General features: G+C 42.8%; 2 protein-coding genes, 1 long non-coding RNA gene and 1 pseudogene across 6 annotated transcripts in view; 3 read left to right on the top strand and 1 right to left on the bottom strand.

Moving 5' to 3' along the window:
- LOC306915717 (SH3 and cysteine-rich domain-containing protein 2-like) overlaps nucleotides 1-7,032 on the bottom strand; it is a 59,307-nt gene extending 52,275 nt beyond the window's left edge. For all 3 annotated transcript variants that reach the window (XM_079493256.1, XM_079493258.1, XM_079493257.1), the window contains exon 1: nucleotides 6,507-7,032. In XM_079493256.1, the coding sequence (XP_079349382.1) occupies nucleotides 6,507-6,593 (87 nt within the window). In that variant the 5' untranslated portion in view covers nucleotides 6,594-7,032. The remainder of the gene's footprint in view (nucleotides 1-6,506) is intronic.
- Nucleotides 7,033-33,363: 26,331 nt separating this feature from the next.
- LOC306915460 (GTPase IMAP family member 8-like) lies at nucleotides 33,364-46,957 on the top strand. The gene is made up of 13 exons (XM_079492793.1): nucleotides 33,364-33,411; nucleotides 35,042-35,095; nucleotides 37,619-38,326; nucleotides 38,745-39,437; nucleotides 40,148-40,260; nucleotides 41,120-41,771; nucleotides 42,745-42,812; nucleotides 42,916-42,994; nucleotides 43,721-43,788; nucleotides 43,892-43,970; nucleotides 44,751-44,818; nucleotides 45,070-45,211; nucleotides 46,230-46,957. The coding sequence occupies exons 2-13, from the start codon at nucleotides 35,065-35,067 to the stop codon at nucleotides 46,385-46,387; spliced, it is 2,859 nt and encodes a 952-aa protein (XP_079348919.1). The 5' UTR covers nucleotides 33,364-33,411; nucleotides 35,042-35,064; the 3' UTR covers nucleotides 46,388-46,957.
- An 11,359-nt stretch (nucleotides 46,958-58,316) lies between these two features.
- Nucleotides 58,317-60,771, top strand: LOC306915401. The gene is made up of 4 exons (XR_013788811.1): nucleotides 58,317-58,476; nucleotides 58,566-58,641; nucleotides 59,747-59,800; nucleotides 60,631-60,771. It is a non-coding gene; the product is annotated as an uncharacterized lncRNA (long non-coding RNA).
- A 1,933-nt stretch (nucleotides 60,772-62,704) lies between these two features.
- LOC306914798 (cilia- and flagella-associated protein 52-like) lies at nucleotides 62,705-70,713 on the top strand (annotated as a pseudogene). Its single transcript has 14 exons — nucleotides 62,705-62,765; nucleotides 62,939-63,138; nucleotides 64,097-64,233; nucleotides 64,693-64,821; nucleotides 64,954-65,053; nucleotides 65,467-65,583; nucleotides 65,725-65,825; nucleotides 66,501-66,676; nucleotides 66,938-67,086; nucleotides 67,697-67,842; nucleotides 68,606-68,757; nucleotides 69,078-69,180; nucleotides 70,056-70,167; nucleotides 70,532-70,713. The product of its transcript is annotated as a cilia- and flagella-associated protein 52-like (transcript).
- Nucleotides 70,714-72,089: the final 1,376 nt, after the last annotated feature.

Below are 72,089 nucleotides of genomic sequence, written 5' to 3'. Positions count from 1 at the left end.
AAACTATTCTAGCATGCAGACACACACACACACACACACACACACACACACACACACACACACACACACACACACACACACGCTGGCACACACAAGTTGAGTCAAAGCCAAAGATGTACCTTTTCATTAAATTGGACAGCAGGAACGCTGTATAGGGAGTTAGCAGTGACAGTAATTGGCTTTTAGAAGCACTGACAACTACCCTCATTACACTTGAAGTTCCCCCCAAAAATATTAATAATGCAAGCACAGGCATTCTGAACAGCAAAATCTTTTGTACCTTGAAAGCTATTAGCAGCATATACAGACATTTTAGGAGGTAGGCCTACATGTGGTCAACATTACCAGACACAAGAATGTGTTTTGTGCGTGTTTTGTGCGTGGGGCACTAACCTGACTCAGTCAAATGGAACCAAATGGACCCGTTAGTGTCCATTTGGTTCCATTTGTACACTCTCTGAGTTACAGACCCATAAGGGTCCATTTGGTTCCAAACTATTTAGCTGGGGAACCCCTGGAACTCCCTCAAGGACCCCCCGGACCCCACTTTGGGAACCACTGCAGTATAGAATCTGTTTTGGTTTGACCCACTAGTTATACGTAGCTGACCAACAAAACGTCAGCCACCCATGTTGTCACTGTAGTGTTTGACCTGCTGACTTCCTGGTTCCAGCCTCAACACCCTGTGACATTTTAACGCACACGTGTCATCAATCATCAATCAGTTATGCGGGAACACCTACTGAGTGGCAAAAAAACGACTTTGTGGCATTGACAGCCCATACATCCAAACAGAAAAGTCCTATCTGATTGCATTAAACGATTAAACGACGTTGAACTCACTTTGCCACTCGATTTGCCACTGACTTTATGCATGTGCATACTCTCTATTGGTCAATAATAGTTACAAATTAAGAATGCAATGCTTTCATAATTTGTTTTAAATTAATTTAAAACAAATTATGAAATTTCCAAGACATTTGAAGGATTTTAGTAGAGCAGTTCTGTCCCTTTCTTTTAATCAACCAAAGAATATTAGCTGAAACATAATTAGAAGTAACCCAAGCAGGAAATGAAACATCCACCCAAGCATGGTAATTTCTCCTCTTCTCTTCTCTTCTCTTCTCTTCTCTTCTCTTCTCTTCTCTTCTCTTCTCTTCTCTTCTCTTCTCTTCTCTTCTCTTCTCTTCTCTTCTCTTCTCTCTCATTCTTAGCACGTCTTAAGTCTAAGCATCTAATTGGTAATAATCTAATCCCGAGCCAGCCATCCTTGCCCAGTCACTGTGCTCAGAGACACCAGCCCAGGGGACAGACAGAACCCCAAGAGGGAGGGACACAGCGAGAGAACGTAAAAAAGGCCACACAGGCGAACATACGTTACGCTTGGATTTGTGTGTGTCGTGCGTGCGTGCGTGCGTGCGTGTGCGTGTGTGCGCGTGCGTGCGTGCGTGCGTGCGTGCGTGCGTGCGTTGCGTGCGTGCGTGCGTGCGTGCGTGCGTGCGTGCCCTCGTCTTTTGGGCACTATATTATTTTTTTTGTAGGCTACTCACACAAAAGGAATATTATATGAATGCAGAAAGATACAGGTGAAGAAAATAAATTTAAAAGAAAATGGAACAACGTTGAGCCATTAGCTCAGTCAGGTAAATTGAGTGTGGAATTTACAAAAGAAGCTAATTAAAATCCCTCTCTGTTAATCACAGAAGTCATTGGCAGTGTGGGGAGCCAGCGGTCTGTAGCCCTGTGCCCCTGCTATCAGCACTTCTGTCAGCAGTTGTACAGACAGCTCAATCAGACAGCTCTGCTTAATGAGCGTTTACTGTTATCCAAAGTGCTCTTGGAGAGAGTCATTTGGGGTCCAGCTACTAGATGGCGCAAACGCACAGAGCTTTTTCGTACACTTACAAGCAATTTTTTTGGATCATGGAGCTGTCGCTCAAGGGCTCAAGAGGCTCAAGGGGCGGCGGTGGCTCAGGGATAGAGTGGCTGGATGGCAACCGTGAGGTTGCCAGTTCGAACCCGGGCTCCCCCAGAGTTACTGTCGAAGTGTACTTGAGCAAGACACTGAACCCCAAATTGCTCCCGATGTGCTAGTTTGTGCCTTGCATGGTTTCCGCTGCCATCGGTGTATGAATGTGTGTGTGAATGGGTGAATGTAATGCACAATCTCTGTAAAGCGCCTTGGATAAAGGCGCTATATAAATGCACCATTTACCATTTACCAAGGTGAGGTCACTGACCCAGCCCCTCAGGTACAAAACAGGTGGGATGGCCTCGCCTTGTCATTCCTCTACTTCTCTGCGTCAGATGCACATCTCTCTTGCTACTGAGAACTCACCTCGGCTGTTGAAAGTTGTTTTCCCTCAGAACGGACGAGTCGTGATTTGTACCTGGACATTTGCAGTTCCAAGCGGTGTCTTCTGCACATGAGCAACTCGCAGAAAACAAAGTAACTGTAAGTCTTCTTACACGGATGATAAGAACTCAAGCGGGCCGCCAGGCTATACTTGAGTTTGTCCTCCTCCTGCAGCCACTGATAACAGCTAACAAGCCAAGCCAGCGGATCACAACCTCACTACCTAGCCTAGTTTATCTTCTCTATCCTTTTTAACTGCAATGACGAGCCTCCACAACCAGGTTTTTCACACACCTTACTTGTAATGTCCATCCATCCATCTGCAACCGCTTATCCGTAGTCGGGTCGCGGGGGCAACAGCTCCAGCAGAGAGCTCCAGACTTCCCTCTCCAGAGCAACATTAGTAACTTCCTCCTGGGGGATCCTGAGGCGTTCCAAGGCCAGTGAGTCGATGTGATTCCTCGAGGACCTCCCTAGGGAGATGCCCGAGAGGCATCCTAACCAGATGCCCAAACCACTTAAGCTGGCTCCTTTCCAGGCGAAGAAGCAGCGACTCTACTCTCGTGTGACTGAACTTCTCACCTTATCTCTAAGGGAGACTTGTAATTGTAATGTGATGTGACAAGAAATATTGATTCCATAACACCCTGAGTATTCACTTAATCCAGACCTGAGGTCAACATTCAAAAGATGTCTTCTGAATCATGACAGTTTTCTGAAAAACCTATGTTTCTGTATCAGCGGTACTCAAACTATTTCATGGGAAGGAACCCCAAACTTATATGTAATTGGCCGCGACCGCAATCTGAAAATATGTTGTTCCAGGGACCCCCAAGAAGCAAAGATTTGAGTTAAAAACTTTCACTCTGAAAGAATATATTCAAAGATTTGCGCCACATTTTCACGATTTTTCAAAAATAGCAGATCTACAAGCACGTAGCGCAGCACCGTTTTCAATAGCTAAAGTACAGTATAACATAATGCTTAAAACACCAAAAGGGGTTCCCGTCCAGAATGGGTTAAACTCTGAGACTGTGAGAGTTACAGACTTGTATAGGGGTTCAATTGGTTACTTACAGTGTGGATATTGCAAGTAGGCCCTCAACTGGCAAAACACCAAGATTTTAATCTTAAAAAGTAAAAAAGAAAAGTCATGGTATTTTTCTTTCCAACAAAAAAGAGTTTTCATTGTGATAGCGATCAATATAAATGTAATGTTCATTGATCCAAGTCATTGATCCAAGTCAAGTGATTGTCCATTGATCCAAGTCAGAAGACAAGCAAACATGTTCTGAAAATGCACGCGGCCCATATGCACCCATCTGACCGCTTAACAAGGTAGCTGATAGAGATCTTCAAGTGGGCCTGGATCCAGAAAGTGTCGACGACCACTGGTCTTCTATGTTCTAGTGAATGCTGAGCTCCGCTCAAAGAATTATAGTGTATAGTTATGAGACAAAAAGAAAGACAATTGCAATGGAGATTGAACTAATTTTTCTCTGTTACAGAGATCTAATTGTTCTATTTGTAATTTGGAAATTAAGAAATGAATTCTGGATCAATATACTGATGAACAGAGCATAAGGTCAACTTGAATCCAGCATCTCTCCATGCTCATCTGAGCCATCTGGGCAGCCATCTGCTGGGTGAAGCAGTAACATAAATTCCACCTCCCTCAGGGACCAGAATATATTCCCTTTCCTTTCCGAGATCTTTAGGATAAGATACATCTTCACCTTATCTTAAAGTGAGCAGCAATCATGAATGATCCCTGAATATGCAGCATCTAATTTTACACAGCACATGATTGGTAGGTACAACAACGATATGTGCTGGATGTATCAAGATACAATTAACATGCCAAAATGTGCACGGAGGATGTATCTGAAAAGTATTGCCTGTGGTTAAAACACTGATTTTCAACCTTTTTCACTTGACGTATCCCCAGTTTGATGAGCATAAGGCCACGGACCCCCAAATAGTACCTAAACAAAAATATATCTCTTGGAGAAGGGGCCTCTCTCGGGGAATCAGGAGGTTGTTGGTTCGACCCTCAACCCGCCCAGTATAGTGTCCCTGAGCATGACACCCCCTCCCCCACCACCACATGCACTACACCCGGGAGCTGTAAATACTCCCCTTCCAGCCACACCTTCCACAAGGACCTGCAATGACATAGAGTCCACAGCAGGGACTGTAGGAAAAAGAAACAATTCATTTTCTTTCAGCACTACACAGCAGCAAGTCTGTGCCCTTGGCAGGGGTGGGGGTGAGGGGTGGGTGGGTGGGGGGCAGCATGCTGCCCTTTCCTCCTCCCTCACCCTCTCCCTATATAAGAAATACACTCATCAACTCTGAACATTGAGTAAAATCTGAATTTTTACGTGACGAGTAAAACTGACTTGTAAGAGTCTGTTGTTGTGTTTTACACGCTCAGAGGAACAATATGAACACTTTACTGTGCACCACAAAGCCTGAGAGGCTATAGTACTTATAGCAGCATGACGAATGTGAGAGCACAAGGAGACAGAGATAGAGAGACACACGCGCACGCGTGCACGCGCACACACACACACACACACACACACACACACACACACACACACACACACACACACACACACACACACACACACACACACACACACACACACACACACACACACACACACACACACACACACACACACACACACAGACACACAGAGAGAGAGAGAGACAGATAGACAGGGAGAGAAACGGGCTGTGGAGCTGAGGGAGAGAAAGAAGAATGCACACAGAGCAGTGAAATGAACAGAGACATGCAGGGGAGAGAGAGAGAGAGAGAGAAATAAGAAAGCAGTAAAGCTTTAGGCTGCAGGCAATCTATATGAGCCCTGGGAGGTGTGTGTGTGTGTACTGAAATGCAGTGGTAACATTAATCTCATGCTCTTCCAGGGGGCTTGGCGGTGGGAGCGACGTGGCTGCCATAGCTTTGCAACTGTTTGTCTGAGTTATGGCCGGGCCCCCTCCCCAGGCCGAGCACAAGATAGCTACATCTCCCCTGCTGATTTGCTCATAAATTCAGCCACTGTCACCAAAGATCCTGCAGGGCCCCGTTGTGCTACGGGCAGCTTACAGAACATGGATGATGAGAGAGCCACGGCCGGCTTGTTTTATGTCATGTTTAGGATGACAGACAGAAACAGCAAATCATATCGTGCTGCTGTTATTGTGGCAATTATGTGACTACAGTGTGTGTGCTGTTTGCATGCTTATTAAAGCCTCAATTGGGTCTGTGTTATGAAACAATCGATGCTGAAAAATGTGCTTAGGCCAGCATGCGAGCCAGAGGTCCCCTCCTTAACCAAGCTATTCTGCTGAAAAATGCTTACAGTCCAGAAATTACTGTAAGCATTAGCCCTCACTGTTGACAATTACCCTCTCGCATGCCCGGAGTTCATGGCGTGAACCTTTGTCCCTGGTTGACACATGCGAGGGTGTGCATTTATATCAATGCAGGGCAAGCATGCCTGTGCACAGTCGCGCACACACACACACACACACACACACACACACACACACACACACACACACACACACACACACACACACACACACACACACACACACACACACACACACACACACACACACACACACACACACACACACACACACATTGATGTGTATAGGCTACTCTCTGTCCTCTGAGCTCAGGGTAGTTTACAAGCTTACTGTAGGGTTAGCACTTGTTATGCAAGGTAACTGACCCTAGTGTGTTCCCTGATGCCTCCCACATGGATTACTCTCAGGACTAGACAGGTAATGAGACTAAACACAAGACCATGATGTCCATACATCACATTTCACCGGCTGCCACTATAGCAAAAAAATAAAGGTAAACTGGGGTTTGAAAAAAAAAAAAGCTATAACATGTATAACATGTGGAATCTATTTTCATAAAAAAGGGTTTTTTAACTTGCAGACATGCAGTGTCTGGATCTGGACCATGACAACACATTTATTATAGTTATTTATGATAAAGACATCAAAACATGACATCCCCTTGTTTCAGCAACAACAACATATATAGCCCATTTCGGAACCCGCCAGCACAAATACAAAAAAAAAGGTACAGTTATAGGCTAAGCAACAACAATGTCCCTACCTTGGATTCTGGTTGGCTGGGAACAGTAGCCTGGGACCGCTGCAGGTCCCGATGCTGTGGCTCGTTCTCCTCGCTGATCTCCGTCATGTCGAAAGGGACTAAACACTAAATGCTGCTACATTCATCGTCCATATGATGGTCGCACATGAAGGCAAAGTTTCGAGCGTCAATACTTAGATTTGACCAACCGGCGTCCATCCAGTGTGTAGATTCTGCATGGGAGCGCAGCGCTGCGCGGCTCCGTTACAACTGTGCTCCGTGCTTCAACTCACTTTGAGAATCGGAACATAATGTATCCTCGCCTCGTGAAACAATTCAATATTTAACAGTAGCGGTAGGCTACAGCTATACGCTTGTGTGGCTGACGGCATTTGATAAATACCCGACAACTCAAAGCGACCACGAGTGTGTATACATTCACGTGTATGATTTATCCATCCATTCCTCTCACTCCGTCTTGGATGCTTACGTTCGCAAACTGCCAGCCGGCGCTCCGAGTCCGACCGACACGCGTTTTTTCACTCAAACTTTGGTTGAGTCTGGAACGGTGCTCTGTGTCTGGCCGCTATTGGACCAGACGCGCTACGATGCATCGTCACGTCACTACGATGCAGCCACACGTCAAGGACCGGCTGAAAAAGATCATGACGCTGGCAGCAGAGCAGAGGGTGGTACAACTTCGCTGCAGGCGCTTGTGTGTGTGTGTGTGTGTGTGTGTGTGTGTGTGTGTGTGTGTGTGTGTGTGTGTGTGTGTGTGTGTGTGTGTGTGTGTGTGTGTGTGTGTGTGTGCGCGTGTGCGTGTGCGTGTGCGCTGTGTGTGTGTGTGTGTGTGTGTGTGTGTGTGTGTGTGTGTGGGGGGCGGGGGGGGGGGGGGGGCGGGGGGGTGCATACACGTGGTGAGGTGCAAGCAAGCGTGCAGCCGGCTATGTATGTAAGCAAAACCGATCATGAGAGTTGGGTTACAACGGCTGTTTCAACATGGCTCGCTGTCCACCAGTGGTCGGTCCTGAAACTGATTCAGCACCACGGACAGCGCCTGAGTCACTGAGCCTCTCTCCCCTATTCCCCCTCAACGTTTTTATGGCCGTTCGTTCCCTAAAGATGAATGGCGCAGCTAAAACTGTCGACCAGGCTCTGAAGAACTAAATTAGCTGTTAGGCATACAGTAATACAGCAGACATTTTGGTCACTTGTTTGGTATTGACATGGCCATGGCACAGACAGCCTGGAAGAAGTATAGGCTACTAAGCGCAGCAACACCTAGAAATACTCAACATAGGCCTACAGATAGAACCTCCGACACAGGGACAATGGGAGGAATTGATTCAGGAGATACATCTCATGGAGAAACTGACACACCGTCTGAGACTGCAGGAAGAACGAACAGATGGAGGACAAATGGTCCAAATGGACAGTATTTGGGACGGAACAGACAGAATAAGGGAATGGGGGAAGGAGGAGCAACGGTATGCCTGGGAATATGGGATGTAACATGCAAAGTTTTTAAACGCAATGTCAACTTTATTTTATTTATTTATCTTTTCATGTTTATTTGTACTGTATGTGTTTTTCTTCTTTTTGTTTTTGTTCAGAAAATTAATAAAAATGTAAGTGAAAAAAATAAATAATAATAATAAATACTCAACATAGAGTAAAATAGCAAAAGCATTGGCATGAAAATATAGCCTATACAAAAAATTGTCATTAATTAGTATTTCACAATATTATGGGATTGTAATTAGTGCATGATTGATTGATTGATTGATTGAAATATTTATTAACAGTTTGCAGAATTACAGTACATTTCAAGCACAAACTCAATACAAAGGCTGTTAACTGTGAGTGGACGACCCAATTATTAAGCATTACACTTGTTTACAATAAGGTCCACCATGTTCAATTCATCAAAACATTTAGAGACGTACAAATATATATATAGACAAAGAACAGAACAGGAATTCATCATAAAGGTAAAAAAGGAAAAGAAACATATACAGTGAGGGAAAAAGGGGGGGAGGATTCAGATTTTATGGGGGCCAGTTTCGAATTGCAGCCATCCGTAGGTGCCCTTTGAGAGCGGTTTTCAAGGAGTCAAGGGATTCGCATGTCTTAATGACTGTTGGTAGGGCGTTCCACATTTTGGTGGCATAGGAGCGAAAATAATTTAGTCCCTTGTTTGTGCCGAATCTGGGTTGTACATGGTTCGTTGCACTCCCTCTGGTGTTGTGGGTGTGGACTTCGTTAACATTAAGGAAGTATCTAGACAGGTACATGGGTATCTTGGTGGAGTATCGAATCTTGTGGACCAGACCCATTGCAAGATGCTGTACTCTGTCGTCGACCCTAAGCCATTCCAGTCTGCATGTGTCAGTGGAGTGGGATGTTCTGAAGCCAGATTGGAACTCGTACATTAATTTATTAGTGGCAAGATACTTTTCAACCTGTTCATAGACTATTTTTTCCATCACTTTCGAGATGGAGCTTAGAATAGAAATAGGGCGGTAGTTGCCGGGGTCTAATTTACTCCCTTTCTTGTGCAGGGGGGTTACTTTGGCCAGTTTGAAATCTAGGGGGACCTGTCCCTGTTTGATGGAGAGGTTTACTATGTGGGTGATGATTGGAGCTATAGAGATGGCTGAGTCTCTGAGAAATGTGGAGGGAATATTGTCATGGCCAGTGGCCTTGTGGGGTTGGAGGGCACTCAGTTTCTTAAGTACCTCATCAGTTGTTACCATAACTAGTTTAAAATCATCTTTACAAACACCTAGGTTTCTGTAGAAGGTTTTAATGTGCTCTACACCAAAGAGCCCAGAGTGGGAGGGCAGATTGTTAACCAGCGTTGTTGCTATGTTTGTAAAGAAGATGTTCAAGTAGTTGGCCACATCAAGCTTGTCAGTGATGAGAGTGTCGTTGCTTTAATGTTTATGTTTGACCGCAGCCTAGTTGGTTGTTGAGTAGCTTCCAGAGCTCTCGAGGATTGTTTTTGTTTTCCTCAGCTTTATTAATAATAAAGTTACTTTTGGCGGATTTGGTCATGGCAGTAACAATATTTCTTAGTTTGTTTCGTTGGGTTTTTAGGTAGTCCAGCTGAGTTTGGAGATCACTGTCGAAGCGCTTGGCTAGCTTTGACTTGCATTTTTGAAATTCAGAGCATTTTTTGTCTCTGGCTTTCGTTGCAGTCAGTATGTCCGAATTCATCCTTGGCTCCGAGCGGGTTTTGACCCTGATGGCTCTCAAAGGAGCCATGTTGTTCAGTACTGATGTAAATTTGGTTTTGAAGTTAATGTGATCATCACTTTAATATTGTAACTAGTAGGTGGGTCTCATTTTAACTATAGTGTTGCTGGGTAGCTTAATGTATAATAATCATAATTTAACAATACATCTGTTTTGAATTAATAAGCTATATCTGTGAAGTACCTATAGTGTCAAAAGCTGTCAAATAATTTCAGGGAAGCAAAGAAATACACTATTTCAAATGAAAAGTATACAACATTTCAATTACTCAAGTAAAGTAAAAAGTACTTCATAATTGTCCTTAAATGCAGTACTTGAGTAAATGTACTTATAGTTACTTTCCACCACTGCAGACTGAGACACGTATACAGTACAACCCGATCTTTAATGACAATCTAACTATACAATTCGAAACAACACATTGCTTATTGCAATATGAATATGTGATGTTTATTCCTTGCTGAGTGAGATTATTATGTTCTTATTGTGTTCTACTGTCTGAGTGACAGTTGATAAGAATAGTTCTGATTGACTCAACAATAGTTGGACAGTTAGGTGCTAAAGGCTGCTGCCATTCTCTGTTAAAACTAATTTATATCACGTTCGACGACGGCGTTTCACATCAGAAATTGCTGATGTACTATAGCTCAGACTTGCAGATCTACTATTTCCGGCACAGTGAGTAAAACTAGGCTTGTGGTAGCCGACAGAAAGTATAAGAAATAATTGCAATAGACCTTAAATGAGGCAAGGATGGAATATGCAAATTAGAAACATCAATGTTTATTCAGTGATTCTATTCAGTGATTTTTTTTCTGCTACTTATTTTCTACACTGCATGCGTTTTCATCTTAATGCACGCACGCACCAACACGTAGGCACTATGCATGCAAGCATGCACACACACACACACACACACACACACACACACACACACACACACACACACACACACACACACACACACACACACACACACACACACACACACACACACACACACACACACACACCAAGACATGGAGGCATTGTCTGCATTATATGAACAGAAAAACAGAAAACTCACAAGGAGAGACACACAGACACAAAAATATCTCATTATGTGAACAGGCACTCACAAGCGCACGCACGCACAGTCGCGCGCGCACACACACACACACACACACACACACACACACACACACACACAGTCACACACACACACACACACACACACACACACACACACACACACACACACACACACACACACACACACACACACACACACACACACACACGCCACATCACGTTTTACATCACCCATTCCCGGGTTACCGGGTTTGTGGCTAACGTTTCATGACAACAAAAGCCGCCTGTAATTCGAAGGTTATAATGAGTGTTATATTAAGGAGAGCAGGCAGAGTACTCAGAAAATGTGTCAATTCAGACACTTTCTTTACTTTAGCGGGTCGACAAGACCTTTTCCTTTCAACACGAAATGTGTGAGGCAGGCGTGTGTGTGCTATAACAGGTACCACACGCTGCTAGCACACGCTGGAGTAACAGAAATAGCCACACTGTGTATGAGCTCTGTAAAGACTTACATTAGAGGCGGGTGGCGACTTGATTCTCACGTTCACTCTGCAGCTAAATGCGGCCTGTCACTCCACGTGGGACTCAAGTGCTATAAATATTACTGTATGTTCATTGTTCACACACGGTTTAGAGTATAGACAGGGTAGTACAGACTGTACACTGTATACACCGTCTACACTATATACAACAACCCAGCACTAAGGTGAAAAGGTGTGAATTGTTTGTTTGCATGCCGGTTTCCAATTGCCAATGGCTATAAATCACTGTGTGTGTGTGTGTGTGTGTGTGTGTGTGTGTGTGTGTGTGTGTGTGTGTGTGTGTGTGTGTGCGTGTGCGTGTGCGTGTGCGTGCGCGGGCGTGCGTGTGCGTTTGTGTGTGCGTGTTAACGGGGGATTAGTATCCCAGCTCACAAAAACAAGCAGCTTGTAATGTCTTATCCTCTCAAATTAGCATAACCGTTCCTTTCTTTCTTTCTTTATTTCAAGCCATCATTCTGCTCACTCACACACTCGTTTTTGCTATTCATCTTCTTCCAGCTATTGGCCATATTTTCTCTTTATCTCTCTCTCTCTCTCTCTCTCTCTCTCTCTCTCTCTCTGTCTCTCTCTCTCTCTCTCTGTCTACTTCGGGTTCAAAGGCAGAATTCTCACAGCAGGGCTGTAAGGCAGACGTGAGCCATTTCTCAGCACGACGTAGGCAGGTTGGCCACAGATTATACAGTGTCTATACTCGTGATGACTCGGTGCGACGCAGGTTAGGTTCTGGTTCATACCGTACACAGCTGGGTAGGGTAACAACAAATACACACCCATGCTGACAGGATGACAGAAATCCTTCATGGTGTGTGTACTGTTTTTTACCCCTTTTTCTCCCGAATGTAGTCCTTATATGCCAATTGATTCACACACACATGTCACTGCTGTCGTGCATGTCCTACTGACTCACCTACCAGTGAGGAGCCCCCACTGGGAGGACGTAGAGCCTTCGGCCCACTCCTCATCACATCAACACTCCCTGTTGACAGATGCCGCCCCAGCCCTTAGGATTGCCTGACAATTATCACCCTCCCCGCCGGCTTTGTTCGTATAGAGTACGCTCGACAAAGCCGGATCCAAACCCACAACCTCCACGGTCGTGCATGGGCAGTTACTTTCACCACTGTGCCACCCAAGCGTTTTGTGTACATACAGTATGATTGGATACATTTGGATGAGTTGAGTGTTTTTTACACGTTCCAGTCTGGTTCTTACACAGTCTTGTGTTGGTACACATGGAGCCACAAGCTGCTTCTTCTGACCTGCATGACAGTGAGAGGTTTCACTGGGAGTACACAAGGTGTATGAAGGTTCACCCTGTTGTATAAACCAAACCCCTCACTAGGCCTATCTCACAGCCCCCTTTCCACGCCCCCTAGCTAGTGGTGTCATTTAAAATGTCAAAGACTGATAATAATATGAAGAAAACCCAATGGTATAATAACTCAAATAAGTAGAATAAACCTTACCTTTACAAACGGTAGTTTGTGGCTTGTGAAAATACCTCTTTTAACATGGAAGTCTATGGACCGCAGAAAAGATAACACCATTAGCTCCAAAAGGGGGCGTGGAAAGGGGGCGGGGAAATGCTGTGAGATAGGCCTCTTGGGACACACATCATGCACACAAACTACCGCTGCCTTCTGAAGGGCCCCAGGGCCCTCGGGATCTAATTTAATGTTAACAGTTGCTTGTAATTATATACTTTTATTTCGGACGTCATCTGAAAACACTGAGATGGCAAAAAAAATGTAAATAAAATGGCAGGGCTACAAAAATAGAAATATTAGAATAGTAGAAAACCTTAAAAGTGCATAGTTGATTTATGTAAAAAAAAAAAACATTTTCTATTCTAACGAGAAGGCTTCATTTGGGTTCTTTGTGGTAAATGAGCGCTATAGGCTCACCAGTGCATCTGGGTCTAACATTAAACTAACTAATTCCTAACAGAAAACAAATGCCTTTTTGTGATGTAACAAACGAGATGTGTGTTCGTGGACGAAACAGCCTTGTTTTTTTAATTCACTTTGAAGTGGTTTGTCAGCGTGCAACATCTCCAGGAGGGATACATGGCCTACTTCCTTTGTGTGTGGATTTCGAGTGTGTGTGTGTGTGTGTGTGTGTGTGTGTGTGTGTGTGTGTGTGTGTGTGTGTGTGTGTGTGTGTGTGTGTGTGTGTGTGTGTGTGTGTGTGTGTGTGTGTGTGTGTGTGTGTGTGCGTGTGTGTGTGTGTGTGTGTGTGTGTGTCTGTGTGTGTGTGTGTGTGTGTGTGCGCGTGTGCGTGTGCGTGCGTGCACACGCAAGCACGTGTTTGTAGTATACAGTAGTGTTTCGCTGAACATTTATGACTGTGTTTGTTTGTTTTTTCAGTCTGTTTACATGAAGGGAAGTTGCAAGTGCGGTATGTTATTTTACAGGACACCCTATAGAGCGTCGCAGTCCCGCCCCCTACCATGGACCAGGAAATGATTCTCCGTTCATTTTCCTCATAGACATTTCAGAAAGTATTTATTTAAAGACGTTTACGCCGCGGACAAAGCCAACTTGAGTTGTGACAAATCATGACAACAAACACAATTTTTTGGGCCGAACAAATAATTAGAAAGAAGAAAAAAAACGGCAGGTTACAACACTTTTTTTGTTGTTTTTCTTCTTTGTAATTACTTGTTTGGTCCAAAATATTGTTTATGTTGTCATGAGTTGTCACGACTCGAGTTGGCTTTGTCCGCGGCGTAACCGTCTTTAAATAAATACTTTTTGAAATGTCTATGGGAAAAATGCATTGGGATTCATTTCCTGGTCCATGGTAGGGGGCGGGACTGCAACGCTCTATTGTCCCTACCATGCAAAATAGACTCTGAGAGCACAGAGAAAGTTTGAGACGGCAGACAGATTGATGGAGTGGAGACCACTATAGCACTTTGAACCACTGTTTATCTCTAGCATGTAAATGTCCTGGGTGTGACTCAGGAACTGAACTCAAGTGAACTCAGAACAAAAGGTACTAAAAACAAGCCATCACCCTGGGGTCCCCTGAGAAGAGGGTCTCAGACCGACACCCAGGTGACAAGATGAAACAGGCCTACTTAAATACACAGAGCACATTGTCCCAAAACGTGAAATGTAGAATTATCGGTTCCCAGATTCCACACAAGAGAGATGTTGCATTATTTATTTGCAAAATGTATTTGCTGTCCAGTGAGGACGTATAAACTCAAATCCCAAGTGTTTAAGAGACACACAGAACACCAATGATTCATGATGACAATGCAAAAGTCCAGTGGTTTCCAGCCTTTTCTGGATCAGGGCCTGCACTTGAAAATCTTGAAAGCATTCACGGCCCACCCATCTGACCACTTAACACGGCTGGGTTCCGCTGCCCTGCATGCAACGATCAATCAATTAATCAACTGTCTCCCGACTTGGATCAATGAACCAACGTACATAAGTTCATGTTCAAGTAAGTATTGCGATGAAAACTAATTTTTCAAGATTTTAAAGAAAACAATACCATGTTTTTAATACATGAACCTTATAATATTATGAATCAAGTCATAGAGTTTGGGGACCTATACTTGCAGTATTGTGACAGCTCAGTGGGCCCAAGCCCAGATGTTGGGAATTGCTGCAAAAGGCAAAAGTGAAGGTGTTCATCAACATTCATGAGTGAATTTGCCAAGGACTTTACCCAAGGTTTCTGGGGAGGATGGAGAAAAAGAAAAGTGAGAAAGAGAAGACTAAGATTGAAGATAGAAGGAAATAAAAGGACACAACGGCACTATATAATTTTATTCATAACGTACTATCATTAAAACATGTTTACAACATGCGGCACAATTAGCCATTAAATCCTTACTTTGTTACCACTTTTGCACCTTACGTTTATACCCTCATGTGCATGCTGCATATCTGCTGGTCTTATGCTATGTGCATATAGATTTCCAGGCATTTTGATGTGTGTAATGAGATCAATGACCTCCTGCTGGGTGAAACCGGCGGAGAGAAAATAGATAGCGGCATTGAGAGAATGAGAGAGATGGATTACATGGCAGAGTAGCATTGCGTTGGTTTGCTCCATGACAGCCGGCTATATTTAGCTCCACATGTAGATTTGTTGTGACCAGCGCCAGCTGTGTGCCTCACTGCCGGTGGAGGGTAGTGGGAGAAAACCAGGCGTCTTGTGAAGATGTGTGTGTGTGTGTGTGTGTGTGTGTGTGTGTGTGTGTGTGTGTGTGTGTGTGTGTGTGTGTGTGTGTGTGTGTGTGTGTGTGTGTGTGTGTGTGTGTGTGTGTGTGTGTGTGTGTGTGTGTGTGTGTGTGTGTGTGTGTGTGTGTGTGTGTGTGTGCGTGCGTGCGTGTGCACATGAGCACAAATGCATGTGTGAGGGAGATAAAGCTTATCTCTTCTGGGTGTGTGCACGTGTGCATGAGCCAGAACAGCAGCATAGGCTACTCCACTGTATGCAAATATATTTTAATAACAGATACAGTGGAAATGTAACATCTACTTTTCTTGCATGTCTCACAAAAACCCATCCTATCTACAGTATATGCCGGGGAAGAGACACACTCCATTTACAGCTGGAGAGGTTTTCATAGGAATATTCGCTGATGCATGCGTTCACACGTTGCTGCGTTGTATCTTTGTATACAAAGATACAAAGATTCATAGCATATTTGTCGCTTTGTAGTGTTGCTCAACACGGTCGTTGATGTCATCAAGCGTGGGTCCGTCATCGGCGCTACAGTTGTAGTTTTGTATCTTTGCAACTGGAAGTTGAACTCGGCTCAACTTCAATTTGTAGCCTTGTATCTTTGTATGTTTTGTAGCAACTACAAACGTCGGATTTGCTTTGTAGCCTCACGTCGCTGGCTTCCATTGAAAATTAATGTTAGACTGTATCTTTGCATCTGCCTGTCTGAACGCAGCATGAGTGACATTGTTCTAAAAAGAAGAAAATCATTACTTAAAAGTTAAAACATTCACACATGATGTCATTCCTAGTAGATTATTCATATAGACACATAAACCCCATATGTATGTATTTGTATATATACAGTATGACACAGTAATGGGAGATGAAGTATTGATCACACAGAGACACAAAACAAAGAGAAATAGATACTGGCCCCGAAATATACCAAGGGACGTTATTATCCGCATCAGCGAAACACTAATGTCATCACTGCAACCTCCTCATCAATAAACCATACATTACTATTTGTTCACCGGCACCAGCGCTACACAAACCGATAGATCACCTTTTCTTTTATGTTTATGTGCTGATGGATACAGTATTTGTATTGTATTGTTTTGGTCCATCCTTTCAAAGACAAGTTCCGGTCAATGTTTCATTGAAGTGGTAACACGTTATATTGAATGTAGAATCTTGAACCTCTTGTCCAACACAATAAGTGATGTGATCCTTGACAGATATTGACAGCGGCTGGCAGGAAGGTATTTGGAGGGAAAGCTCAGCCGTACAAAGCACTTCAAAGGTCATTAGATAGATCTATAGGCTATCATTCAGAGGGTAATACCAGAGGGATGTATTGCCCTGATCCAGCACATCGTTGAGCCCAGCATCGGTCAAATCAAGCAGTACTGGACAAAGTATACTCAACCCCAGTATTTGAGTCAAAGTATCTCTAATAACTCCTGGTCAAATATTACTCAACAACAGTTGAAAATAGGGTTTAAGTGGTTAATTCATAATGTAATTTTTCCCTTCCTAGAAATGTAGTTGAGTCAAAGGAAATGTAGTGGTGTGAAAGTCATAAGTATGATCCACAAATGCAAATACACAAGTAAACTGTACTTCGCTACTGTCAACCACTGCTTCTCAAAGTACTTCAGAGGTCATTGGAGCTGAAGGCTATATAACCAAGGGCTCACATGAGTTCAGGAAGAGAGATTCTTATATCTTATCGATTCAACACCTGAGCCAGCACACTGTAATTGAACCCAGCATACAAATCTCTTCCCGTCCTGTGGTGGGAAGAGATATTGCACGGTTTCTCCCTCTGTCATATCACAGCACGCCCCATCAAGTACATGACGATCCGCTCACACCACTGCCTGCCTTTCGTTTGGTTTGAACACCTCCCTTACCGTCCTGAAACTCATTTCGTTGTGGCAGTGGGGGGGTGCTTCAGCGCAACCTTGGTCCATGACTCAACGACTGTCACCTGTTACTTTTCATAATACATTTTAAAAGTTCACCTACAGTAGGGGTGCAAACCAGGTGCCAGGTAGAGCAGGTTGTTTTCTGTGTCTACGTGGCTCTGTTACTGAGATTTGGTTGATTGTATGAACTCGTTTTGTTGACCTTAAGCCAAATGTAACAACTTAAGCACAGATCCAACGTTGTGAGCTTGCAGGCCTACAGTATTTTTGTTATTTCTCGTATGACGGAGTATGTAGGAAAATGTGTGAAAAAAGTGGTAAAAGTTCATTGTTAATCGTTCATTTACACATGAATTTCAACCCATTTTAGCGTTAGCTCTCATCAACTAGAAGCAAATATTGTCACATGATGCTGGGCTGATGTTGGGTTGATGTTCTGTCAATGTCTGTTGTGAGTCTAAAGAAGAACTCGAACAACATCCAAAGATATACGTACAGGAATGCTTCCCCGGTGAATGAAAAGGTTCAGTAGTCCTGCTGGGATTTTCCTGCTGGAAGTGGAGGAGGGAGTTGTTCCATTTAACATCGCGGTTTTTCCACTCTGCACTTGTTCCTTTGCACTTGGATAAACTCCAGTGTCTCCAGTATTTCCTTCATCACACTTTCCAAAGTGGTTTTATGATGTGGACATGCCCACTAATCAGACCCTTTTGGGGGATGAAATTCTGAAACTGATCGGAATTAGAATACCATTAGATCCAATTCACTACATATTAGGGGCAGACATAATTACCATACTAACTAAAAGTAACAAACATCTAGTACGAGCCTTGCTCTATGCTGCTCGGCTGTCAATCCTTCATAAATGGATAGATGACAGCCCTCCTAGTGTTATATTATGGTTTGAAAAAGTGCTACGCTTAATGCCATTGGAGAGGCTCTCATGTGTCCTACGGGGCAACCTGGCCGAATTCGTTGAAGCATGGCTGCCTCTGGCGCCTCATATAGGGGATGAGTGGTCAAATGTTATGTGTATTGGAATGACCGAGAAGGCCAGTTAAACGACATACCAATGTGGAGGTATAGGGGTCAGACTTACATAATCTAAAAGAGGATGATGGCAGCTATATTGTGATGTCTAATATACTCAATTTGGTGTGAAACTGTAAATAGGTACTTATGATTTGAATGTACTTTCTGTCCCTATGCCCCTTTGGCATATGTATCTTATGATTTGCATATACTTTTTGTTTTTGTCCTGTTATTGAACTGTCAACCCATTTGGGATTATGGTTGATCTCATTAATGTCTTATAGCTCTGGATTTAAACCCCCAGAGAACCTCAAAGTGTTTAATAGAGAAAGGAAAAAAGAAAAAAAAAACTGTTACAGAAGGGGGTTCCCGCCCAGAATGGGTTAAGTGTCGTATGTTGTACTTATGTGTCGTATGTCACTAGAATTTCGCGGGCCTTCGGCCCGCTCATCCCAGAGTTGCGTTGCCGCGCGTTGCGATACAGAAGTCCACAGATACAGAAGTGCACAGTGACACGCGTTGTATGCAGCTGTTTTGTGTTGCAGCGCGCGTGTAGTGTTGTTGTTCTTATCCATATATGCGCCTCGGTTGGTCCCGTTTGTTCCACGCCAGGTGTCGACGCAGTCATTGGCGCAAATTTCTGATTATTTTAACTGTGTATGTAATCGCGGCTAGTAGCACACATTATTTTTTAGGAGCACGATGAAAAGTTATCAAATAATGTGTTTGAGGGCCCTCCTATATACAGCTTTAGTCCCCACACGTCTCAATATTTGCCATTGACAAAGAACAGAGAAATTAGGTCGAAATGCCGCTAAATATGACGTAAATTAAAATGTATTATATATATATATGTTTTTAATTGAATGTAAATACTTTACTTATAAAAAAACCTGGCAACCCGCACCCCGCGGTCATTTTCCGCTAACCTGAGCGGTGCTCCCTAGCCTGCTGGAGGGGTTCACATCATCCCATGCACCCTCGAGAGGAAAAAGAAGGAAAATAAATGCAGCCTTAAGCCTACGTACCAATGTGGTCTTGTGGAGCTTGATCACCTCCTCCTCCTCCTTTTTTCCCCAAATTGCCAATCCCAATAAATGCCAAAGTAGCCTAGTGTGAATACTTCCACAGCCTAATGACTAAAGGATAAACTATCAGTCTTCTCCGAAATCTGTCAATGTTTGTCAACTCAGCACGTGTTGACAACGCATAGTAAACAGAAGCCGTGTGTGTGTCACAGCAAAAGTGGTGACCTATAGAATCCTGTACATAGAAGCATCACGCAATCGTCTCCCTCCCTGTGTGGGTCACGTGGTGGGCTTTGAGCAAAGTGTGTGTGGCTGGCTGGCCTGTGTTTTGCTGCGTGGGGATCGCCATGTGAGGGGGCTAGCCAATAAGGGCCCTGTGTTGCATGTGGAGAATTGTGTAGGTTAGTGTGTGTGGTGTAGCCGAACGGGGTGGTGAGAACATGAGGGGGATGTAGCACAGCAATCGGTGACCCCTACGTTAAGCTGTGTTGCTCCCAGCATGCAGTGCAAATGCGTGTTGTAGCAACCGTAGCCAATGGGAAAACAGGATGCAGTGTTGCCAGGTCCGCGAATTGTAAGCGAGTTGTAAGTAGCGTGTTGAATGGCATTTTTTCTGGGCTTGTTTTCATAGACCTGGCAACAAATTAGGCGGGGGTGTCGGTGCTTGTGGCGTGTTTGTGTTTATTATTGATAGTGATATTGTGTGTGAGTCTGGACGGGAGGCGGCTTTAGTGGCAGTGCAATGCCAATTTTTACGCGGCTGGTGTTGAGTGTGGGCGTGCTGCGCGACATGAGGAGATAGCCGCCGATCGACGCGGAGGGTAAGGCTGTGTCGTCTTAGTGTGTTGTTGCAGTGTGTGTTGCAGCGTGTTGCAGCGTGTGAGTGACGTAGTAGCTGGTGACTTTGGGTTGGGTCCCTTTTCGTTTTGGGCACACCTTTTCAAATGTATAATAGATACTTATGACACATGGGGTGTCATAAGTTCATGTATTGTCCATGTCTTGTCTTTTCTGCTTAATAAAAAATATTGAAACAGAAAGTGGTTTTAGTCTTCTGTTCCTTTATTCCCCAATACTGTTGAGCTCTGCAGCTGAAGCTCTACACATCAGAAGGTGGAACTAGGGTTGATAACTTTAACCGGAGGAACCGGATCCAACATTGAGGAACCGGAGTGGGTTCCATCACATTTGGAACTGTTTCCAGAACCGGTTTGTATCACATTGTCAGATCTGGTATGTGGACATCACGTCTGCTATACAATAGGCCTATCTCACAGCCCGTTTTCCACGTCCACTTCCGGTAAATAGTGGTGTCTTTAACATTAGCATTTACACGTTTTTTTCTCTGGAGAATCTAAGTACATTTTCTAATGTAAAAATGTGACAGACCAATATTATTATGAAGCAAACAAGATGGTAAATCAGCTCGAACAGATAGAACAAACCTTACCTTGAGAAAACAAAAGTTGTAGACTTCTTAAATTACCTCTGTTAACATGTAGCGTCTATGGAGTGACGTCACGCTATCACCACTAACCCCGAAAGGGGGCGTATTAAGGGGGCGGGGAAATTCTGTGAGATAGGCTTATTACAATACCGGTGGTTCTCACACTATTACTATTATTTCAACGACCATCATAAGTCTGAAAGCGTACAAATGGATCCATTGAACCAGACAGGCCGCTCACGGTACCAATTCAGCCGACTTTCGTCGTGCTTTAACAATAGAATTGAGGCGTTCACAGCAGACAGCGAATCACCAGTAATTATTTGAACAGTGTAATAGAGTCTCAGTCAGATGGATAACATCTACACAGCACATTGTGCTCCCAATATCTATTCAAGACACATTGTGGGATTTGTGGCCCCTTTGTGGAAATATGTTAGTCAAATATTGATCCATATGTCATATGTCAAAAATATTGCGTGATGCAGTTTTAACTTGACACAATTTGAGTTAGTGAGTGACATGCACATACTCACATGGAAAGAATGGATTTGATCTATAGACAGTGAGTGAGCATATACAGTATACACACTCACTGAAAGGGTTTGCTTGAGGGGGAGGGGGGGGTAAAATCAGGAGCAGGCAGATTGTCAGCAATGGTGAATCTGCAAGAGTGTGAGACAAACAGAAAGATAGAGCATTGGAGGGAGAGACCGCCTGGGAAGGTAGAAATAGATGAATAGCAAGAGAAACAGACAGACAGAGACAGTCAGATAGACATAGAGATAATATGCGCACGCACGCACGCACGCACGCACACAGAGAGAGAGAGACAGAGAGAGAAAATCAGAGGCAGAGAGACAGAGGCACAGTACGTGTAAAAGAGACAGAATCAGAGAGAGAGAGAGACACAGAGAGAGAGAGAGAGAGACACAGAGAGAGAGAGAGACACAGAGAGAGAGAGAGACACACAGAGAGAGAGAGACACAGAGAGAGAGAGAGACACACAGAGAGAGAGAGACACAGAGAGAGAGAGAGACACAGAGAGAGAGAGAGAGACACAGAGAGAGAGACACAGAGAGAGAGAGAGAGGACAAGCCACCAGCAGTGTGACATTGAGGGGGCGGTGTGTGACTGTCTGACATGCCAAAAAGGGGCTGCATGGGCCAGCCATTTGCTGACTCACACACCCGGCTCCCGCTGTCCCGCAGGGGAATGCAGGGACAATAGACCTCACATTTATTTTTAATGAGTGCCATAGAATAACCTCGCCAATTCATTGCCGCCCAGAAATACATCCACTGAGACCAGAAACAAGTGACACGTGAAGCGCGCCCAAATGACCCGCACTCTACTGACGTGACGATATTATGTGTCCCGTGGGGGCTAAAGATATCCCTCCATTTCAAACACTTTTCCCACAATTACCCTCGGGAACGGATGGCATGGAGAGTGCAGGGGAAACGGCTCATTTCTGAATTTGTCACAAAGATGTTGTCATGCTTGAGAAAATGTGTGCAGATTTAAACCTGAAATTAAAAGCTATCTTTTGCTCCAGCACAGCTCTGAAGAAGGGGATTTATTAAAGGTCAGGCAATGACTAATATAAGGTTGGGGTGTGTCATGGCTCGTGACCAAAACCCCCAGACCTGCCTGGCCTGCACACAATTCTAATCACATAGTCTAGTCAGTCACGTGTCAAGACATACCGCAGTTTTAATCTTAATCTTTGGATAAACTTTGGCGAGCAGAGTAACAACGATGTACTGATAATGAATTCGAGTCGGTTTAATTTCCAGAATGTGCAGATCAAAGGGAAAGTCCTCTGAACTTATCGGTTCGCTTCCATAAGTTGTGCTGATGTTTTCACTGAGTTTGCCTCCGAACAATGCCCCAGTCTATGTATGATAATGCTTTGGACTTTACTTTACCTCGGCACAGCAGTGTGCATGGCCATGCACGTGATGCACCTGTTCAACAAGAACGTATAATGCAGGCATAAATATACTGTATATTATGGATTGTGTTCCCATGGCGGATCTATATTCTATACTGTATATTTAATGTTAATTAGGCCCAAATTAATCCTTGGTTTGAACATACTTCATTAAAATTGCAAGTAAAACGGAAATAAAACCTTCTCAGCATTTCTTCTCATTTTGTAGCCTGTTTCTAATTCTATGGACCCACAGTAGCTGTCTCCACCTTATTAAGCATTGCAGCAATACATGTATGTCTGGACTGTGGACAGTAATAGTACTGTACCATTTTGAGACTTTCTTCAGTATTTACAATTTTCTAAACTTATACCAACCCACTTCATCTCAAAGGAAAATATTATACTTATACTTCACCACAATTATGAACATTTGAGTTACTACAGTAGTTACTTTGTAGATTTCGATTATTATTACAACACACACTAACCACTTCAGCCCTATAGCCTTAGCCTATATTTTGGCCATTGAAAATAGCTGATCTACAAACTCACAATGTGCCGCATCACAGCACATTGTGAGCTTGTGAATCTGCTATTTTGTATTTTCAATAGATATTTTATACATTTTGAACTTGTGAAATGGGGACGTTCTGCATATAGTACTTTTACTGTTGTTCCTTAAAGTATACATTTTGCTTACACTTTTGCACTTTTGCTCAAGTACATTTTGAATACGGGACTTTTACTTACATAACAGAGTATATCTTCATTGCACTATTGATACTTTTACTTAGGTAAAGCATGTGAGTACTTCTTCCATCACTGCAAGCTTCATGTATTTAACCCATTTTGGACGGGGACCTCTTTTGGTGTTGGCATCATGTTATGCTTTAGCTATTGAAAAATAGCAGATCTACAAGCTCGTAGCGCGCCACCGAGTGGCGCGCTACGACTGACGTAGAAACATAGCTTTTTCAGAAAACTGTCAGGATGTAGAAGACATTTTTAGAATCTGATCTCAGGTCAAATGGGTTAAAGTACATTTTGCTTAGACTTTTGTACTGTTGCTCGAGTACATTTTGAATACGGGACTTTTACTTACATAACAGAGTATATCTTCATTGCACTATTGATACTTTTACTTAGGTAAAGCATGTGAGTACTTCTTCCATCACTGCACGCTTCATGTATTCAACCCATTTTGACATGAGATTAGATTCTAAAAATGTCTGTTTGAAAATGACAGTTTTCTGGCCTGGGCCATGGCTCAGCGGTCCAGGCACCGTGGCTGGCAATCCAGTCTGGCAGTGTGCCGCGGGTTCGACTCCCGATCCCGACGGCCTTTACTGCATGTCTCCCCCCCCATCTCTCTCCCCATTTCATGTCAGCCTACTGTCTGTCCCTCCATAAAAAATATAAAATAAAGCCATAAAAAAAAAGAAATTACAGTTTTCTGAAAAAGCTATGTTTCTATGTCATGTCGTTTTTCGATTTTTCAAAAATAGCAGACCTACAAGCTCGTAGCGCGGCACTCGGTGCCGCGCTATGAGCTTGTAGATCTGCTATTTTCCAATAGCCAAAGCATAACATAATGCTAACACCAAAAGGGGTTCCCGCCCAAAATGGGTTAAATGAGTATCAGTCGTCCTTTACCTGCAGAGATGGCAGAATAGAAGATTAGAAGCCAGAGGTCAGAACGTGTTGTGGTAATGGACACGTCTTCTACCCTCACTATAGTGAGATATCCATGTTCACTCAGCTGGACACAAAATCCATTATCATTCAAATTTCCAGTAGGCCTAGTGCAGAATTCTGAAATGAAATCATCCTTCCTAACTTCCAAATGTAGATTCAAGGTTGGTTCTCCTTCAAGCTTGGCAAGTTATTAGTCTATTTTAAAGGAGACCAAAAGGTCAAACAAGGTTTGATTGGAATTTACTTTGAAAATTCTGAATTGCCTTATGGACTGAACTTTTCACTATGAATGTATACTGTAAACCCATTCATAGTATCCCATGGCAGACTGCTTGCTGGCAATCAAGTAGTGAGTGATTATCATTAACCACTTAAGCCCTATATGTTATACTTAAAATGTAAGTATTAAGTATTTAAGTATTTAATAGCCTACTACAACCGATCTACAAGCTCATAACTCAAGGTCAAGGTCAAGGTAAACTTTATTGTCCACAAGGGAAATTTGTCTTGGGCTTTCACCCCAGCTACAGCCACACATAAAACATCAATGACAAACAAAAATACATTACAGAGGAAGACACAACATTACACAATTGCACACATGATGTGGATAATCTAGCCTCACACAGTTACTGCTGTTTCAGAGCCTCGTTCAACATCTTAGTTGATGCTGGTACGATTTAACTCATTGTTATGATCTCGATGTGCTATCTTTTACCATGTTAGACCATTTTCAACTATGACATATAGCCCAAAATATAGGGCCATGCAGTTGCTCAGTATAAATTAATTTCACATTTCCAACATCTAGTTTAAAAGTTTGTGCACAATATGTACCAGGTACTACTTGTGCCCAATGGATACCAAAAAAGGCAAGTATAGACAAGTTGAGATACATTGCTGTGGAAGCACATTAATAAGCATCTCTCAACGGTGGATGAAATGGGGTTCAGCTTGCCTGTGGCTCCCTACAGCTGTAATATTATCCTCAGTTAAGTATGCAGGCTGAAAATACATCTGCGCGCTTCTCACCCTTTCTCATTCTTCCATATCCTCCTTTTCACCTCATCCCCACCCCAACCTCCCTCTCTCGCGTTCCGGAGAGCTGACTGCGTGTCGACCATAAAGCTTAACGAACTGGCAAACGCCTGTGCCCCCTCACACACACACACACACACACACACACACACACACACACACACACACACACACACACACACACACACACACACACACACACACACACACACACACACACACACACACACACACACACGTTTCCTTATCTGCTCATAAGCTGCGAGGTTATTTCCACACCAATCAGCTCATCGACAGCGACAGACACTGTGGCTCATCCCTGCAGCTGATGGCTGTAACAAGGCAGCTCTTCTCACTGTCACCGAAGACAGCCGAGCAGCCGAGCAGGGCTGCACTTCTGATGCGGGAATTGTACCTTCAACCCTCATGTTATAAAGACCTATATGCTCAAACAGCCAGGACAGCATGCAGAGAGAGAAAGAGGTGGGGGTCAGAGAGAGACGGAATGACTATAGACATTAAAGCACTTAGAAAAACAAACACGGATGGTGAGAGATGCTCATGGGAGCTCTGGCATGTGGACCAGCCGCACCAGTCAAACCCCCCAGGGCCCTAGGGCCAGACTGAAGCTGACGGGGAGAGAGAGACAGAGAGACAGAGAGACAGAGAGCCAAGGACAGAGCTGAGCCTGCAAAACGGAGAGAGAGAGAGAGAGAGAGCAGTAGAGAAGAATGGGTTGAGAATAGGGGAAAGATGATATGGAGGGATTTTAAATAAGGGAAAATGGAAGGGACTAGTGGAAAATAATGATTGGTTAAAGGGCTTTCTTTACATCGAGGATAAAGATTGGCGCTGGATAAGGATTGAGGGAAGGGTCTTTTTTCGTCATTGGTCACATTGGCTGCTGAAGTTTAGACCAAATCTATACTCTATTACCATGGTGTCGCCTGCCGACAGGAATTGATCTCCACGCTAACAACGCGCCAGTTCTTGTCTGACTTGCTTTACTCTGACTTGCTTGTGGAACCACTGCTATGTGAAGTAGAAATACTTTCTTCAGCATAGCAGTACATTAACGTGCGTGTGCGTGTGCGTGTGCGCGCGCGCGCGTGTGTGTGTGTGTGTGTGTGTGTGTGTGTGTGTGTAGGCCTACGCATTATAAATGTATACATGTACCATCCACCACTACATCTCAGGGAGTGGTCTGCTACTGTAGGTTTGACAGACAGAAGGTATTAGTACAATGGTGTCACTTGCCATAAAGTAGTACAAACTAACTACTATCTAACTTCCCATTGTGTTGTTGATGTCTTGTAGATCAGTTGTCTGGCAAGCACCTCTTGGTGGTGTATCAATTAACCACTTATTTAAGGGTCTATAATTTTGTCGCCATTCACCATCTATGTTCACTGAAAATAGCCGATCTACAAGCTCATCTACAAGCTCATAAGACATGAGCTTGTAGATGTGTGAATAGTGGCTCATGTTCCAGAGGCTATATCCATACAGTAGGTAAGGTCAGGAGCCTATCACCTGTTTCTGTAGCGTGAGGCAGCTTGACTTATCAACAATCCAACCCTTGGTGCTGAGTGCCAAGCAGGGAGGCATACCATTTTTATATAGTTTTTTATTTATCAGAGCAACCACTCGAGGAGACTGCGAAGTGCCGCACCGGCAAACAACATTCGGCCAAAATGTCCTCTCAGTACAGGGTTGTGTCAAATGGAATGGACTTCCTCTGTGTATAAGGGAATGTGCTACATTTTCCTCTTTTAAATACAATCTGAAAAAATGGTTGCTTGAAAACCAAAGCTGCAACCATTCATGATTATTTTAGGTGTATTTCTTTTTTTTATGCTGTGTTCCCTATGTAATGTTATGTAAATGAATTCCACTGTTTGCCTGTCTGTTTTCCGTTTTGTGTTTCATGTGAGGACTGCGGATGAAAATTAGCAACTGTGCTATATCCGGTGTATTTACGTCCATGTGACGTCCATTAATATGCATTGTCCTGTCCAAATAAACAAATAAAGTAAAGTAAAGTAAATATAGTCTTTGGTATGACTCGACTGCAGACCTCCACAATCACAGGTCGGACACAATAACGACAAGGCCACTGAGCCGATGAACTGACAGTGGGGGGGGGGGGGGGGTGTCGGGATTAGGAGAGGAGGTTTTAAGTGGACAAAAAAAGAAATTATCCATCCATGTTGAATAAATGAACAGCTCAGCACTTGAGGATGGAGGCAGCAGCAGCAGAAGAAGAAGGCAGGCAGGCAGGGAGGGAGCCTGCTGTCTCAGGGTTTCTATTATCTCCTGCAGCGTTGTGACGGATCATTGCATGCATCAGCGGCAACAGTGCTGCTACATCTGTGTGTGTGTGCGTGTGCGTGTGCGTGCGTGCGTGCGCGCGTGTGCGTGCACGTGTGTCTGTGTCCACCTCTCTCTCTGTTTCTCAAAGTTTTAATATTCCTTTTACCCTCGTTTTATTAAATTTTTCACCGTTTCTGGAATCTGCTTGGCTTGTCAATAGCCTAGATTAGACAACAGTTTGCACAATAACCGTACCTCAGAGAGCACCTCCAATATACACACACACAGTCAGCAGCAGCATTGCGTCAGTTGAGTATGAGAGTTGTTGAATTAAGTATTGAAAATGTACAGTTGGAGGCCATCGATATTGTCCTTTTCTTTTTGCTGAGTTTTGCGTGATCTGCGCAAAAGGACAGTTAACCCATTTTGGGCGGGAACCCCTTTTGGTGTTTTAAACATTATGTTATAATTTAGCTATTGAAAAATAGCAGATCTACAAGCTCATAGCGCGCCACCGAGTGGCGCGCTACGAGCTTGTAGGTCTGCTATTTTTGAAAAATCGTGAAAATATTTATTTCAGAAAACTGGAGGATTTAGAAGGATTTTTTTAAATTTTGAGGTCAGGCCTAAATGGGTCAAATGATAAGGGACAATATCGGTGGCACCCAACTGTAGTACAGCTGCAGTACTTGGGGTGGACTATTTCCTTCACATGTTTTACTTTTTATTCTCCAGATCCCAGATATCAACACTGCAACGTAGAAGTGTTACAAGTAAAAAGTCTGGTATTCAAAATGTATTTGAGTAAAAGTACAAATGTATTGGCATGAACATACTTAAAGTACCAGTAAAAAATACTCCTTATGCAGAATGCTCACAAGTTTTCGAATGTATAAACAATCCTTTGAAAATAGCCGATCTTAATTGTCAGATCTTTCTTCTCTTTGTCCCTTTCTCTTTCCTTTTTCTTGTCTTTTTTCCCCTTTTAATTAAACCTTATAGTTATCCTCATTCATTCTGTTTTTGTTCTGCTCTGCTTTGCTTCAATCATTTTCTGAACTATTTATTATTTAAATCCTTAGCAGAACATCCTTGCATGCGTGTGGTCTTGTGTTATAATTGAAAGCTGGACTCATCATAACTACAAATACCAGACCAGCATGAAGTGACGTCTTGACCCTGCCTATATTATTCATATTGTCACATCACAAAGCCACGGATGAATGACCTTCACTCACATCACATGCACATGATATATAGTCTGTTTAATATGCATATGATTTGAAAGACAGAAAGGCTTAGCTATAGCAGTATAATGTCACGATTCCTCAAAGGAAATTATTCCTCAAAGTGTTTGAAATTTTAATTGAAAGAAGACTAGAGATGGAAAATACTTTGCTCCCTACTGCTGTGTCTTTATATCAGAATCAGTTTATTGGTGAATCATTTTCATGTAATGATGAGTTTGGCTTTGTGCATGACACTCAGACATGTGAAAGTATAACAACAGTAAGGTATAAATAAATACAAGTAAAAAATGTCAAACTACTGTATAGACAAATTCAGAAACGGGTCTCATGTTCGCAGCAAACGTATTTCCTGTAGGCGGAGCCGAAATAGCTGCTGTGTAAACCCGCACCTCTTCTACTACAGTGAATAGTAGAGTGACTTTGAGTCTGCTCAAACGTTACTCTTTTACCTGCTTTTTACTAACACTAATCGGGATGAACCTGTGAAGTTTATGGCTGCTCCAACAGTAGTGGCAACATTCAACTTTGGAGAAAAAACGAATGTCCCGGCCCACCGGGAATATGCCCGGTACGTCCTATGGCCAGTCCAGCCCTGAATGGCGGCTCTTCTATTGAGCATGGGGACAACCGGAAGTTTACGGAATGCATTGGAGTCTATGGGCTCGCGCAAGTACATGAACCACGTGACCGGGCTGTTTTCTGCACCCTCAATATCGCAACTCTTCTATTAGATGGCTCTGGTCTCAGCCACCGCGGTGTATTTTTTGACATTCCGTTTTTCTCCTAAGTTGAATGTTGCCACTACTGTTGGAGCAGCCATAAACTACACAGGTTCATCCCGATGTTCTGGGCCCCTTTGGGTAACCCTTCATTTTACGGTACGGTAATTACCAGGTAACTACCAGGTAATTACCTGGTAATAATAGGTAAGTACCTGGTATTACCTGGTAACCAGGTAGTAGTTATAAGTATTTACCCATTAATTACCTGGTAGTTACATGGTAACTTCCAGATACATTACTCAGTAATTACTATGTAATTACCAAGTATTACCCAGTATGTATAACTATTTACTGTGGCAGCGGTGGCCGAACGGATTGCAGAGCGGTCTTGATACCGGAAGGTCGCCAGTTCGAATCAGCGGTCCGACACGTTAAAATTACCACCGCTGAAGTGCCCTTGAACAAGGCATTGAACCACTACGATGAAATGTTCTATGAGCAGGGCCTGGATGGAAACAAGTTCTTGAGCTTAGCCCAGATACCCTGGGTAAATATAGTAATCATTTCATTTCATTTCTGTATAATCTCCTGGTAATTATATGGAACTTACCATGGTAAATGACACACTGGTTGCCAGGTAATTACCAAGTATGTTCCTGACAATTACCAGGTATTTATACATTTTTACTATGTAATTACCAGCTAACTACCCGGTATTTATAAGTATTTACTCTGCAACCAGTCACGATACCCTGGTTGCAGGTACTATAGGTATGTAGGTACTATAGGTATACCAAGTATTTTCAACAACTACCAGGTATTTACTCTGCTACCAGGCAAGTTACCCAGTAGGTACTAGGTCATTACCAAGTATTTTCCTGACAACTACCAGGTAATAACATGGTAACTGTATTCACTGTGTTTACATGGGTACTACACATGAAACACATGGGTAGTAGCCTACCAGGAAATTACCAGTTGTTACTAGGTAATTTCCTGACAACTACCATGTAATTACCTGATATGGTACCCAGTAAGAAAGGAGGAACTGTACTGTGAAAGGAAGTGTGTTCTATTTCCATGATATAGGTCTGGTAATTGTAGATTATAATCCTCCCCATTACCCATTAGGGTGTATTTTGAACTTTGAACTTTGAATTTTGAACTGGCAATAACTGTTAATTACCAAGTATTTACTGTGTAAATTAACAGGTAAAACCAAGCAAGTTACCGTGTAAGAAAGGTGGAACTGTACTGTGAAAGGAAGCGTGGTTTGTTTCCATAATATTACCCTGTACTTTCACTGTAACAAACCACGCTTCCTTTCACAGTACAATTCCACCTTTCTTACACGGTAACTTGCTTGGTTTTACCTGTTAATTTACACAGTAAATACCTGGTAATTAACAGTTATTGCCAGTTCAAAATTCAAAGTTCAAAGTTCAAAATACACCCTGATGGGTAATTGGGAGGATTATAATCTACAATTACCAGGTAGGTAAATGGTAAAATGGTAAATGGTGCATTTATATAGCGCCTTTATCCAAGGCGCTTTACATAGATTGTGCATTACATTCACCCATTCACACACATTCATACACTGATGGCGGCGGAAACCATGCAAGGTACCAACCAGCACATCAGGAGCAATTAGGGGTTCAGTGTCTTGCTCAAGGACACTTCGACACTAACTCTGGGGGAGCCCGGGTTCGAACTGGCGACCTTGCGGTTACCATCCGGAAACTCTACCCCTGAGCCACTGCCGCCCTAGGTACATGGTAATATCATGGAAATAGAGCTCACTTCCTTTCACAGTACAGTTCCTCCTTTCTTACTGGGTACCTATCAGGTAATTACATGGTAGTTGTCAGGAAATGACCTAGTAACAACTGGTAATTTTCCTGACAACTACCAGGTAATTACATGGTAACTGTAATCACTGTGTTTACATGGGTATACTACCCATGTAAACGCATGGGTAGCCTACCAGGAAATTACCAGTTGTTACTAGGTCATTTTCTGACAACTACCATGTAATTACCTGATATGTATTTACTGTGTAAATTAACAGGTAAAACCAAGCAAGTTACCGTGTAAGAAAGGTGGAATTGTACTGTGAAAGGAAGCGTGGTTTGTTTCCATAATATTACCCTGTACTTTCACTGTAATTGTAGATTCTAAACATCCACTATTGACCATCAGGATGTTTTGAACATGTTACCTGGCAATTACCAGGTATTTACACCGTAATTAGACATTTTCACCACATACATTTCCAAAACCTTAACAGGTAAAACCTTGCAAGTTACCGTGTAAGAAAGGTGGAACTGTACTGTGAAGGGAAGCGTGGTTTGTTTTCATGGCATTACCATGTTCTTTCCCCATAATTGTAAAATTACCAGGTATTTACACAGTATTTAGTAGATTATTACCCAATGGGTTTACCCATGGGTGTGAAATTATATCAGGGAGTGATAACGACTAACACAAAATGATCAGTGTCGTTGGTGGGCATCCTCTCCACTCCAACACGTGTCCATAAGTCTGCTTCTCCCCCTGGATAGCATGTTATTATTACACCACCACCCGGTGACAAATAGCAAAAAAAAGCCTTATGTGATTATAATCTACAATTGCAGGTAGGTACATGGTAATATCATGTAAATAGAGCACGCTTCCTTTTACAGTACAGTTCCTCCTTCCTTACTGGGTACCTATCAGGTAATTACCTAGTAACAACTGGTAATTTCCTGGTAGGCTACTACCCACGTGTTTCATGGGTAGTACCCATGTAAACACAGTGAATACAGTTACCATGTTATTACCTGGTAGTTGTCAGGAAAATACTTGGTAATGACCTAGTACCTACTGGGTAACTTGCCTGGTAGCAGAGTAAATACCAATACTTCATTATTAAATAACCAGTTTAACTTCTGACCATCATCGTCCCAGAATAGATCAGGATTTCTTTGTTCCTCAAATAGTGGAACCCTCAAATCAATGTACAAATGGAACCATTTCCAAATGGTTCCATTTGTACACTCAGAGAATACAGACCCATGAGGGTCCATTTGGTTCCAAACTATCATTTAGCTGGGGACCCCCTGGAACTCCCTCAAGGGCCCCTGGCGGTCCCCGGCCCCCACATTGGGAACCACTGGCCTACAGTGAAGTTACACAGTTTATCGCAGTCCCGCCTCCTACCCTGGACCAGGAAATGAAACCCAAGTATTTATTTAAAGACGGTTACGCCCATAGGTTACGCCGCGGAGCCAACTCGAGTCGTGACAACTCATGACAACACAAACAATATTTTGGACCAAACAAATAATTACAAAGAAGAAAAACAACAAAAAAAGTGTTGTAACCTGCCGTTTTTTTCTTCTTTCTTCTTTTCGCAGAAAAGTAAGCCTGGGACCGAGGCTAGGACCCGTCAGGACTTGTGACTTCAATGACACGTTGGCAGGTAAGCATTCTGACTATGAGAACATCTTTGAACAACAACAGTACAAATACCGACAGGGAGTTTAACCAGGGAGTTTAACCACCTGAAGGTGAATTATCTCCCGACAATGACCACCTAGCCAGATATTATCCCGCTTATTACATGGCTAACATGTTTTCAAAAACATTTTTAAGAGCAATGTTTAGCTGTAAATTACATTACAAAATGTAATTTACAGCTAAACATTGCTCTTAAAAATGTTTTTGAAAACATTTCAGCGAGAAATAGACGAAGCAGGACCCGAAAATGGATTCTATTTGATCAACTCACTTCCTTGTTTTCTGAGTCACTAGTGTGTGTGTTTACATGGCTGTTATGTTGGAAACGGCAGTTGGTGGTGCTCAGATTGTTTGATTAGGCAGCGGTCATTATACAGTGGAGCGGTCATTATCATGAGATAACTCACCGCTGAATTAAGCGATTGAATTTGAAAAGAAGCAGGACTCCTCATGCATAGAAGGAAGCATGAGGTCAGTCCACTGCCCCCCAGGTTGGCAGAGGAAGTGTAGCGCCCAGGATTACATTAGATAATTGACACTGGGTGAAAAAATGGGTTGCAAAATCGTGGGATAAAAAATTATAAAGACAAATAGAGTGTAAAATGTTACACTCTCAATCAATAGTTAAATGAATTTGTTACACATCTGCATTTGGATCTGAGAGGCTAAATCTCATCATGGTTCCGTGGCTCAAATACCCAATAAATAATGGGCCTTGATATGAAAAGGGTTGAAAACCACTGCTTTATTGGGTCGTCCACTCACGTCTAGTGTCCAATCGTAGTAACATCACTGGGCCAGTCTAGTGTCCAATCACATCGTAGTAACATCACTGTGCCAGTCTAGTGTCCAATCACATCGTAGTAACATCACTGTGCCAGTCTAGTGTCCAATCACATCGTAGTAACATCACTGTGCCAGTCTAGTGTCCAATCACATCGTAGTATCATCACTGGGCCGTCATGTGTCCCTGGAAACTAACGGAAAATAGCAGATCTAAAAGCTCACAATGCGTTGCGATACTACGTGTATTGAGCTTGTAAATCTGCTATTTTCATGACTTTTTTGTAATTAATGGATACGAGGTTAGAACAACAAGACAGGCTTGTTAACGGAAAATAGCAGATCTAAAAGCTCACAATGCGTTGCGATACTACGTGTATTGAGCTTGTAAATCTGCTATTTTCATGACTTTTTTTGTAATTAATGGATACGAGGTTAGAACAACAAGACAGGCTTGTTAACAAGTGTGTGTGTGTGTGCGTGCGTGCGTGCGTGTGTGCGTGCGTGCGTGCGTGCGTGCGTGCGTGCGTGCGTGCGTGCGTGCGTGCGTGCGTGTGTGCGTGCGTGCGTGCATTCAGATATATTTATGTTTAATGATTTATATCTTTAAATGGGGTAGTCAAAAATAAGCTTCTTAGCTTCAGCCTATAACTTTTGGGACCTTCTTTCTTTTTTTCTTTGAAAATTGCCTTATGTACTAGTCTGTACTACATGTTTGTCAAAAGGACCAAAATAAACTAACCTAACAACAAACCTATAATAACAGCAGATTATTGTAACTTACTGTATGTTATGTTAATGTTTTACAGTTCAACCAACAGCTGTAGACAGGATGGCCAGTGGAACCTCAGCTTCCATCACTGGTGAGTTCTATCAACCCTTTAGAACTGGGAAAGGATCTGTGTGCTTTTAGAGTTCAGCTAAACGTATATATAGGCCTATATATACTGGATAGCAATGTAGTTTTATCAGACAACTCTTAGGATTTAGAACAGAGGTTCTAGCATAGCAGATCTATAGCATAGCAGATCTATAGCATAGCAGATGTATAGCATAGCAGATCTACAGCATAGCAGATCTATAGCATAGCAGATCTACAAGCTCACAGCATGTCATTTTGTGCCACGCCTCAGTGTTGAGTGTTTGAAAAATGTGGAATAATAAAAATGTGGAATATTTTAACACAAATCCTCTCTTCTGGGGGTCCCTGGAAAGATATTTTCCGATGGAGCAGGGGGGAGATCTGCAGCAAATACATATAATTCTGGGTGTCCTTGACTGGAAAACGTTTCAGAACTACTGATTTAGAATGCATTTGTAGAATCGGCCTCAGGTCTAAATCAGATGAAACCAACAAACTATTCTGAAATGTTCTTTATTAGGAACAATCCCTTGAGATGAATCATCTCGTTTTCAAGGGGGTCCGCGATTCACAAAGTGCACTTCATACATAAAGACACTTTTTACAGACCATTCAACCAGACAAAAACGAGACAAGACAAAACAATACAATTCATAGATAAACAAAAAACAAACAGGAAAAACAAAAAACAAAAACAAAACAACATTTCACATAACATGGACATAACGTAGACATAACACATGGATCATTGCATCATGGATCTGTTAAAGTGATGATTAGTGAAAACATGAACAGGTAGTCTCAAGATGAGAGGACAGCATAGTTTTAAACAAATGAAAAGATGTTATTGAACGTATATGGACAGGTAGATTGTTCCAGTCACAAGGAGCTTTGAACATGAATGATTTTTTGCCAACTGATGTGGGTATATTAAAGTAAATCTGTGAGCAATGTCTAAGTTGATGTGTAGAAGTGTATGGTATCATAAGCTGTTTTAAATACTGTGGATAATTGAAATGAATGCATTTAAAGATGAACTGCAGCCAGTACTGCTGTCTTCTTGAGGTGGGAGATGGTAAGTTGAGGTTTTCATACAAGGTACAGTGGTGGGTCAAATATGGGCAGTCAAGGACAAATCTGCATAAACGGTTATATACTGAGTTCAAGGGAAGAAGGTTTGTTTTAGTGGCAGTCTGATAAACTACATATGCATAGTCAAGAATTGGTAGTATGAGTTGTTGAACTAGTTTTTTTCTTACTGTAAAAGAAAAACAGTTTCTATTACGATATAGAACACCAGTACTAAAGTTGATTTTCCGGACAATGTTATCTATATGACATTTAAATGATAGATTTGAATCGAGCCAGAGACCAAGATATTTGCATTGTTCAACTCTGTCCAGTTGTGTACCATCAAGACAGGATATATTTAATGAATGATTGTTAGTTTGTGCTTTAATGTTTTGATTAGTCCCGAAGAGCATAGTGTTTGTTTTGGTTTTGTTGATAAGTAATTTATTAGATACAAGCCATGATTCAAGATAATTAAAATGTAGTTGCAATGTCGACAGAGTTTGTGAAAAGTTAGTTTGTGAAGTGTATATGACAGTATCATCAGTGTAGAGTTGAACGTTACAACCAGAGAAAATTGAGGGAAGATCATTAATAAAGATGGAGAATAGAAGTGGGCCTAGGGTTGAGCCCTGTGGCACACCACGTTCCTGTACTGCTAGATCGGATTTACTGCCCTGAATGACAACACAGTGTTTTCTATTGTGCAAATAGGAGTTGAACCAGAGTAAGGCATTACGTGACATGCCAATAGAGTGGCGTTTGTCTAGTAGGAGGTAGTGGTCAACTAGATCAAATGCCTTGGTTAGATCAATAAAGATTGCACCAGTGAGTTTCCGATTAGCAGAGGCAGAGTGTATGTCATTGGTGAGTTTCAGTAGAGCAGTAGTTGTAGAATGATTTGGACGAAAACCAGATTGAACAGGTGAGAGAATGTTGTATTTGGAAAGATAATTGGACAGTTGATTGTAAATTCATCTTTCGAAAACTTTTGCTATTGAACAGATAATTGAAATTGGTCTGTAGTTGTTGGGATCAAGTTGATTACCTGCTTTGTAGAGTGGGGTGATACGTGACCATTTCCAGATGGAGGGTATGTCATGGGTTGAAAGAGATAAATTAAAAAGGTTGCAGAGAGGGTACATGAGAATGTGTTGAGCAAGTTTGAGAAATTTGGCTTCGACGCCATCTAAGCCAGGACTGCTGCAGACTTTGAGGTCCTTAATTGCATTCAGGACTTCAACAGGAGTAATTCTCCTGAAAGAGAATGTGCTGTGGCAAGGTGGTGTATTGGTGAGAACATAGGGATCAGATGTAGGAGTACAGACTGAGGAGAAATGTTGGTTGAAAGCTTGAGCTATAAAAAAGGGGATTATGTAGTATGGTGTTAAACTGATACTGGTTTAGTCACATCTGTGATTTTTATGAATATTATGTTTATTTCTCCAACCAGGGAAGAACAGCGAGCCGTCAGAACTGAGCATTGTTCTGATCGGGGGAAGAAGGTGGGAAGGTGGACCCAGTGGAAAGAGTTCAGTAGGAAACCTCATCCTGGGCAGAGATGGTTTTAAAACAAACACAACTAAGAGTGTCATGAGACAAGAATTAGTGTCAGGGAGACAGGTCAGTGTGGTCGACACTCCAGGATGGGTGTCTAATTCGCCCCTAGATCTGACCCCAAAACTGACCCAGTTAGAAATCCAAAAGAGTGTGAGTCTGTGTCCTCCAGGACCACATGCCTTTGTCCTAGTGCTGCCATTGGAACATATCTGTCATGTAGGAACATATCTGTCAGCAGAGGAGCATGTGAGTCTTCTTCTCAGTGACCGAGTGTGGAAACGTGCTATTATGGTGTTCACTGTAGCTGATAAAACCAACATGAGACCTGATCTCATTAGATCTAACCCTGACTTAAGATATCTCACTGAGAAATGTGAAGGTCGCTTCCATGTTCTTAACATCAGTGACAGAGGAGATGGTAGTCAGGTCACACAGCTGATGGAGAAGATAGATCAGATGGTGAAGAGTAGTGGTGGTCACTATGAGACAGAAGAACACGTCTCAGAGGAACTGAAGGAGAAGGAGAGAACTATCAGCAGAAGAGCAGAACAAAGGAGGACAGACTCTCTGAAACGAACCACTGGACTTCCAAAAGATACTGGTACACACACACACACACACACACACACACACACACACACACACACACACACACAGTCTAAGTAGTAATTTTCGTACATTATTATTCTATGATGTCTCCTGGTGGAATTTGTACTGAACTGTACACTGAACACACCTTTCTGCAGTTTAGATTATTAGATATTAAGAACAACATATCATTTCCTGGACATTGTATCCTGGTTCTTTAATCATTCCTAATATGGGCATGTCATTACACAGTAGGGGAACATTCCCAAACAGATCTACAAGCTCACAACACAACATATTGTGTTAATTGTGAGCTTGTAGATCTGATATATTTTTGCTATTTGTAGTGCGATGAATTATGAAATAATAATGTCTCCAGTTTTTAAATAAGAAGCTGTCAAAGTGAAAGTAAACAATGTTTTCTCTGACAGGACTGACTGACCTCAGGATTCTGCTCTTGGGACAGGAGAAATCTGGGAAGAGTTCAGCAGGAAACACCATTCTGGGAGGAAGTGGTTTAAAAGTTAGTCAGAAAGGTCAGAGGTCAACACAGTGTGAGGTGAGACAGGGTAGCGTAGCAGGGAGACATGTGACAGTGGTGGACTCACCAGGCTGGTTCTACAACCGTCCACTACAGGACACCTCAGAGATGGACAAACTGGAGATCCAGGACAGTGTGCCTCTCTGTCCTCCTGGACCACATGCTGTCCTTCTGGCCGTTCCTCTTTGTGAAGCATTCACCAAAGCACAGAGAGTAGCAGTAGAGGAACACATGACCCTTCTGTCACAGAGCGTGTGGAGTCATGCTATAGTCCTGTTCACCCATGGAGACCGTCTGGGAGACAGAAGCATCGAGCAGCACATCGAGGCTGAAGGAGAAGACCTCCGCTGGCTTGTTGAAACATGTGGGAACAGGTACCATGTCTTCAACAATCAGAAGACAGATGACACTCAGGTCACAGAGCTGCTGCAGAAGATGGAGGAGATGGTGGCAGGAAACGGAGGTGGACACTATGAAGATGGTGGAGATGTTTCAGAGAGGAAGAAGATCAGAGAGGAACATGTCCACACATTGATGACCAAGATACAGAGACAAAGAACTGCTCTGAAAGCTCTGTTTGAAGGTGTGTGTGTGTGTGTGTGTGTGTGTGTGTGTGTGTGTGTGTGTGTGTGTGTGTGTGTGTGTGTGTGTGTGTGTGTGTGTGTGTGTGTGTGTGTGTGTGTGTGTGTGTGTGTGTGTGTGTGTGTGTGTGTGTGTGTGTGTGTGTGTGTGTGTGTGTGTGTGTGTGTGTGTGAGTGAATCCCACATATTAATAGAAAAGATAATGTGTAAATAAACAAACAAAAACATTAGTTTAAACAGCATTGATGTCACGGTCTCACATCATCTACCAAAACACGACTGGCCTCAAGTAGCCGACCTGCTGCTATATTATTATATCACAACACAATGTTATATCATTGATCCTGGTGACGCACGGTTAGAGATTCACCGTCGGGAAAACTTGGGATTCCCTGTGTGTGTGTGTGTGTGTGTGTGTGTGTGTGTGTGTGTGTGTGTGTGTGTGTGTGTGTGTGTGTGTGTGTGTGTGTGTGTGTGTGTGTGTGTGTGTGTGTGTGTGTGTGTGTGTGTGTGTGTGTGTGTGTGTGTGTGTGTGTGTGTGTGTGTGTGTGTGTGTGTGTGTGTGTGTGTGTGTGGGGGGGGGGGTACCTGTGGGGACATGTCCCGAGTACCAGTGGGACATGTCCCGCGTACCAGTGGTTGGGAACCTCTGCATGCATTAAAGCATCAATAATGTGTGTGTGTGTGTGTGTGTGTGCGTGCGTGCGTCAGGAGAACATCAGAGTCTACCAGAGGTGAAGGTGATGCTGGTTGGTGGAGAACAGGATCAGAGAAGCAGTGCTGGAGATATCATACTGCAGGATGTTGTGTTTAAACAATTCAAGGTGAGTAATATTATATGAATGACTTCACTCTAAGTTAATAAACAGTAAAGAAATCAAATATGTTTTCTGAAGATAATGTAACAGTATATAATAAAATATTATACTATACTATATATATATATATATATATATATCTGCTGTCATGAATGTTAATTTATCATGTGATCAGTGAAGTGTCAGTGATCAATACACACATGTTCATCTCCCAATGAACAGGAAATCATCTGTGACGTCATTTGAGATTTGTGTGTCGGCGAATAAAAATAGCAGATGTACAAGCTCATTGTGTGTCACTTCTGCTATTTCTATTTTTGAGTGGTGTAAACCACTCCTACAACTGGCTTTGTTAGTATACGTGTCTGTCTGTCTGTGCTCAAAAAATGAGCATGGTTGCTACGGTCACCCAGTTCACCCGGGTGTGATTTCATTACCTCAGACATTACGTCAGACCACAGCTGATCAGGCTATATAAGACCTTACACCACTCAGTTCACACGGGTGTGATTTTTTTATTTATTTTTTATCTTCATAATGTGAGAACTACCAATTTAGAAGGTATTTGTAGAATCAGCATCTTAATGAGTTAATAAACTGCAATGAACATATCCTGTGGTGAAGATAGAATGTCAAATTAACAGCTTTCAAACACAGTTTAAACTTTTAGAGATTTTTCAGTTCCAGAATTCAGATTATGGCACAATATTAATCACATATTACTGTCACTGTTAGACAAAGAAAATGAGAATAATACATTCAGTGAGTTAATTTCTGTTAAGATTTAAGAGCAACTCCAGTGAGGACAGAATAGAGTGAATGTTTTGATTATTATGACTAACATACAGTAAACTTCATATTCCAGGAGTTTAAAACCCAGACTAAACTGACAGAAGGTGTCAGACAACAGAGACGAGTTGCTGACAGAACAGTGAGTGTGGTGAACTGTCCAGGCTGGTCGACTACACCTCCATCACAGAAGACCAAAGACGTCCTTCTACACTGTGTGACTCTGTGTTCTCCTGGACCCCACGCTGTCCTGGTGACTGTCGATGTCAAGTCCAGTTTCTGTGAAGCTGACAGGAGATCAGTAGGGGAACACATGGAGCTGCTGGGGGACAGAGTCTGGAGACGCGCTCTGGTTCTGTTCACGTGGGGATACTGGCTGGGAGGGAGACGTGTTGAGGAGTACATCGAGGCTGAAGGAGAACCTCTGAGGTGGATCCTGGAGAAATGTGGCTACAGGTACCATGTTCTGCATGGTGTCAAGTGGGACATTTCAGAAGTCACAGAGCTGATAGAGAAAATAGAAGACATGGTGATGAGGGACAGAGGACACTTTGGACAGATGACACTCATTAAAAGACTGAGAGGAAGAACAGAAGAACAATGGAAGAAGAGAGAGCAGGAGATGATAGAGAGGATGAGGAGGTCTGTGACGACGGAGCCAGAAGAACCAACCCTGCCAGCTGTCAGGAGAAGGAACAGCATGGATCACCTTCCTCAGAGTAGTGACTGTGAGTATCAATATCCTGTCTGCAGCATATTGGCATTGTTCCTGCGTGTTTGCTTGCATGCGCGTGTGTGTGCACGCACGTGCGCACGCACGTGCGCGCATTCGTGCGTGCGTGTGATGACCTTTTGTGTGTAAGAGGTCAAGAGGAACAGTGTCATGTAGGGTTTTCACATCCAGTTGTTTTTAATTTTATATTGTCAGTGTAAATGTGTTGCTGTCTGTTGTCTTGTGTTCCAGTGAGTGTGTTTATATTGTCAGTGTAAATGTGTTGCTGTCTGTTGTCTTGTGTTCCAGTGAGTGTGTTTATATTGTCAGTGTAAATGTGTTGCTGTCTGTTGTCTTGTGTTCCAGTGAGTGTGTTTATATTGTCAGTGTAAATGTGTTGCTGTCTGTTGTCTTGTGTTCCAGTGAGTGTGTTTATATTGTCAGTGTAAATGTGTTGCTGTCTGTTGTCTTGTGTTCCAGTGAGTGTGTTTATATTGTCAGTGTAAATGTGTTGCTGTCTGTTGTCTTGTGTTCCAGTGCGTGTTTATATTGTCAGTGTAAATGTGTTGCTGTCTGTTGTCTTGTGTTCCAGTGAGTGTGTTTATATTGTCAGTGTAAATGTGTTGCTGTCTGTTGTCTTGTGTTCCAGTGAGTGTTTATATTGTCAGTGTAAATGTGTTGCTGTCTGTTGTCTTGTGTTCCAGTGAGTGTGTTTATATTGTCAGTGTAAACGTGTTGCTGTCTGTTGTCTTGTGTTCCAGTGAGTGTGTTTATATTGTCAGTGTAAATGTGTTGCTGTCTGTTGTTTTGTGTTCCAGTGAGTGTGTTTATATTGTCAGTGTAAATGTGTTGCTGTCTGTTGTCTTGTGTTCCAGTGAGTGTGTTTATATTGTCAGTGTAAATGTGTTGCTGTCTGTTGTCTTGTGTTCCAGTGAGTGTGTTTATATTGTCAGTGTAAATGTGTTGCTGTCTGTTGTCTTGTGTTCCAGTGAGTGGAGGAACTCGCTCTTCAGGATATGGCATCGCCAGTGGAGCTCCAACCTTCACTGATGCTGATGTAAGTGTGAGAGAGGAAGATGTTTCATAGATGAAACTTTAGTCTGACATTAATCAAACATTTAAGTTCTTTATCTTTACTTTATGTTTCATTGTATTTTCAGTCTGTGGTGACGGGGCTAGAAGAATCAACCCTGCCAGCTGTCAGGAGAAGGAACAGCAAGGTTTGCCTTCCTCCGAGTAGTGAGTATCAATATCCTGTTTACATCATGATGTCATCACTGTCAGATGGAAACCTGTACTGTATGTCCAATAATATTACTTTTCAGGAAATAAAAAGAGGCTGTGTTTCAATGGGTAGTAATTATTTAGTCACAGCTGTTGTTAATACTTTTTATTGGTTAAATAGTTATAAAACACACAGCCAGACTACTTATGGCATTCATTTAGGAAACAAATAATCAATGATTATGTAATCGTGCCCGTGTGTGTTTGTGTGTGCATGTGTATAAAATGACTGAACTTTTGTAGTGAACTTTTGCGTGGAAGTTGAGGTCACGGTCAAAATGACATCATGGTTCATGTCGTCAGTGAAAATGTGTTGCTGTCTGTTGTCTTGTGTTCCAGTGAGTGTGTTTATATTGTCAGTGTAAATGTGTTGCTGTCTGTTGTCTTGTGTTCCAGTGAGTGTGTTTATATTGTCAGTGTAAATGTGTTGCTGTCTGTTGTCTTGTGTTCCAGTGAGTGTGTTTATATTGTCAGTGTAAATGTGTTGCTGTCTGTTGTCTTGTGTTCCAGTGAGTGTGTTTATATTGTCAGTGTAAATGTGTTGCTGTCTGTTGTCTTGTGTTCCAGTGAGTGTGTTTATATTGTCAGTGTAAATGTGTTGCTGTCTGTTGTCTTGTGTTCCAGTGAGTGTGTTTATATTGTCAGTGTAAATGTGTTGCTGTCTGTTGTCTTGTGTTCCAGTGAGTGGAGGAACTCGCTCTTCAGGATATGACACCGCCAGTGGAGCTCCAACCTTCACTGATGCTGATGTAAGTGTGAGAGAGGAAGATGTTTCATAGATGAAACTTTAGTCTGACATTAATCAAACATTTAAGTTCTTTATCTTTACTTTATGTTTCATTGTATTTTCAGTCTGTGGTGACGGGGCTAGAAGAATCAACCCTGCCAGCTGTCAGGAGAAGGAACAGCAAGGTTTGCCTTCCTCCGAGTAGTGAGTATCAATATCCTGTTTACATCATGATGTCATCACTGTCAGATGGAAACCTGTACTGTATGTCCAATAATATTACTTTTCAGGAAATAAAAAGAGGCTGTGTTTCAATGGGTAGTAATTATTTAGTCACAGCTGTTGTTAATACTTTTTATTGGTTCAATAGTTATAAAACACACAGCCAGACTACTTATGGCATTCATTTAGGAAACAAATAATCAATGATTATGTAATCGTGCCCGTGTGTGTTTGTGTGTGCATGTGTATAAAATGACTGAACTTTTGTAGTGAACTTTTGCGTGGAAGTTGAGGTCACGGTCAAAATGACATCATGGTTCATGTCGTCAGTGAAAATGTGTTGCTGTCTGTTTTCTTGTGTTCTAGTGAGTGTGTTTATATTGTCAGTGTAAATGTGTTGCTGTCTGTTGTCTTGTGTTCTAGTGAGTGTGTTTATATTGTCAGTGTAAATGTGTTGCTGTCTGTTGTTCTAGTGAGTGTGTTTATATTGTCAGTGTAAATATGTTGCTGTCTGTTGTCTTGTGTTCCTTCCAGTGAGTGTGTTTATATTGTCAGTGTAAATGTGTTGCTGTCTGTTGTCTTGTGTTCCAGTGAGTGTGTTTATATTGTCAGTGTAAATGTGTTGCTGTCTGTTGTCTTGTGTTCCAGTGAGTGTGTTTATATTGTCAGTGTAAATGTGTTGCTGTCTGTTGTCTTGTGTTCCAGTGAGTGTGTTTATATTGTCAGTGTAAATGTGTTGCTGTCTGTTGTCTTGTGTTCCAGTGAGTGGAGGAACTCGCTCTTCAGGATTTGACACCATGAGTGTCGTTTCAAGCCAGGCAGAGTCTGATGTAAGTGTTTCCATTGTGGTCTATGTATTACATTAATCAACATAGCATAACACTTTGTTGATAACTAAGAGCTTTGGTTACAAATGAAAATGCAATTGATCATATTTTTCCATTGTTGTTTTTATATAGGAAGATAAATCAGATTTAAGTACTGATGATTGATATACCATCTATCTGATATATCGGGATGATATTTGCGCTTTTTCACTAATTACAATGTTCCCTCTCTTTCCTGTTGATATTGTGACAAGGAGACACGACAGAAGACTCTGTTTGAGAGACTGACAGGAGTCAGGAGGAAAACTCTAACAGCAGAAGAATGGAAGAAGAGAGAGGAGGAGCTGATCGAGACGATGTTGACGTTTGTGATGACGGAGCCACAAGAACCAAGTAGTGAGTCTTACTGTTGTCCTCTTACTGTATGTGGACACACATTACTTACTAAAATGTGTGTTCATGCATTTCATAAAATAACAAGATGGGATTCATTTTCATTAAAGAATTATTAGTAGGCTGCTCTGAGATGAATATTTAGGGTGACCAGATGTCCCCCGGCCGTTGCGTGAAGTCCCTCATTTCCAAGACTTTTCAAGCGTCCCACAAACTGAGACCCTGTCCCACATTGTGACTGGCAGGCATCAGTGTTCAAACTGAGACCCTGTCCCACATTGTGACTGGCAGGCATCAGTGTTCAAACTGAGACCCTGTCCCACATTGTGACTGGCAGGCATCAGTGTTCAAACTGAGACCCTGTCCCACATTGTGACTGGCAGGCATCAGTGTTCAAACTGAGACCCTGTCCCACATTGTGACTGGCAGGCATCAGTGTTCAAACTGAGACCCTGTCCCACATTGTGACTTGACAGGCATCAGCGTTCAAACTGAGACCCTGTCCCACATTGTGACTGGCAGGTATCAGTGTTCAAACTGAGACCCTGTCCCACATTGTGACTGGCAGGCATCAGTGTTCAAACTGAGACCCTGTCCCACATTGTGACTGACAGGCATCAGCGTTCAAACTGAGACCCTGTCCCACATTGTGACATGGAAGGCATCAGCGTTCAAACTGAGACCCTGTCCCACATTGTGACATGGAAGGCATCAGCGTTCAAATGCCCTAATTAATAGTCAGTCCTCTAATAGTTGGCTTTCTGTTGTAAAGCTCTCTCGTTGTCTCTTTGCCAGCAAGATGTGTTTTTAAGCCTGTTATAATAGGCTAACATGAGAAATATCCCCTAGGCTACAGTAGGCCTACCAGTAAGTCGGCCATACCACCTTTTAGAACAAAATGTGAGGGTTTGTTTTTATTCTAATTGTAAATGTGTGGTTGTGTGTTTGTTGTCTTGTGTTGCAGTGGCAGTGTTTTTATTCTAATTGTAAATGTGTGGTGGTGTGGTGTCTTGTGTTGCAGTGAGTGGTGACACACCTTCTGCCAAGGTCTCAGATTGGCTGAACAGACATCCTGGACCAATAGCGCCCTCTTCAGGACATGACACCATGAGCATAGCTCCTCCCAGCCAGGCAGACACTGGTGATGTGACGAGTGTGAGAGATGAAGATGTTTCATAGATGAAAACTTTATTAGGCTTGAGTTATACTTTGTTGCACACACCGGTGTCATGCGGATGAATAGCAGATCTACAAGCTCACAACTAGTAGTGATGAGCATTGTTGTTCTTTTCAGTGTACTGACAATCTATTCAAATCAGATCACTAAAACTTTACTTTGAGTTGTACAGATCTACATTTGTATTATTGTATTAATATGAACATATTTCTACATTGGTTGATCAGTTTAGGTTCATGTTTATTTGTCTTGATTCATTTGTTGTATTGAAATGTATTTTACCATGTATATATTTCTATACGTTGTTTTCAGGTTTAAGTACAGAAGGAAATGCCACTAAACTAAACTAGGGCCTGACCGATATATCGTCCAGCTGACAAATATTTGCATATTTCAGTCCCCTTTATAAAAAATAAAGTTTGATTGATTGATTGACGTTTTATGTTGTCTGTAGCATCCATCCTGTATATTAATGTTTTATGTTGTCTGTAGCATCCATCCTGTATATTAATGTTTTATGTTGTCTGTAGCATCCATCCTGCATATTAATGTAAACTGTTCTGTTTAATCTATCAGGGAATAAATCACTTATTTTATGTCAAGACAATACTGGACATTATTCTGTTCTATTTTACTAAACTATGTTTACTATCTATAGTCTAATCTTGGCCATCATGTTGTTATTAAACCTCTCTGGTGTCTCACATTTTGTTTTAAAATACTAATTTTGGTCATGGGTGGTATGGCCGACTTCATTACTGTAGTCTAGAGGGGTAGGGGATATTTATCATGTTATTTTAACAGGCTTAAAAACACATCTTGCAGGAAAAGAGAATGAGATTTACAACAGAACTATTACCCAGGGGACTAACTATTAGAGCATTTGACTGCCAGTCACAATGTGGGACAGGGTCTCCGTTTGAACACTGAAGCCTGCCAGTCACAATGTGGGACAGGGTCTCAGTTTGAACACTGATGGCTGCCATGTCACAATGTGGGACAGGGTCTCAGTTTGAACACTGATGGATGCCATGTCACAATGTGGGACAGGGTCTCAGTTTGAACACTGATGCCTGTCAGTCACAATGTGGGACAGGGTCTCAGTTTGAACACTCATGCCTGTCAGTCACAATGTGGGACAGGGTCTCAGTTTGAACACTGATGCCTGCCAGTCACAATGTGGGACAGGGTCTCAGTTTGAACACTGATGCCTGCCAGTCACAATGTGGGACAGGGTCTCAGTTTGAACACTGATGCCTTCCATGTCACAATGTGGGACAGGGTCTCAGTTTGAACACTGATGCCTGCCAGTCACAATGTGGGACAGGGTCTCAGTTTGAACACTGATGCCTGCCAGTCACAATGTGGGACAGGGTCTCAGTTTGAACACTGAAGCCTGCCAGTCACAATGTGGGACAGGGTCTCAGTTTGAACACTGAAGCCTGCCAGTCACAATGTGGGACAGGGTCTCAGTTTGAACACTGATGCCTGCCAGTCACAATGTGGGACAGGGTCTCAGTTTGAACACTCATGCCTGCCAGTCACAATATGGGACAGGGTCTCAATTAGAACACTGATGCCTGCCAGTCACAATGTGGGACAGGGTCTCAGTTTGAACACTGATGCCTGTCAGTCACAATGTGGGACAGGGTCTCAGTTTGAACACTGATGCCTGTCAGTCACAATGTGGGACAGGGTCTCAGTTTGAACACTGATGCCTGTCAGTCACAATGTGGGACAGGGTCTCAGTTTGAACAATGATGCCTGTCAGTCACAATGTGGGACAGGGTTTCAGTTTGAACACTCATGCCTGCCAGTCACAATGTGGGACAGGGTCTCAGTTTGAACACTGATGCCTGCCAGTCACAATGTGGGACAGGGTCTCAGTTTGAACACTGATGCCTGCCAGTCACAATGTGGGACAGGGTCTCAGTTTGAACACTGATGCCTGCCAGTCACAATGTGGGACAGGGTCTCAGTTTGAACACTGATGCCTGCCAGTCACAATGTGGGACAGGGTCTCAGTTTGAACACTGATGCCTGCCAGTCACAATGTGGGACAGGGTCTCAGTTCTAGAGGGAATACCAAGGGTACAGGTAACATTGTGTTAGATCCTAGGGAATACCATGGGTACAGGTAACATTGTGTTAGATCCTAGGGAATACCAAGGGTACAGGTAACATTGTGTTAGATCCTAGGGAATACCAAGGGTACAGGTAACATTGTGTATAGGGAATACCAAGGGTACAGGTAACATTGTTAGATCCTAGGGAATACCAAGGGTACAGGTAACATTGTGTTAGATTCTAGAGGGAATACCAAGGGTACAGGTAACATTGTGTTAGATCCTAGAGGAATACCAAGGGTACAGGTAACATTGTGTATAGGGAATACCAAGGGTACAGGTAACATTGTGTTAGATCCTAGAGGGAATACCAAGGGTACAGGTAACATTGTGTTAGATCCTAGGGAATACCAAGGGTACAGGTAACATTGTGTTAGATCCTAGAGAATACCAAGGGTACAGGTAACATTGTGTTAGATACTAGGGAATACCAAGGGTACATGGTAACATTGTGTTAGATCCTAGAGGGAATACCAAGGGTACAGGTAACATTGTGTTAGATCCTAGGGAATACCAAGGGTACAGGTAACATTGTGTTAGATTCTAGAGGGAATACCAAGGGTACAGGTAACATTGTGTTAGATCCTAGAGGAATACCAAGGGTACAGGTAACATTGTGTATAGGGAATACCAAGGGTACAGGTAACATTGTGTTAGATCCTAGAGGGAATACCAAGGGTACAGGTAACATTGTGTTAGATCCTAGGGAATACCAAGGGTACAGGTAACATTGTGTTAGATCCTAGAGAATACCAAGGGTACAGGTAACATTGTGTTAGATCCTAGGGAATACCAAGGGTACATGGTAACGTTGTGTTAGATCCTAGGGAATACCAAGGGTACAGGTAACATTGTGTTAGATCCTATGAATACCAAGGGTACAGGTAACATTGTGTTAGATCCTAGGGAATACCAAGGGTACAGGTAACATTGTGTTAGATTCTAGAGGGAATACCAAGGGTACAGGTAACATTGTGTTAGATCCTAGAGGAATACCAAGGGTACAGGTAACATTGTGTATAGGGAATACCAAGGGTACAGGTAACATTGTGTTAGATCCTAGAGGGAATACCAAGGGTACAGGTAACATTGTGTTAGATCCTAGGGAATACCAAGGGTACAGGTAACATTGTGTTAGATCCTAGAGAATACCAAGGGTACAGGTAACATTGTGTTAGATACTAGGGAATACCAAGGGTACATGGTAACATTGTGTTAGATCCTAGAGGGAATACCAAGGGTACAGGTAACATTGTGTTAGATCCTAGGGAATACCAAGGGTACAGGTAACATTGTGTTAGATTCTAGAGGGAATACCAAGGGTACAGGTAACATTGTGTTAGATCCTAGAGGAATACCAAGGGTACAGGTAACATTGTGTATAGGGAATACCAAGGGTACAGGTAACATTGTGTTAGATCCTAGAGGGAATACCAAGGGTACAGGTAACATTGTGTTAGATCCTAGGGAATACCAAGGGTACAGGTAACATTGTGTTAGATCCTAGAGAATACCAAGGGTACAGGTAACATTGTGTTAGATCCTAGGGAATACCAAGGGTACATGGTAACATTGTGTTAGATCCTAGGGAATACCAAGGGTACAGGTAACATTGTGTTAGATCCTATGAATACCAAGGGTACAGGTAACATTGTGTTAGATCCTAGGGAATACCAAGGGTACAGGTAACATTGTGTTAGATCCTAGGGAATACCAAGGGTACATGGTAACATTGTGTTAGATCCTAGGGAATACCAAGGGTACAGGTAACATTGTGTTAGATCCTATGAATACCAAGGGTACAGGTAACATTGTGTTAGATCCTAGGGAATACCAAGGGTACAGGTAACATTGTGTTAGATCCTAGGGAATACCAAGGGTACATGGTAACATTGTGTTAGATCCTAGGGAATACCAAGGGTACAGGTAACATTGTGTTAGATCCTATGAATACCAAGGGTACAGGTAACATTGTGTTAGATCCTAGGGAATACCAAGGGTACATGGTAACATTGTGTTAGATCCTAGAGGGAATACCAAGGGTACAGGTAACATTGTGTTAGATCCTAGGGAATACCAAGGGTACAGGTAACATTGTGTTAGATTCTAGAGGGAATACCAAGGGTACAGGTAACATTGTGTTAGATCCTAGAGGAATACCAAGGGTACAGGTAACATTGTGTATAGGGAATACCAAGGGTACAGGTAACATTGTGTTAGATCCTAGAGGGAATACCAAGGGTACAGGTAACATTGTGTTAGATCCTAGGGAATACCAAGGGTACAGGTAACATTGTGTTAGATCCTAGAGAATACCAAGGGTACAGGTAACATTGTGTTAGATCCTAGGGAATACCAAGGGTACATGGTAACATTGTGTTAGATCCTAGGGAATACCAAGGGTACAGGTAACATTGTGTTAGATCCTATGAATACCAAGGGTACAGGTAACATTGTGTTAGATCCTAGGGAATACCAAGGGTACAGGTAACATTGTGTTAGATCCTAGGGAATACCAAGGGTACATGGTAACATTGTGTTAGATCCTAGGGAATACCAAGGGTACAGGTAACATTGTGTTAGATCCTATGAATACCAAGGGTACAGGTAACATTGTGTTAGATCCTAGGGAATACCAACGGTACAGGTAACATTGCTTTATATCCTAGGGAATACCAAGGGTAGAGGTAACATTGTGTTAGATCCTAGGGAATACCAAGGGTACATGGTAACATTGTGTTAGATCCTAGGGAATACCAAGGGTACAGGTAACATTGTGTTAGATCCTATGAATACCAAGGGTACAGGTAACATTGTGTTAGATCCTAGGGAATACCAAGGGTACAGGTAACATTGGGTTAGATCCTAGGGAATACCAAGGGTACAGGTAACATTGTGTTAGATCCTAGGGAATACCAAGGGTACAGGTAACATTGTGTTAGATCCTAGGGAATACCAAGGGTACAGGTAACATTGTGTTAGATCCTAGAGGGAATACCAAGGGTACAGGTAACATTGTGTTAGATCCTAGGGAATACCAAGGGTACAGGTAACATTGTGTTAGATTCTAGAGGGAATACCAAGGGTACAGGTAACATTGTGTTAGATCCTAGGGAATACCAAGGGTACAGGTAACATTGTGTTAGATCCTAGGGAATACCAAGGGTACAGGTAACATTGTGTTAGATCCTAGGGAATACCAAGGGTACAGGTAACATTGTGTTAGATCCTAGGGAATACCAAGGGTACAGGTAACATTGTGTTAGATCCTAGGGAATACCAAGGGTACAGGTAACATTGTGTTAGATCCTAGGGAATACCAAGGGTACAGGTAACATTGTGTTAGATTCTAGAGGGAATACCAAGGGTACAGGTAACATTGTGTTAGATCCTAGAGGAATACCAAGGGTACAGGTAACATTGTGTATAGGGAATACCAAGGGTACAGGTAACATTGTGTTAGATCCTAGAGGGAATACCAAGGGTACAGGTAACATTGTGTTAGATCCTAGGGAATACCAAGGGTACAGGTAACATTGTGTTAGATCCTAGGGAATACCAAGGGTACAGGTAACATTGTGTTCTGTGTATTTGTTACAATCCTTGTAGGTCTCGGGGGAATAAAGGATTGCGACTGAAAAGTGAACCGTTGTTTATTTTCTGCCCTTTGATAAGGTTATTTTTAAAGAGTTCACGTGCAATTTACATTTAAAAGCCAAAACTCTTTAGACAACCATGATTTACTGCAATATATGGTATTTTAACGGATTCCCAACCAAAGTAAATATAAATGTATAAATGGATATATTTCAAGAGATGACTTTAAACTTAAACCGACACAGAAAATATGCCCTGCATGGTGCAAATCAATAAACAATCAACAATACTCTTAACCTAACTTTAAGTACACCCCACCTTACGGGGGGCGGCCGCACGCCGAATGTATGTGTTTAATTTATTTATTTTGTTCTATTTTAGCCAATTCGCGGCCAAAATTCCCAGGTAGGCATGCTTTGGCTAGGCAAAAATGGCTCCGTTGCCGTTCAATCAATCTTACATGGGCCAATAAAAGGCTTTCATATAATAGAGGAAACTGAGTTGTTGCTGACGTCCAAGTGGAAAAAAACAAGCAAAAAAACAGTCAGTCGGGTGGTCAAAAGTGGGGTGGATGAAATCACCTATGTGGGGTGGATGAAATCACCTATGTGGGGTGGATGAAATCACCTATGTGGGGTGGATGAAATCACCTATGTGGGGTGGATGAAATCACCTATGTGGGGTGGATGAAATCACCTATGTGGGGTGGATGAAATCACCTATGTGGGGTGGATGAAATCACATATGTGGGGTGGATGAAATCACATATGTGGGGTGGATGAAATCACCTATGTGGGGTGGATGAAATCACATATGTGGGGTGGATGAAATCACCTATGTGGGGTGGATGAAATCACATATGTGGGGTGGATGAAATCACCTATGTGGGGTGTCGCGACGTACTCAGTCAATTTTCAAACACACTACCAACGCACACAGCTGATAGCAGTTCTTAAATAGTGTGCAGGTGGACAGCCTTCTCCCAATGATTGGCTGAGCTTGATGAGAGGCGGAACGAAGCAGGTAGAACTGAATCAGTACTAAATGCCCAATAACAAATTGCGGACAAATAGAACATGATTTGTCATGTTCTATTTGTCCGCATCCTCAGTGCCCATACCCGAGGCGGGGTTGCATGTTCTCCCCGTGTCCCCTAGGGTAAGTATACCCTCACGAGCTCCCCGTGTCCCCTAGCCTATAGGGTAGGTACCCTCACATGTTCTACCCATGTCCCCTAGCCTAGGGTAGGTACCCTCACATGTTCTCCCCGTGTCCCCTAGCCTAGGGTAGGTACCCTCACATGTTCTACCCATGTCCCCTAGCCTAGGGTAGGTACCCTCACATGTTCTGGGGTAGGTACCCTCACATGTTCTCCCCGTGTCCTCTTGGGTAGGTACCCATACAAAAAACATCCAGTAATCCTGGTCTCTATACTGCCTCCCCCTGGCCAGCCGATGCTCCTGATGGAGGGGAAAGGAACTGGTCAGAATAACGTGTTCCTTCCACGCGCTACGTCCGGCCGGGGAAACTCTCACCTGTCAGGTGAAAAGCGGCTTGGACTCCTCATGCATTGAAGGAAGCATGAGGTCAGTCCTTTGCACTCCCCAGGTTGGCAGAGGGAGTGATTAGATAATTGACACTGGGTGAAAAAAATGGGTTGAAAAATCGTGGGATAAAAATGAAAAAAAAAAAAGATACACAATACGAATAACCCTACATTTTATGTTTTGTTTTTTTCTTCATAAATACATGTCCTACTTTGTCCTACAACAGTGTCGCTCAAACATATAGAAAAATAGTTTACATACAAGTTGACAATATGTTGGACCGTGCTTTCAGATATGCTATTGTTACTATTTTGGAAACATTTTGAAAGTGAAACTGTTTAAAAGCTGCACTATGTAATTTATACCATCGATTTGAACACGGTTTCTCTTGCAAAACTTTTTTTACCGTTGAGCTAACAGAGCCTGACTGCTCGCTCATTCCAGTTTAGGAACTTCAAAAATCAAACGCAAAAATGTCCACTGAAAAATGAAATGCAGACCATGGCTGGTCTGCATTTCATGCGAACTCATAAGTCATAATGAAGGCCATGGGAATGCAGTGGAGCTAGTTTGATGATGTATCCTGATTACTGACAGACAGCAGAGAGAGAGAGAGAGAGAGAGAGACAGACAGACAGAGAGAGCGAGAGAGACAGAGAGAGAGAGACAGAGAGAGAGAGACATAGAGATAGTTCTCTATTGTATCGAGAGCATCTCTCTCCACCCAACATATTTCACGGGGAATGACTCCACTTCTCTTACTGTGACCTGGACATTATCTTTAAGACAGACCAGTCGTACTAGCGTTGGGTATATAAGGCCTTACTGTGACCTGGACGGCTGGACATTATCTTTAGGACAGACCAGTCATACTAGCGTTGGGTATATAAGGCCTTACTGTGACCTGGACATTATCTTTAAGACAGACCAGTTGTACTGCCAGCGTTGGGTATATGAGGCCTTACTGTGACCTGGACATTATCTTTAAGACAGACCAGTCGTACTGCCAGCGTTGGGTATATAAGGCCTTACTGTGACCTGGACATTATCTTTAAGACAGACCAGTTGTACTGCCAGCGTTGGGTATATGAGGCCTTACTGTGACCTGGACATTATCTTTAAGACAGACCAGTCGTACTAGCGTTGGGTATATAAGGCCTTACTGTGACCTGGACATTATCTTTAAGACAGACCAGTTGTACTGCCAGCGTTGGGTATATGAGGCCTTACTGTGACCTGGACATTATCTTTAAGACAGACACCAGTCGTACTGCCAGCGTTGGGTATATAAGGCCTTACTGTGACCTGGACATTATCTTTAAGACAGACCAGTTGTACTGCCAGCGTTGGGTATATGAGGCCTTACTGTGACCTGGACATTATCTTTAAGACAGACCAGTCGTACTAGCGTTGGGTATATAAGGCCTTACTGTGACCTGGACGGCTGGACATTATCTTTAGGACAGACCAGTCATACTAGCGTTGGGTATATAAGGCCTTACTGTGACCTGGACATTATCTTTAAGACAGACCAGTTGTACTGCCAGCGTTGGGTATATGAGGCCTTTCTGTGACCTGGACATTATCTTTAAGACAGACCAGTCGTACTAGCGTTGGGTATATAAGGCCTTACTGTGACCTGGACATTATCTTTAAGACAGACCAGTCGTACTAGCGTTGGGTATATAAGGCCTTACTGTGACCTGGACGGCTGGACATTATCTTTAGGACAGACCAGTCGTACTGCCAGCGTTGGGTATATAAGGCCTTACTGTGACCTGGACATTATCTTTAAGACAGACCAGTTGTACTGCCAGCGTTGGGTATATAAGGCCTTACTGTGACCTGGACATTATCTTTAGGACAGACCAGTCGCCAGCGTTGGGTATATAAGGCCTTACTGTGACCTGGACATTATCTTTAAGACAGACCAGTCGTACTGCCAGCGTTGGGTATATAAGGCCTTACTGTGACCTGGACATTATCTTTAAGACAGACCAGTTGTACTGCCAGCGTTGGGTATATGAGGCCTTTCTGTGACCTGGACATTATCTTTAAGACAGACCAGTCGTACTAGCGTTGGGTATATAAGGCCTTACTGTGACCTGGACATTATCTTTAAGACAGACCAGTCGTACTGCCAGCGTTGGGTATAAAAGGCCTTACTGTGACCTGGACATTATCTTTAGGACAGACCAGTCGCCAGTGTTGGGTATATAAGGCCCAGGTGTGAGTGATTCTTATTACACTGATGTTTGGATCTCCACTGAGCAGTCCAAGACGTGGACTGCAGTCCAAGAAGTGTAGAGCAAACAGACACACAGAGTTTCTGTACGTTTATATTGTTGAGCTGTACTGTATATACGCTATCATTCCACTTTCACTTTATTTTTTATTTAAAATCACCCCAAGGTGTCTCTGGTCACTTTACAGCAGCAATATCATGAGTAGTAAAACTCCTGTTTTCATAAATTCATGACACTAGAGGTTCCAGTAATGGGCAGCTTGTGTTACCTCGCCCAAAATAAAATTTTCTAAAGAGATCATTTATTTATAGATCATTGACACTTTGGGATAATCTGCCTCGAAACCTCTGTTGCATTTACAGTACATTAACGTTTAAAAAGCATCTAAAATTCCATTTGATGCAGTGAAGTATTGTTTTTTTGTTTTTTTTGTTTCCTGCTCTCACTTGTAATCTTAGCTATTTTTATTTTATCTGAACTAACAAATGTGTATTTGTAATTGTATGTGTACTGGAATGTTTATTCTTATGTGGACCCCAGGAAGACTAGCTGGTTGCTATGGCACCAGCTAATGGGGATCCTTAATAAAAATCAAATCAAATAAAAATCAAATCAATACATAAAAAAAATCAAAGACACAAAACATAGTAATAAGAAAACATACTGTAGTAAAACATGGTAAAATGTGCATAGCTATAGAATAGATCATCAAGAATAAAACTATAGGATAAAAATGTCCAGGGAGTTTGCATCTCTGACATCTTGAGGGAGAGGCGTTCCACAGACAGGGGGCACCATGTGTGAAAGCTCTGCCCCAACCGTTCTTTTATTGTGTGTTGTGACTGTGAGGTTTCTGGCATCCTGAGAGCGTATAGTGGTCTTGGAGGGATGTATAGTTTAACTAAACTGGACATGTAAGATGGCGCGACTCCATTTAAGGTTTTATAGGTCAGGAGGAGTATTTTAAAGTCGGCTAGCTGGCCTGTATGGGCAGCCAGTGTAGTGCTATGGTGTGGTCCTGTATTCAGCCAGTGTAGTGCTATGGTGTGGTCCTGTATTCAGCCAGTGTAGTCATGGCTGAGGGAAGTAGGGGTGCTGGGGGGGCTGTAGCACCCCCTCCCCCCAGGCACAGCCCCCCCTCGAACAGGAGGGGAAGAAAAAAAAAAGATAAATAAATATGCTGTATCACAGTATTGGCACCTTATCCTGGTTAATTGCCTGTGTCAGTTCGTTCATATAACTTGCGTGTGGAGAGGGAAAGTAAAGGCCACGTTTGCGCGTGAAAATGCGCTAAAATGCGCGTGCATGATGCGCGTGCACGCGCATTTTTGCGGCGCGCGCTACGCGCGCGCACCCCCTACTAGACGCTCAGCCCCTGCGAGTGTAAAGTACTTCCCGCGGGCCTGAGTGTAGTGCTATGGTGTGGTCCTGTATTCAGCCAGTGTAGTGCTATGGTGTGGTCCTGTATTCAGCCAGTGTAGTGCTATGGTGTGGTGTGGTCCTGTATTCAGCCAGTGTAGTGCTATGGTGTGGTGTGGTCCTGTATTCAGCCAGTGTAGTGCTATGGTGTGGTGTGGTCCTGTATACAGCCAGTGTAGTGCTATGGTGTGGTCCTGTATTCAGCCAGTGTAGTGCTATGGTGTGGTCCTGTATTCAGCCAGTGTAGTGCTATGGTGTGGTCCTGTATTCAGCCAGTGTAGTGCTATGGTGTGGTCCTGTATTCAGCCAGTGTAGTGCTATGGTGTGGTCCTGTATTCAGCCAGTGTAGTGCTATGGTGTGGTCCTGTATACAGCCAGTGTAGTGCTATAAGTGTTGGTGTGATGTGGTCAAATTTCCTTTTTCCATGGTGAGTACTCTAGCTGCTGCATTTTGGACTAATCTAAGAGCATTTGTTGCTGTTGATGGTAAACAGGAGAAGAGGGCGTTGCAGTGATCTATTCTTGAGGTGATGAAGGCGTGGACCAGAAAGGCGTGGTCTTACATTTGTAAATGTCAGACAGCACAGTCAGAAACACTAGCCAGCAGACAGTAGAGAGAGGAGGGGGTCAGAAACACTGGCCAGCAGACAGTAGAGAGAGGAGGGGGTCAGAAACACTGGCCAGCAGACAGTAGAGAGAGGAGGGGGTCAGAAACACTAGCCAGCAGACAGTAGAGAGAGGAGGGGGTCAGAAACACTGGCCAGCAGACAGTAGAGAGAGGAGGGGGTCAGAAACACTAGCCAGCAGACAGTAGAGAGAGGAGGGGGTCAGAAACACTGGCCAGCAGACAGTAGAGAGAGGAGGGGGTCAGAAACACTGGCCAGCAGACAGTAGAGAGAGGAGGGGGTCAGAAACACTGGCCAGCAGACAGTAGAGAGAGGAGGGGGTCAGAAACACTGGCCAGCAGACAGTAGAGAGAGGAGGGGGTCAGAAACACTAGCCAGCAGACAGTAGAGAGAGGAGGGGGTCAACACTAGCCAGCAGACAGTAGAGAGAGGAGGGGGTCAGAAACACTAGCCAGCAGACAGTAGAGAGAGGAGGGGGTCAGAAACACTGGCCAGCAGACAGTAGAGAGAGGAGGGCGTCGTACTTATAGGTAATATCATATTATGTGTCAAAGTAGAGCATGTTTTTATACTGTCGTGTTTCCATTGTTGACCGCTATCATTCTCTTTATGCTCTTAGAATACAACACATTCCAGAAGCACCGCCTCACGCAGCTGGAATCCACTCAGCACCTTTCTGTCACACAACCAATAAGGTAAAATACTCATTGTTTTGAAGTACAAAATCATTGTTTTCATAATGACGTGTGTGTGTGTGTGTGTGTGTGTGTGTGTGTGTGTGTGTGTGTGTGTGTGTGTGTGTGTGTGTGTGTGTGTGTGTGTGTGTGTGTGTGTGTGTGTGTGTGTGTGTGTGTGTGTGTGTGTGTGTGTGTGTGTGTGTGTGTGTATGTGTGTGTGTGTGTGTGTGCAGTTCATGTGTGTATGTGGAGTAAATGACAGACAGTGAGGAATGTGATTATCACTGTAACAGTTATATTATTAGTAATGTTTATGTGCACGCACGCACGCACGCACGCACAGCTCTGTGGTTAGTTCAGTCTAAATTAATGTGTGAATTCAGGCTCTAAATAATTAATCAGTAGGTCTAGTGTGGACACACTAATGTTGACATGGTGTCGGTCAGAGAACTATTACATGTGAGAGAGATGTTGTGATGGAGACACTCCTATGCCACCAAAATGTGGAACGCCCTACCAACTGTCATTAAGACATGCGAATCCCTTGACTCCTTCAAAACCGCTCTCAAAGGGCACCTACGGATGGCTGCAATTCGAAACTGGCCCCCGTAAAATCTGAATCCCCCCCCACCGCCCCCCCCTTTTTCCCCTCACTGTATATGTTTATTTTCCCTTTTTACCTCCTTTATGATGAATTCCTGTTCTGTCTATAGAAGTGTCTATTTGTACGTCTCTAAATGTTTTGATGATTTGAACATGGTGGACCCTATTGGAAACAAGTGTAATGCTTAATTGGGTCGTCCACTCACAGTTAACAGCCTTTGTATTGAGTTTGTGCTTGAAATGTACTGTAATTCTGCAAACTGTTAATAAATTCTTCAATCAATCAATCAACACATTTAGAGTCTGTTCATCTCTAGCAGTGGTTCTGAAATCTACCATGAACTGGAACCAAATGGACCTGAGGGTCCATTTGGTGCAGGTCCCTCTTTGAAAACTGCTGTTCTAAATATATTATATTCATTATATTGTCCAATGTGTGATATAACAATATAAGAGTAATGACAACAAACCTATAATAACAGCAGATTATTCTAATGTACTGTATGTTAATGTTTTACAGTTCAACCAACAGCTGTAGACAGGATGGCCAGTGGAACCTCAGCTTCCATCACTGGTGAGTTCTATCAACCCTTTAGAACTGGGAAAGGATCTGTGTGGTTCAGCTAAACGTATATATAGGCCTATATATACTGGATCAGGTTCAGGTTCATTTATTTGTTTGTCCCCGAAGGGCGATTTGGTTTACAGCAAGGCATAACAGGCAGACACATGAATCACATAAAACACAGTAAAAAGAGCATGGTACACATAGAAATAAAATACACAGTTCAAGGTTTCAGTGTAGCAAAGGAAATTCATAACGGCGACAAAGTTACAAAGTTACCTCCTCCTCCTATCGTCATTTAAGGCCTGGATAGACACAGGATAAGTTTTATCAGAAAACTCTTAGGATTTAGAACAGAGGTTCTAGCATAGCAGATCTATAGCATAGCATATCTATAGCATAGCAGATCTATAGGATAGCAGATCTATAGCATAGCAGATCTATAGCATAGCAGATCTATAGGATAGCAGATCTACAAGCTCACAGCATGTCACTTTGTGCCACGCTGCGAGGTTGTACATATTATAACAATCCTCAGTGTTGAGTGTTGGAAAAATGCATTAATATTAAAATGTTGAATATTTTAACACAAATCCTCTCTTCTGGGGGTCCCTGGAAACATATTTTCCGATGGAGCAGGGGGGGGGGGGGGGGGGTCCGCAGCCAAATACACATCATTCTGGGTGTCCTTGACGTGAAAACGAGATCTACTGATTTAGAAGGCATTTGTAGAATCAGCCTCAGGTCTTAATACGTTAGATCAGATGAAACCAACAAACTGATACTGGTTTAGTCACATCTGTGATTTTTATCAATATTATGTTTATTTTTCCAACCAGGGAAGAACAGCGAGCCGTCAGAACTGAGCATTGTTCTGATCGGGGGAAGACATGGAGGTAGACCCATTGGAAAGAGTTCAGTAGGAAACCTCATCCTGGGCAGAGATGGTTTTAAAACAAACACAACTAAGAGTGTCATGAGACAAGAGTTAGTGTCAGGGAGCCAGGTCAGTGTGGTCGACACTCCAGGATGGAGGTCTTCTCATCCCCTAGATCTGACCCCAAAATTGACCCAGTTAGAAATCCAAAAAAGTGTGAGTCTGTGTCCTCCAGGACCACATGCCTTCGTCCTAGTGATGCCATTGGACGCCCCATATATAGGAACAGATCTGTCAGCAGAGGAGCATGTGAGTCTTCTCCTCAGTGACCAAATTATGGTGTTCACTGTAGCTGATAAAACCAACATGAGACCTGATCTCATTAGATATTACCCTGCCTTAAGATATCTTACTGAGAAATGTGAAGGCCGCTTCCATGTTCTTAACATCAGTGACAGAGGAGATGGTAGTCAGGTCACACAGCTGATGGAGAAGATAGATCAGATGGTGAAGAGTAGTGGTGGTCACTATGAGACGGAAGAACACGTCTCAGAGGAACTGAAGGAGAAGGAGAGAACTATCAGCAGAAGAGCAGAACAAAGGAGGACAGACTCTCGAACCACTGGACTTCCAAAAGATACTGGTACACACACACACACACACACACACACACACACACACACACACACACACACACACACACACACACACACACACACACACACACACACACACACACACACACACACACACACACACACACACACATTAGTATTATTCTATGATGTCTATTCTATGTGTTCTGAACTGTACACTGAACACACCTTTCTGCTGTTTTTTTTATTTTTTATCAATTAGAATATTAGATATTATAAATTAGATATTAAGAACAACATAAAATTCATTGGACATTGTATCCTGGTTCTTTAAATCATTCCTATTATGGGCATGTCATTACACTGTAGGGGAACATTCCCAAACAGATCTACAAGCTCACAACATATTGTGTTAATTGTGAGCTTGTAGATGTGCTATTGTTTGCTTTTTGTACTGCGATGAATGATGAAATAATAATGTCTCCAGTTTTTAAATAAGAAACTGTCAAAGTTAAAGTAAACAATGTTTTCTCTGACAGGACTGACCTCAGGATTGTGTTGTTTGGAAGCGGGAAATCTGGGAAGAGTTCAGCAGGAAACACCATTCTAGGAGGAAGTGGTGTTAAAGTTAGTCAGAGAGGTCAAAGGTTAGTGCAGTGTGAGGTGAGACAGGGTAGCGTAGCAGGGAGACATGTGACAGTGGTGGACTCACCAGGCTGGGACTACAACCGTCCACTACAGGACACCTCAGAGATGGACAAACTGGAGATCCAGGACAGTGTGTCTCTCTGTCCTCCTGGACCACATGCTGTCCTTCTGGCCGTAATTAGGCTATATTCTGTTTCTGTTACTATCTCTCTTTCTCTTTCTGTCTGGCACACACACACGCGCACGCACGCACGCACGCACGCACGCACGCACGCACGCACGCACGCACACACACACACACACACACACACACACACACACACACACACACACACACACACACGCACACACGCACACATTCATAAATACCACATATGTTGCAAATAGCTTGCTTTTAATTTGTTTTAAGCTAAGCCACTTAATTAGCCTAATCAACAACTGCTCATTTACAACAGATCGTCAGGTTATGACCAAATACCAAAGACATTGAAAATCATGCATTATTGATTAATGATAGCCTATGGCATTAATTCATTAAAAATCAATAGACCAAGCCTATTTTTTAAGATAGCCTACAGATTTTATTGATTGATTGAGTTGATGATCATCTCACTAATTCTTCCTGTTGTTCCGTCTGCGGCCTCCAGTTTCATTTGTGCAAGACAACCCGCTGTTGCTATGCGACGTTTGTTTGACATAGCAACACAGCAGCCTGCACGCCAAAAGCATTGGTTTTGACTAATCCTCCTGCGGACGACAGAAAACGGTGGAAAATATAGGTTTTGTTTAAACATGGCGGATGATACTCGAGGAATCCCCCAACTGGAGTTGGAGGCTGTAATTGGCTTCAATGGTAAGTTTCAAAGATAACTTAAAAGAAGGCAGAATAAGTTTCCAACACCTGTGGGCTCGCAAGCTAGCATGGGACTGCTGCTTTATTGCCTCGCTAATCATAAACTATTGATATTGTGTGCATTTTCCCTAATCCGTGCATGATTGTCATATTGACACACTTTATTGTTGCAGGACACGTGTTTTCTGGCCTGAAAGTGCACCCAGACAGAGAGCACCTGATCTATCCTCTAGGATGTACAGTCATACTGAGACGAATCAAAGATGGGAAACAGGAGTTCTTGCATGGACACACAAACAATGTGTCCTGTATCTCAGTGTCCAGAAGTGGACGCTACATCGCCTCTGGACAGGTCACCTTCATGGGCTTCAAGGTGAGCATCACATGAGATTCTCATGTTCCATTCTCATGATGAGAATGGTCTAGGTTGCTAAGAAGATGTGAAGTTATTGCATCAAGCAAAGCATTTCGTTTCTGAATAGAACAGATTTAAAGTATATATTTTGAGGTTTTAATTAGTCCCATATTATAACCATGCATGAGTTTTATGTTTTTTATAATTAGTTTAGACTTTTTCTCTTTTAATATTTGACTGTATATATACTATATAGCATAGCCTATAGGCTACTATCTCTTGCTTTACCTTAAACTGTATAGTATTTTTCTAATTGATATATTTTAACTTTGTCATTATTTTTTTAATTATGTATACATTTGTTAGAACTACGGGGTTCACTGTAATTATTATTGTTTCCACCAGGCCGAAGGCATGGGGACAGAGTATGTTTTGCACTCCGTCCGTCTGTCCGTCCGTGTGTCCGTGTGTGTGTCCGTGTGTGTGTCCGTCCGTCCATTACCAGCTAATCGTTGGCCCGATCCATGCAAAACTGTGCACACACACTCCCTGGATGCCAACGACGAACCTCTGCCCCAAATATTCCACAACGGCCTGTTATAGCGCCACCATGAGGCCGGTTTTGGCAAAATACATTTCTGTAGATTACTCGTACACATTTTATCCATACATCACGCAATTCGTTCTGTCGGGGGCACTCGCTGACCAGTCTGTGTCGGGGCCTTCTGACATCTAGTTACGCCCCTGGCCCTGGCCATGTCAACCACACAGAAATGAGCAGGTTCGGGCTGACCTAGGGCTTGGGTAGAATTGGATTAGGGTGATTTTTATTTATTACAAATAATTTCATCAATGTCATCAATGTTTATATAGCTCAATGTATATATTGCATATATAGCTTTTTCTTTTTGGCTTTACCCCGTCTTATAGCTGCTTGCAGCTATATTTATTTTAATTATTATATTTTGAATTCTAGGCGGACATAATCATCTGGGACTTCACAAAGCGAGCAGTTCATGCCCGGATGCAGCTCCATAAAGCCAAGGTGGAGTCTCTGGCCTTCTCTCCCAGCGATAAGTACCTGGTGTCGCTTGGAGGTCAGGACGATGGCAGGTAAACATGACATTATGATCATTATACTTTCCTTAATTCCTTCACTAAATATCAACATAGGAATTTGCAATGGTTCTCAAAGTGGGGTCCAGACTCCAGGGCTTCAGGGTATCTTGAGGGGGTTCCAAATGTACCCTTTACCGGTCTGTAACCCCGAGAGTGTACAAATGGAACCATACGGATCCGTACTACACTCTCAGAGTTATGGGGTTCCTTGAAATTACTGGACAGAAGGACTTGCTGGGGTGCCTGAAGATACATGGAATGCTGCCCTCTAGTGGAAAGGCATGTCAGTAAATGTAACAAAATGCTAAAGTCACTGGCACTGCAGTGTCTTCTGGTTGTAGTAATACTGTGGAAGTAATAGTAGTAATGATAATACAACTATTAGGAATAGGAGTAGTTTTGCTGTTTGCCATAATCATAATGCATGCTGATCATTGCTGAATATGTTTTCAGCATCGCGGTGTGGAACGTGGAGACCAAGGAGGCCATCTGTGGGAGCCCCGCTTCGCCTCGTGTCGCCGGTCACTGCCTCACCACAAAGTACTCCAACACTAACGACTGCGTCTTTGTCACTGCTGGAGAGTGAGTAAGAATGTACCTAAAAATAAATAAAATGTACAAGCTCAGCTTGTAGACCTGCTATTTTAGCTATTGTATTTTGCACATTGGAAATTGCTTAAGGTTATTCTGTTATTCTGTTTCTTTGTGTTGCAGTGGCACAGTGCGAGTGTGGGAGCTGGATGTGAACAACAGAAAGGTCAGACCCACAGACTGCCAGTTGGGCCTGCTGAAAAGGATCGTCAAATGTATAGAGGTAGGTGAGAGATTGGTGTTCAATCCACAGCATTTTGTTCCCCATCTTATTCACTGCATGGCTACTCTGAAGGGCTCCTGCAACTTTGGCTGTAGATAGTTAGCTAAAGTTACCATATATAGAGTTAAGAAAAAATATAACAAATTGGAGATATGCAGTGCCCCTGCATAGTGCATACATACAAAGCATGTCATGGTTACTACAGTAATGCTGCATGATAAAGGAATGCGTGTTTGGTGGGTTATCCTCTTCCCACTGAATTTGACACTGCAACGTGCACGTTTTATGTTGCATTTTCTCATAATGACCTACAGTATAGTACTGCAACTGCACCCTCAATGATGTGACAGAATACGTTTATTGCTTGAGCTGAATACTCAGTCAATCTGTGTCTCTCGCCTGTCTTTGTCCAGATCTCTGAGGACAATCAGTTCTTCTACTGCGGTACGACCAGCGGAGATATCATGAAATTTAACCTGGAGACCAGCCGTCTGAATGGCTGCTGGCCCGTTAAACACAAGTATAGCCAGGTAGGACACAGACCACAACCACATGATGTGACTGCTGTTAACAGTGGTTGTTCTTATTTGATTGAAGTCAATGTGCACAGGACCACCTGCAGCTTTTCTGGATTCTATCTTTAAAACAGTATGCTTGTGTTTCTCATTGTGTATGTGAATGTCCTCACATTACTGCGGTCTGGGAACATTCTAGTGGGCTCTGGAGCCGGTCTCCTTTCTCTGTGCTCTGGAGCTAACTTCAAAACACTCAAGTGAGTCCTGCAACCTTTCCCCTCATATAATACTATGTACTGTATATTATATAACCACCTGCCAACTGCTGCTAGAGTTTGACTTGTAAGCTAGATATTAATGCATTTAGACCCGAGTATGATTACGTTTTTCATGTTGCTATATAGCCTATATAGCAACATAGCAACAGCTAATGTTACAAAAAGGGGTTCTCAGATTGAAAGGTATAACAATTAAACACACAAAGGGGTTCCCATTTCCCGGTCTAAGTGGGTTAAGGCAGGGGTTCTCAACCCGTGGGTCGCGACCCCCCGGGGGGGGTCGCCAAATAATTTTGGGGGGTCCCCAAATTATTAAAAAAAAAGAAGAGAAATTAAGAGTTTACATAGTACATGCATAAACTTTCCTTAATGATTATATCTGGTTTCAGTATTTATTCATGATGTATTTTCACTATTATTATGGTTATTGTAGCGGACAATTTGTATTGGGGGTGGGGAGGGGGGCGGGGCGGGGGTCACGAGACACGGCCAAAGCATTTCTGTGGGTCCCCGGATCAAAGCGTTGAGAACCCCTGGGTTAAGGTAGTGTGATCATACACTCTGGCAGGTGGAATCAAAAGAATTGAATTGTTTCCTTCCCTGTTTGCAATACATTACTAATCCACCTTTCCTTTTCTTATCACCCTGTGTCAGACAAGTCCAGCTGGAGGGAGCAGTGACCTCCATCGCTGTGAGAGGAGAGGGGCAGCAGTTGTTCATTGGGACAGAGTCTGCTCAGGTCTACCGTGTCACATACGATGACTTCAACTCAAGGCTGAACTCATCTTGTCCAGCCACAGAAGTGCTGTCAGGGACGTGGACATACTTTTGTGAGTGGCAGACGGAACCGTAGAGCAGTGTTTCTCAACCATTTCAGGACACCCCCCCCCCACAAACACACACACATACAAACGCACACAAATAATCAAATTAGAACTGGGACCACCATGTGGGAGGTTGCGGGGACCTGACCTGACAGTTGAGAACAACTGTCCAAGAACTACATTAGTCCACTATTCAACTTTCTTCACTAGGGGGCAGTGTACTCATGTTCTTGTCAATCCAGGTTTCAAATTGAGCTTGTCTTCCAGTGGAACGTCAGAGATGTTTGCCACTTGTTCCCACGAAGACATCCGGGTGTGGCACACAAGCAGTTACAAGGAGCTGCTACGCATCACAGTGCCCAACATGACATGTAATGCCCTGCACATCATGAGGGATGGAACCAGCATAGTCAGTGGTGAGAGACAGTCCCCTTCCAAATTCTCTGTCACTCATCTCCTCTGTCAAGGAGGTTCGCCCCTGTCAATTTTTCTGTCCCTTTGTTTGTATGTTGCTCCGTCTATCTGTGTCTTTGTTTGCACACAACGTGATAGAACGTTTGGTTGTTCTGGCCCACAGAAGAATGTACAGTATTAACCTTTCATGCCAAAATGGGACAGACCGTCACCTGTCACAAAAATGCATATCACTTCAGAACAGATTATTATAACACCACAATACTTTTTCAAAGTATTGGTCACACTGTTTTGATGTCGACCTCCACTGCCAGTGTTGGTACCTCATTTGCAGAATAATGTGTTCAGATGTTCTATTGTCCCCAGAAGCACCAGAACATCCTATAGAGTTTATCTATTCATATAGTTTTCAACTGTTGTAGAGTGGTAGATCATGTATTTTTGTATTTGTCAATAACCATTGACCGAGATACAAAACCCTATAATGCCAATCTACCTTTTCATAAATCGTAATGGTGCTGAGTGCTTGAGGAACAAAAGCATAGTTGACAAAGCAACACAAAATCTCCAATCCATAACGGGTGACCTGACTGTCTCTGTGTACGCCCCTAGCGTGGAACGATGGCAACATCAGGGTGTTTGCTCCGGAGAGTGGCCGGGTCATGCTAGTCATCCACAACGCACACAGCATGGGTGTGACTGCCATCGCAGCCACCAGGGACTGCAGGAGGATCATCAGCGGTGGGGGAGAGGGACAGGTCAGTAGCAGGTGTCATGGCTTCATAATGTTCACCACTTCGAGATCCCTCGTTTTTATTCGCCATGATATGGGACTAGACTCAGTGTTCCAGTGACAACGTCTTCATGTCTTCAAGTTACTGTACTTCCTCCATTGTCCCCAGAATGTCCTCTATGGTAGATTTCTCAATGGAATTTTTGCATTTGGGTTTTTACCCGTGTTATTGCACATCTGAAATAGGCACAAAGTCTATGAAGTCAGGCATCTCCATATTTGGTTGTTTCAGCCCAAGCTGCCTGTCCATTGACATCCAGTGTTGCCCATCAGAATCTTAGAGTATTCAACAAAACGGTGTAATAAGCTGTTCTAATTATTCCAGACCACTTGTGCGGTTGAGGGACTAAATGTGAATAAGACCTGTTTGAACTGAATCACTACTAAGTTTTCAGCTAGATTTTACTGATATGATGGACTGTGATAACGATAGTCATATCATTAACTACTGAGCCACTTAACCACAACAAAAATACATATTTCAAAAAAGCTTCTTCTTATGAGTAGCAATTCTCCACATAAAGCAATATGTTACAAGATATAATCAAGGGAAAATAAAACATATTCTAAATTAATATGACAATATTTAATGCACACATATGCTATGCTTTGAGTAGAATAAAAAGTAGAATTAACATTTATTCCATGTTGGAATTTGATCAGTGCAGAAATTGCGGAATATAGGCATACATTTATTATGCAAATGAAAAAGTTCCTTCATGCTGCAGGTGCGCGTGTGGGAGCTCCTGCAGGGCCGCCATCGGCTGCAGGAGACCATGAAGGAGCACAAGGCTGCCGTCAACTCCATCAAGATCAAGAGCGACGACACGGAGTGCGTCACGGCCAGCTCTGACGGCGCCTGCATCATTTGGGACTTAGTGTGAGTATCCAAATGCACACACGACACGTATGCACTTGGAAGTGTACCTCAGCGTGCACGCACGCACGCACGCACGCACGCACGCACGCACCATTTTCTGAATGCAAATGCAACCATAAATATAACATGGACTTCCAAAAAAAATTGTAGCCCGAATGTCCAAAATCAGTGCACATTTATGTTTCAATGTTTTATGTGATTTTCTATGATTCATACTGTTTTTTGGCTTGTGTTTTGCCCACATGCACAACTTCTTCCTACTATAATAACTCTTGTTGTCTACTCTGCTTCTCTGTTCCCTGTGTCTCCTACTACCACAGGCGGTATGTGAGGAATCAGATGGTGCTGGCCAACACGCTGTTCAGATGTGTGTGCTACCACCCAGAAGAATTCCAGATCATCACCAGTGGCACAGACAGGAAGGTACGATTCAGAACCAGATATAACCTATTCTAGAGAGATGTTAGGGCTTTTGAAACGGCTTGATCACACTGAGCCCTGGCCCTGGCGAGAAGCTGTGACAGTGAGAGGTCTCCACATTAACCCTATATTGGGCATGTCACTAAGCGACATTTTTCCTAAAATGTTCCATAAATGTTTACTCCCCCAAAAATAGCAATGATCCATATTGTCCACTCATTTCAGGGTTGTAGCTGTAATTAGTTTAGTCTTTTACATAACAAGAAAAGGAACTTGCCTGATGCATGGTATTGTGATGTTGTTTATGACTTTCTGCCTGCGCAATAATTAACTTCAACCAATAATTTCATTTTGAGAGGCTCCGTGCATCGTCAACTGCAAACCTCCAGGGACAATAACTGTCATTCAGAGCAGAAAACTGTGTACATGACAAGATGACCTCTGACCTCTCTGACCATAGGCCTGCTCATTTGCATATAGAGGCATAATAAGCATACTAAATGCAATAATGTTTTGGTTTAGGGATACAGATGAATGACAGAAACTCACCTGAATAGAAACCAATTAGGAAAAAATAGAACAACAGCATAATAATACGGAGGCATCATTGCTTAAAGCTTTGGTACCTGTAAGATACATTAAAGAAATGTTCACAACTGTATTGGTGATTATTGTACTCTTAATTCTGAGAGAGGGTAACTCTTAATTATATAAAGTCTTTGATCAATTACTCATTCGCTGTTGGTTAAGATTGTGTGCCAATGGCCGTGTGGTTAAGACACATAACATATAGCAGTGGTTACAAAACACTAGTCATTTAATTTACTGACAGGATTTGTGGTTTTAATGTAGTATGTATGTCATTTGTCTCTGCTCAGATTGGTTACTGGGAGGTGTATGATGGCTCGGCCATCAGAGAGCTCGAGGGCTCCCAGTCTGGAGCCATCAATGGAATGCACATCTCACAAGATGGGCATCATTTTGTCACAGGTATGGCAAATAATAACATCATCAATTGTTCTTGTTGATGTTACACAATACTAATAATTAACATTCTCACTCACTCACTCAAAACGTGATTGCATTAAAAACAAAATCTAACTAGAAAAGTATGCTCCTTGGACAACATATCTACACCACTGTTGGCCGTGGCTACCCAGTACCCAGGACCAAAAATTGTCTAAGTCAATCATAGCCAATGAATTACTATCAACCAATAGTAAGGAGCATGATCCTAGATCAGAGACATCTAAACAATAAGGAGCACAAGGTTCAGATTCTAGATCAGTGATGTTTGAGTAACTGCTGCACCCTTTGTAATGGTTCTTGTCTCCTCTACGTCCGTCACGTCCAGGTGGAGACGACCAGCTGGTGAAGGTGTGGAACTACATGGATGGCGAGGTGACCCATGTGGGCGTTGGCCACAGCGGCAGCATCACCAGTGTCAAGATCTGCACCAACAACCGCACGCTGGTCACCACCAGTGCTGACGGGGCCATTCTCAGGTGGAGGTTCCCCCACCCAGTCTCTCCCTAGAAACACCGTCCAAGCTCAGGAGGACCTACACTACAATCTGCATACGGTACTCAAACCCTCGGCCTAAGCTCCCCAAAATAAATCTGTCCCATTCTGACCAGAGGTTGTTGTTTTTTTCATTGTTTAACAACACCCACTTTCTAATGATAGAAAGGAAAAACTGTGCCAGAGACAGCACTCCACCTGCATACATGTTCTTTATTTTAATTTTCTAAAGATATTGTTTTGGCTTTTTCTGCCTTTATTGATAGGATGAAAGTAGTCTGACAGGAAATGGGGAGAGGGAAACATGCGGCAAAGGCCGTATCCGCCTGGGGCCTACATGTCAATATTTTGATGATGTAATGCCCTATTCTGTCCACATGGAGGCAGTATGATACACCAAAAATACTGTGAGTTGATGATTCTGTCAGGACTGTTAAGTAGCAGTCAACATTACAACATTAGCCAAAGTAGGCCTAAATAAGAGATTTGGAGGTTAGACCATTTTATAAGCAAGGTGCAACTTTGGACTTTCGAATGTATTAAAACATTTATATATTGTATTAAATTCCGTACACACAACTGTCAAAACAGCAGCTCAAATTGACACTATCACAGAGAACGGTTGTTCATGCGCACAATACTGAAATGTTAACAATTGCAGTAATGCTATACAAATATCGTTTGATATTGACAATGAAAGAAAGGCTAACATTTTGAAATGTACCACCTTGTGCTGTTATACCAGTTGAATAGAATGTGACCTACTGTATGAACAATGCTGGCTATGTGTGACTGGTCCTGTATTTCAGTCTTTTTTTATTTACTTATTTTTCTCAAGGCGTTCTTAATGTATTGTATGCTTATGTGTAGTCTATGGTGTGTACTGTACAACATTATATAGCGTTGCACATATTTTATACTTTGGCTATGAACTGATTTTAATAAATCATGAACATTAGCTTCTAGAGGTCCCCGCAACAAAATATTTTTGAGATGGGGATCTGCAACCAAATACATATAATTGTGGGGGTCCTTGACATGAAAATGTTTGAGAATCACTGGCTGTAGAAGGCTAATTCCTGGATGGGGTTTAAGCTCATACATGCTGTCTGCATGACCCTCTGCTTTGCGGTTGAGGGCAGTACAGTTATGTACCTCTGTTATGTGCCTCTGTAGAAGACCTGTAGGACCTTCTTCAGTCACCTAAGGTGAAAGGAGGAGACAGTTATGCACACAACCATGCACATGTAAGAAAGGATAGGTTCACACACTTGCACGCACACACACAGGGGGGCCATTTATCTCTGCCTCTTCCTCAAACTCTGTCAGTTTGAATTAATTAATTTCATCGTGCATAGTCCATGAAAAAACTACTATAAATATCCATAGAA

This window comes from Electrona antarctica (assembly GCF_951216825.1).
Source record: "Electrona antarctica genome assembly, chromosome: 22".
In the NCBI taxonomy this organism is placed as follows: domain Eukaryota; kingdom Metazoa; phylum Chordata; class Actinopteri; order Myctophiformes; family Myctophidae; genus Electrona; species Electrona antarctica.
Note: the sequence above shows the minus strand (reverse complement) of the source record. Positions and strands in the feature narration are given on the sequence as shown.

Coding starts and splice junctions, on each gene's coding strand:
- LOC306915460 (XM_079492793.1), top strand. CDS start 35,065: ATGGCCAGTGGAACCTCAGCTTCCATCACTG. Junction 41,772..42,744: donor CCTTCCTCAGAGTAGTGACT/GTGAGTATCAAT, acceptor CTTGTGTTCCAG/TGAGTGGAGGAACTCGCTCT. Junction 42,995..43,720: donor GGTTTGCCTTCCTCCGAGTA/GTGAGTATCAAT, acceptor CTTGTGTTCCAG/TGAGTGGAGGAACTCGCTCT.